Source organism: Schistocerca nitens, chromosome 1 (assembly GCF_023898315.1).
Source record: "Schistocerca nitens isolate TAMUIC-IGC-003100 chromosome 1, iqSchNite1.1, whole genome shotgun sequence".
NCBI lineage: Eukaryota > Metazoa > Arthropoda > Insecta > Orthoptera > Acrididae > Schistocerca > Schistocerca nitens.
In genome coordinates, this window is record NC_064614.1 from 962,349,267 (window position 1) to 962,410,214 (window position 60,948).

The 60,948-nt window shown below is 45.4% G+C and overlaps 1 protein-coding gene across 1 annotated transcript; it reads left to right on the top strand.

The window, feature by feature from the left end:
* The first annotated feature begins 31,993 nt into the window (after positions 1 to 31,993).
* LOC126237530 (uncharacterized) lies at positions 31,994 to 58,489 on the top strand. The gene is made up of 3 exons (XM_049947717.1): positions 31,994 to 32,119; positions 39,151 to 39,482; positions 58,263 to 58,489. The coding sequence occupies exons 1-3, from the start codon at positions 31,994 to 31,996 to the stop codon at positions 58,312 to 58,314; spliced, it is 510 nt and encodes a 169-aa protein (XP_049803674.1). The 3' UTR covers positions 58,315 to 58,489.
* Positions 58,490 to 60,948: the final 2,459 nt, after the last annotated feature.

The following is a 60,948-nucleotide window of genomic DNA, read 5'->3' on the forward strand; positions in this document are numbered from 1 at the left end:
TAGTTTTAGTTAAACTTGTGTGTAAGTCTAAGGACCGATGACCTCAGCAGTTTTGGAATTCACACACACATTTTGATAATATTAGGAAAGATAGAAAATCAGTAGTGGGTAAGTGACGACAGAACTGTGGTAAAGGTCCTCCAAGAAAGGTGTGTATCTATGAAGCAAACTGCATACATAACGTTAGTGCAACCAGGATGCGAAGAAGAAAGAGGTTAGCGTTTAACGTACTGTCGACAACGAAGTCATTAGAGGTGGAACACACGCTCGGATTAGGGAAGGATGGAGAAGGAAAGCCGCCGTTCCAGTGTGCTAACCACTGCGCTACCACGCTCGTTGATAGTGCAACCATTTCTAGAATACTGCTCCAACGTATGCGTCCCTTGTGAAGTGGGCTTCATAGCATACATAGATCGAATTTACAGTCAGGTGTGAGCTGCTGTAAAGTTAATATGGCAGTAGGGTCCATACTAAAGCGTGACAGTTTGCTCAGGGAACTTGGAATATTTGGAAATAGGGCGACGTTGTTATTATAAGACCGTGTTGGGTAAATTTAGGAACTGGTTTCCGAGGTTCGCCGTGCGAGCGCTGTTTCGCGACCACAATCTCATATCTAGCAGAGAGAACATGATAACAGGGTAAAAAAGATTAGGGTTCGTGTAGAGATGCATAGACAGGTATTTCTTCCTCACTCCGTAGGCGAACAGAATAGCTAGGAAATCGTTGATATTAATACGAGGTAGTCCTCGTCATACACGGTACATTGCCTTGTGGAGTTTGTTTGTAGACGTGTATGTAGTGAGTAACTGTTTGCTTTTCAACAAAATTTTGCTCCCTTGCGATGACTTTTGTCCACATTTTGTCAAGGGCATGGACCCATACCTAACTGAAATTGCTGTCTTTGATCTCCAGACACTGACGCCCAGAATTTAGTAGAGTACCCATATGGAATTTAGTAAGACGATTCGCGTTAGCGTTGTACAGAGGATGTGGCATGTTTTCCCATTGTAGACTAGCAATGTATGTGGTAGTTTCCATACTGTCATACAAAAGCAGCGAAGTCCATAATTAACAAGCTTGTTTTAAATTCCTACAGATTTTAGTGAACAGCACCGTCCTCAGTTTCCGTTTGGGTGACAAACGTAGTCTAGAAAAGTATGTGATTTAATTATAAGTTTTTGGGTATGACGTGTGTACCGAAATGATGTCATTTTTTCTGCTTGTTTCATGTCGCACTGAGAGATCGTGGCAGGTGATCCAGCGGTGCTTCACCGACTCAGTAATCGGCAGTGCGGATCACTAATCACGAGAGTGCTGACGGTCCGAGACGACGAGATCATCTTGTCAGCAACTTCTCTGTGAATTCTTATAAATCATGAGGGTGTTTTTGATCTCTCGTTGCAATTACAAAAAATTGTCTGATTTTTTTCACCAGAGGCGTTTCGCTTCAATGAGGTAAAGCATCAACAGTGGTCCGTAATGGTCTATGGTCATACAAATGAAGAATTCATTCTTGTAAAACTGACATTTGAAATGAACCTATGTAAATGCATTAGTTCACAGAACGTTTCAAGCTTGTAATGACCACTGTATGTTATTTCAACGTTTTCTAAATAAAAGAGTGTTATTTTAAATGTGTGGTGACTACGTCTGTTGAGTAACGCGGTGATAGTGCCAAAGAGCAAGACAGAAATTATTTTAATTTGATTGGCTTTGGAATAACATTCGACAGCTTATGGTTGATACGTAAGTGAACAAAAGATCTTTCATCTGAACGATATTATGAATGTTATTATTGAGCAAGCTACAGTGACGTCGAAATTTATACTGAAGTCTCACTTATGAGAATAAGTGTTTGAATTAGCATTCTGAACCATCAGAAAGAGTGAAAAATGGGTTCAAATGGCTCTGAGCACTATGGGACTCAACTGCTGAGGTCATAAGTCCCCTATAACTTAGAACTACTTAAACCTAACTAACCTAAGGACAACACACACATCCATGCCCGAGGCAGGATTCGAACCTGCGACCGTAGCGGTCGCGCGGTTCCAGACTGTAGCGCCAGAACCGCTCGGCCACCAGCGGCCGGCAGAAAGAGTGAAAACTTAACCTTCTTAAAGGTTACTAGCTGTGAATAATCCAGCGATGTAGTTTCATTAAATTGCTTGAGTTGGAATTTTATTTTGGTGATAACTGAAGAACAAATCTCAGAGCAATAAGGAAGATCTGCAGCGGATAGGCACTTGGAGCAGGTATTGGCAACTGACCCTTAACATAGACAAATGTAATGTATTGCGAATACATAGAAGGAAGGATCCTTTATTGTATGATTATATGATAGCAGAACGAACACTGGTAGCAGTTACTTCTGTAAAATATCTGGGAGTATGCGTACGGAACGATTTGAAGTGGAATGATCATATAAAATTAATTGTTGGTAAGGTAGGTGCCAGGTTCAGGTTCATTGGGAGAGTCCTTAGAAAACGTAGTCCATCAACAAAGGAGGTGGCTTACAAAACACTCGTTCGAACTATGCTTGAGTATTGCTCATCAGTGTGGGATCCGTATCAGGTCGGGTTGACAGAGGAGATAGAGAAGATCCAAAGAAGAGCGGCGCGTTTCGTCACAGGGTTATTTGGCAAGCGTGATAGCCTTACGGAGATGTTTAGCAAACTCATGTGGCAGACTGCAAGAGAGGCGCTCTGCATCGCGGTGTAGCTTGCTGTCCAGTTTTCGAGAGGGTGCGTTACTGGATGAGGTATCGAATATATTGCTTCCCGCTACTTATACCTCCCGAAGAGATCACGAATGTAAAATTAGAGAGATTCGAGGGCGTACGGAGGCTATCTGGCAGTCGTTCTTCCCGCCAACCATACGTGACTGGAACATGAAAGGGAGGTAACGACAGTGGCACGTAAAGTGCCCTCCACCACACACCGTTGGGTGGCTTGCGGAGTATAAATGTAGATGTACAAGTAACAGAATGTGTGGTGGTTATTTATTAACAGTTCCAGATTAGAGTGCGCTTGACAGTAAAGTTGATATATGAGTTTTAAAGAATAACAGATTTTACATTCTCATCAAGTAAAGTTCGTCCTGAGGCTTACATGTGGCAGCAAATTAAACGTCCAGACACTGGTTGTCTTATATAGTCATTGCCGACCGCAGCGCCGTATTCTGCCTGTTTACATATCTCTGTATTTGAATAAGCATGCCTATGCCATTTTCTTTGGCACTTCAGTGTACCTACGAAGGCAGCCAAGCCAAAAGACTGTAGCGAAATAAAAAAAGACCTGTGAATGATCTGTGCCTGGAGCATGGGGTGGCAGTGAACTGTGCGCAAATAAATGTAACGTATAGCGCACAAAAAGGCGAAGAAATTCACTACTGTCCGATAGTAGACGCTTGGGGAAGATCGAATGAAAAGCGGTGACTTTCGTAATGGAATCGTTTGGTCGGCGGGGGAGTCTTACGGAGATAATCGACGAACTCCAGTGGCGGACGCTACAAGAGAGGCGTTGTGCTTTACGGAAAGGTTTACTGCTGAAATTTCGTAAGAGGACGTACCGGGAAGAGTTAGGCAGCACATTATTTCTTCTCACATAGGTCTCGTATGACGGCCACAACGAGAAAATCAGATAAATTAAAACTAATACAGAGCTTCATCGACAGTCATTCCTTCCACACGCCATATGCGAATGTAACAGGGAAAAGGAGGGGGGGGGGGGGAGAAAATAGCAGCTAATGGTACCTGACCTGCCCTCCGCCACACACCTTAAGGTGGCTTGCGGTGTGTAGATGAAGATGCGCGTGTAGAACAGAAAAGAAAGAACTTTTGTCAAATGTAGAAATGCATGCTTTTTTTAACACATCTTAATGTCAATTTATTACTATTTTGTACACAAATATGATTGCACAGGCTACAGTAAAAGTGAATTCTCGATTCAAAATGTCTCAGTCAATTCTGACACAATAACTTAGTCCGCTGATAATCAAACCAAAATTTTATCCATCACTTTTGCATCTCAGAAAACGATATCCAAATACTGTAATACCTCGGTTTCTATACATCAGGGAAAGTATGTCCGGAAAACAAACCTGTTGACACAAAAGCCTTCGACCACGAGATAATTAAAAACAGACCACAAGCTCGGATTGGACAAGGAAACTGGGCAGGTTTTTTCAAAGAAACACTCTCGCTTCACCTTACTTAACTTACGAAAATCACAATTCTAGGGGCTTGAACCCCTTTTCTCTCAAATGGGAGAATAATATCATAACTGTGGTGTCACCGCTAGACACCACACTTGCTAGGTGGTAACTTAAATCGGCCGCGGTCCTGTAGTACATGTCGGACCCGCGTGTCGCCACTGTGTACTCGCAATCCTAGCGCCACCACATGGCAGGTCACAAGACACGGACATGACCTCGCCCCAGTTGTACGGACGACATAGCTTGCGACTAGACCTACCAAGTATTCCTCTCATTTGCCGAGAGACAGATTAAATAGCCTTCAGCTAGTCCATCGCTACTACCTAGCAAGGCGCCATGTGTATCATTGCTAATTGCTTACTACTATGCAAGAGATGTATTTCAACAAGAACAAGACTACATTAAAGTTAAGTATATTAAAATCTCTCTTCTTTTCTTTATAGTTTTCATCCAGTCTCCTGTTTCAGAATTTACGCCCGTCTGCGTTAGTTTCGCGTGCACCTAGCCACTCATTGTGTCGAGACCTTAGGGAATCGACACAACAATATTTTGGCGACGAGGATGGGATGCCGCGCCCACGTTGCAGTCTTTGTGTTATACTTGCTCTAATTTGCTTGTGTCATGGCTTCGCCGCATTCTCCAGATGTACTGTCCGAATTTTTTCGCTTGCAGAATCAGCAGACGCAGGCGTTATTGGAAGCCCTTGGACAGCTCGTCCAGGGTCAACGTGCGCTGCAAACCGATGCGGCGGCAGCCGCTTCATCGCTACCGCAGCCACACAACGCTGTCGCACCGCCATTTAGGCCCTTTGAGGCCACAACCGAAAGCTGGACTGAGTGGGCCGATCAGTTCAACTTCCACCTCACTGCTTATGGAATTCAAGGTAAAGAGCGGCAGCCGTTTTTGCTTTCTTGTGTCGGTGTGTCTACCTACCGGGTGATAGTGAAATTGTTTCCCCGACGCGACGTAGCAACTCTGACCTACGAAGAAATTTTGTCTGCTTTGGATGCCTATTTCAAAGAAACAGTAAATGTTGTTGCAAAACGGTATACGTTTTTTCGTACAAAACGTACCGCCGGTCAGACTAATAGGGAGTGGGTTGCAACTTTGCAAGGACTTACTAGAGACTGTGCGTTTGCCTGTGAATGTGGCCTCCCATATTCAGATACTATGGTGCGTGATGCAATTGCACAGAACGTTTCTGATGTTCGCATAAGGGAACAGATTTTGAAGCTAGTTAATCCCTCCCTGCAACAAGTGATAGACATTTTGGACAGGCAAGACACACTTGACTTTGCTCAGGAATCATTTGAAACTTCGCCAGCAGTGTGTCATATTAATCGGCCCGCCGGGCCCGCTGCACGGGACGCTAAGCGGCCCTCGCGCCCGACTTCGCTGCGGCCGCCTAGCTTGCAACCACGTGCGCCGCGTAAGCAAGCAAATGCAGTGAAATCTTGCCCGCGGTGTGCCACTAGACATTCGCGTGAAAATTGCCCGTCACGCCAAGCTATTTGCTTTTACTGTCAAAAGAAAGGACATGTACAAAGTGTTTGCCAGAAAAAGCTTAGATCAGACACTCGCAATAATTCCAGGCCTTTTGCTTCGCGCCGGAATCGAACCCAGGACAATCAGGCTCGTGGACCTTCGCCCATGGACATTCATGTAGTTCATGCCCACCCGTCCAGTGACACTTTAGCTAACAGTGACTGTGTTCGTCCCACCCAAAGTGTGCGTCGACGTCGCCGGAAATCCCGTAAAGTTGCAAGTGCTTCTGGACCTGTATCAGTTCAAATTGCACGAGACAGTCGCTCTTGTCGTCAACAAGACAATAAACTTTTTGTGGACTTAGACTTTGCAGGAAAAGTGATCCCATTCCAGCTCGATACCGGAGCTGCTGTTTCATTGCTCAATCACGACACGTACAAACAACTGGGCCAACCGCCATTGCGTGCCGCAAATGTTACGTTAACTAGTTACTCAGGACAGCATATACCTGTGTTAGGACAGTGCAGCCTTATTGCAACATACAAGGGACAGACAAAACTTGTGTCCTTTTATGTTCTTCGTTCCTCTAGTGCAGTGAACTTGTTTGGTTTAGATTTGTTTCAATTGTTTAATATGTCTATTGTAAATCAGGTCCTATCCGTGCATCAGACTGTGCCTTCCGCCAGTGTTTCTAGTCTTTGTGAAGAATTTGCAGACATTTTTGCACCGGGCCTTGGTTGCGCTAAGACCTATGAAGCGCATTTGGAACTGAAAGATAACGCGCAACCAAAATTTTTCAGAGCGCGCAATGTTCCCCACGCATTGCGTGATGAGGTCGCAGGAACATGGGCCGAATTAGAATCTCAAGGTGTCATTGAACGTGTGCAGGCTTCTCTCTGGGCCTCACCCTTAGTAATTTTGCCAAAACCTTCCGAAAAATTGAGACTTTGTGTGGACTTCAAGGCAACTGTGAATCCGCAACTTGTGACTGCTACTTTTCCTTTGCCCCGCCCGGAAGATCTTTTTGACAAACTGTGCCCGGGAAAATATTTTTCAAAATTGGACCTAGCAGATGCGTACTTGCAGATACCTGTGGACGAAGAATCCCAGCGCGTCTTAGTGGTAAACACGCATCTTGGCTTGTATCGCTTCAAAAGACTGCCATTCGGGTGTGCATCCGCACCTGCTTTGTTTCAGCAATATTTACAAACTATTTGTGCGTCGGTCCCTACTGCTGCGAACTATCTGGACGATATTGTGATCTCAGGAAAGACAGAAGCCGAACATTTGCAAAATCTCCGAACCTTATTTCAGGTATTGCGTCAGAATGGTCTTCGCTTGAGGAAGGACAAATGTGTGTTTTTTGCTCGTGACTTACCGTACCTGGGCCATGTCCTTAACGCCCAAGGTATACATCCGAGTCCAGAGCACCTTCGTGCCATTCAGGACTTGCCGTCACCGCAGAACTTAAAACAGCTACAGAGTGTGCTGGGTAAGGTAAATTATTATCACCGATTTGTGCGCAATGCTTCTTCCATTTCAGCTCCGCTTCATCGCTTACGCCGTAAAGGTGTTCCGTTCGTCTGGACGACGGAATGCGAACGCGCCTTTCGCCAGTTGAAATCGGCGTTACTTTCAAATACTTGCCTTACGCCATTCGATCCCCGAAAACCCCTTTGGTTGATGGTAGATGCATCGGATTTCGGGATCGGTGCTGTGCTTGCGCACAAGGATGGCTCGCATGATCGCCCTATTGCCTTTGCGTCCAAATTGCTCTCATCTGCGCAAAGAAATTATTCACAAATAGAGAAAGAAGCTTTAGCTCTCGTGTTTGGTGTTACCAAGTTCCATGACTTCTTGTATGGTCGTCACTTTACCATCATCACGGACCACAAACCGTTGACATCACTTTTTCATCCGAACAAGCCTGTACCTCCACGTACAGCGCAGAAATTCATTCGCTGGTCTCTTTTTCTCTCGCAGTACCGCTACGATGTCTTGTATCGGTCCACTGCTAAGCACGGCAACGCTGATGCGTTGTCCCGTTTGCCTGTTGCTGAGGATACAGCATTCGATTCTTCCGAACTTGCTTGCATGTTCATTGATTCGGAAGCCGATGACGTGGTCGCATCGTTTCCGATTGATTTTCGTCGTGTAGCTACTGCCACAGCTGCTGACCCTGTCCTTGCTACTGTTTTGCGTTTTGTTGCTACGCAATGGCCCTTGTCAAAGTCACGGATCGAGGATCCTTTGGTTCGCCGTTTTTTTGCTCACAAGGAGAGACTTTTTGTCCGACGTGGTGTTTTGTTGTTGCGTTCTGATAATGATCAATCCAGAGTCGTCGTCCCACGTTCGTTACAGTCCTCTGTCTTAAAGCTTCTTCACCAAGGCCATTGGGGTATAGTGCGTACGAAACAACTTGCTCGTCAGCACTGTACTTGGTTCGGAATCGATGCTGCGATTACGAATATGTGCTCCTCTTGCGTGGCGTGTGCCGAACAACAATCCGCACCGCCGCGGAAATTCTTTGCTTGGCCGAAAGCTACTTCCCCTTGGCAACGCTTGCACATCGATTTTGCTGGTCCATTCTGGAATGCTCGATGGTTGGTTGTGGTCGATGCTTTCAGTAATTTTCCTTTTGTTGTCCGGATGTCTTCCACGACGTCTTCTGCCACCATCCAAGCCTTGTCTGCTATCTTTTGCATTGAAGGTCTTCCGCAGACTATTGTTTCCGACAATGGCCCACAATTCATGTCCGCAGAATTTCAGTCATTCTGCACGGCCAATGGTATTCAACATCTGACATCCGCGCCGTTTTCGCCTCAGTCCAACGGTGCCGCTGAACGATTGGTCCGGACTTTCAAGTCGCCGATGTTGAAGTTGAAAGAGTCGCATTCTCGGGAGGACGCTTTGTTGCTCTTTTTGTCTTCCTATCGCTCTCAGCCTCGCGATGGTCGCTCGCCGGCTGAGTTGCTCCATGGTCGTCCTCATCGAACTCTGATGTCTTTGCTGCATCCGCCACATCGGGTTCCTGTGCAGCGGCAGACTCCTGCTTTTGCTCCTGGCGACGTTGTCTATTATCGCAACTATCGCGGTTCACGGCGTTGGCTCGCAGGGCGCATTCTTCGCTGCCTCGGCCGCGCGATGTATTTGGTTTTGGGGGCCTCTGGTGAGGTGCGTCGGCATCTCCATCAGCTGCGCCTCTGTCGTCGCCTGGGTTCTGCCGCTCCCCGTCTGCTTTCAGCGACGGAGCCGTCAGGTCAGCGCCCTGGGGACCCATCTACTGGCTCGCCTCATCCCCAGGTGTTACCGACGATGCCTTCCATTTTGCCTCATGGCGTCGCGCCGCCGCAGCCGCCGCCGGCGCCGCCAGCAGCGGACGCTTCGCTGCAGCCGCCTCGCGCCTCCCTGGGTCACGCGCCGCCGCTTGCTTCCCGTGACCAGCCGTCCTCCGCCATGGACCTCTTGCCCGCTCCGGACCAGATGTCGTCTTCGCCCGTCGGGTGCTCCGACCACATGGAGGTCGACCCCGCGGCTCCTCTTATATCATTCCGTGCGCAAACACCTCATGTTGACGTGCACCCTGGACTAGGTTTGCAGGCGTTTCCTAGCTCCCCTCGGACCGAATGGCCGGGTGCGGGTGGCACAGCCTCGCCTGTTGTTAGGCTCCCCACCTCATCGCATACGTCAACATGGGGTCCTCCCCACGGCGGGCGGAAGCCTTATCTCACGACCGTTCGCCGATTTGCGGGGGAGGAATGTGGTGTCACCGCTAGACACCACACTTGCTAGGTGGTAACTTAAATCGGCCGCGGTCCTGTAGTACATGTCGGACCCGCGTGTCGCCACTGTGTACTCGCAATCCTAGCGCCACCACATGGCAGGTCACAAGACACGGACATGACCTCGCCCCAGTTGTACGGACGACATAGCTTGCGACTAGACCTACCAAGTATTCCTCTCATTTGCCGAGAGACAGATTAAATAGCCTTCAGCTAGTCCATCGCTACTACCTAGCAAGGCGCCATGTGTATCATTGCTAATTGCTTACTACTATGCAAGAGATGTATTTCAACAAGAACAAGACTACATTAAAGTTAAGTATATTAAAATCTCTCTTCTTTTCTTTATAGTTTTCATCCAGTCTCCTGTTTCAGAATTTACGCCCGTCTGCGTTAGTTTCGCGTGCACCTAGCCACTCATTGTGTCGAGACCTTAGGGAATCGACACAACAATAACCACTGTGCCACTGCGCTCGGTGCAAAGGACGAGTGCGCTGTTTTCACAGGACCGTTGCTTTAAACTATCACGAACGAGCCAGCAGTATTGCATTTTATTTGTAACGACGGTGTGGAGCACAAACCCGCATATTTAGGAGTGGAATTGCAGTTGGTCCAAAGAGGGCGAGAAGAGACAGTTAGCTACCCAGCTTGATCAAGTTTTGTCGTGACTTGATTTAGCAAACAAATTGCAAATTATCGTCCTTCTGTTGTCCGTAAACTGAGGCAGCAATGGTGAATAGCAGGTTCGTCATCCAGAAGATACAGTCAGGAGTGACCAACAGTCTATGAATAATATTTTCTTAATTGTACTCGAAAGAGTAGGGCAGCGATCCCATACAAAATGCAATCCGTCCTACATGACTCAATTAGGATGAGGATATCGTCGATTCTTTGTCCAGAGAACTTTGGAGGTGGTACGAATGTGACCCGACCACCATGTGTGTTACGCACATTGTTAGACCCAACTGGTACACACCAACGTGTGTGGGGCTGTAGATAAACAGAGAATCGCTGTCATCACACGTGAGTCCCGATTACTTTGCAAACTGATGCCAGAAATGTTTTGATTTAGTAAGGAACCTGGACTTCGCATCTCTGAAGGTGGCACCTTTGGCCGAAGCGGTGGAGTGGCCTATGCTTAGAGACCCTACATGTCTTTGCGCCTCAAACTGTGCCTACAGAGGCCAGAAGAAATAACGCGCTTCAGCCTTAGAGGACGGTATGTGGACGATGTTGCTGATAATTTCAACACTCGCCCACAATGTTATTTGTAACAGAACGGCAGGACCGCAGCAAAATAAAACAGCGTAGTTGATCGATGAAGTGCAGTACGGTGCTGTACTTTCGTTTCCCGCATTTGGAGAGTAAAGATGGTGCAGCAATCCACGCTGAGCAACTGCAACTGTCCAGTAACAATGCATCATCGTATGACACAGTGGTTAGGTGGCATTGACGCCTCCAGCGTTGCCAAACAAGCATTAATGACGAAAAAATGAAGTGACATATCATCTGTGAAGAGCCGGGAATCGCAAGAGAAGTGGACGCAATGGTGCTCGAAGACAGGCTATCACAATCGCCGCGATAGCGAAAAAAGTGAAAACCAGTCTGGGATTTGATTTAAACATCTTGCGTGTTTTAATATGACACTCAAAAAGCACTCCGGACCGAGGCACTATCGGAAATGCTGCAGCTGTGCCAGATGACTCCCTTAGCCGCCTGATCACCGTGAACGATTACTGGGTCCACCAATGTGATCTCGAGGCAAAGGAGCAAAGCGAGCAGCGGCAAGACGAGGATTCGTCACCGCCGAAAAGGCGTAGACCAAACAATCTTCGGGATAAGTGGTGCTGAGTGTCTTTTTTGGGATTGTCATGGTGTGATGCTAACGTAGACCGAGATGACAAAAGTCACTGGATAACGATATGCTCATATACAAATGGCGGAGGTATTGGGCACGCAAAGTGTAAACGGGCAGAGTATTGGTGGAGCAGTCATTTGTTTAAAAGTGATTGAAGTGAAAAGGTTTCCGACGTGATTAAAGCCGCATGACTGGAATTAAAAGACTTTGAAAGCGAAATGGTAGTTGCAGCTAGACGTATGGGACATTCCATTTCGGAAATCGTTAGGTAATTCAATATTCCGAGGTCCACAGCGTCAAGAGTGTGCCGGGAATACCAAATTTCAGCCATTAACTCTCACCACGGACAACGCGGTGGCCGATGGCCTCCACTTAACGACCGAGAGCAGCGGTGTCTGCGAGGAGTTGTGAGTGTTAACAGACAAGCAACACATCGTGAAATAACCGAGATGTCAATGTGGAATGTACGACGGACGTTTCCGTTAGGACATTGGGGCTAGATTTGGCACTAATGGGCTACGGAAACAGATGACCGACGCGAGTTCTTTTTACCCTTCGCAGAAGATGTCGAAGCACCAAGAGTGCCGTCCACATTGACAAGTGATTTGTAAACCAGCATTCGCCGGCGACGACGAAAACAACGTTAACGCATAATTGTAAGAAGCAGTGCCTCAGTGGCTATTCACTCAAACCGAGTGAATGCGCTAGACAGAACAGTGTGCTATTTATCTTACAACGTCTACGACAAGACAAAGACAAACTCCGGTGCGGAAAAAGGTAGGAACCCTCACTAGCAATAATAATCTCAGAAACGGGTATAGTACGGTAAGCTAAGATTTCCCGACTTTCAAAGCCTTGTCAATGTTGGTTTACAAATCACTTGTCAATGTGGACGGCACTCTTGGTGCTTCGACATCTTCTAGTAAGGGTAAAAAGAACGAAACCAGAGGAGTTTCTAAAACTGCTCAATTTGTTCTTATTCATGGGCCTATTTTATTTTGTGGTGCGAGATTAACTTTTTCTTTAATGAAAGTTTCTTCTTCCTCCAGTTTGGGTAACGGATGGCTAACTGTAGCTTTCGTTGCTTGTAGCAGTGCAGGTAGAGCCGGTTTGGAATCCTTTGAAAGTCGGGAAATCTTAGCTTACCGTACTATACCTGTTTCTGAGGTTATTATTGCAAGTGAGGGTTCCTACCTTTTTCCGCACGGGAGTTTGTCTTTGTCTTGTCGTAGACGTTGTAAGATAAATTCCGATTGTAGTATTCACTTATGGGTGAAGGCTTTGCTAGTGTCTTTGCTAACAGCACGACATCGCACTGGATCGTGACCATACCACTTTGACCAAGGCGACTGCAAAACAGTGTCCTGGTGAAACGAGTCCCTATTGCAGTTGGTACGAACTGATGATAGGGTTCGAGCGTGACGCGGACCCCACGAAGCCACGGACCCAAGTTGCCAACAAGGCACTGTGTGTGCCGGTGGGGGCTCCATAATGTAGTGAGCTGTGTTTAAATGGAATGGACTGGATTCTCTGGTCCAATTGAACCGCTCATTGACTGGAGACTGTTATGTTCAGTTACTCTGAGACTTTTTGCAGCCACTCATGGACTTCATTTTCCCAAACAACCTTAGAATTCTTATGGATGTCAGTGCGCCGTGTCACCAGCCCACAATCGTTAGCGACTAATTTGAATAACATCTACATCTACGTGATTACTCTGCTATTCACAATAAAATGCCTGGTGGAGGGTTCAATGAACCACCTTCAAGCTGGGCGCGCAGGAAAAACGAGCACTTAAATTTTTCTGTGCGAGACCTGATTTCTCTTATTTTATCGTGATGATCATTTCTCCCTATGTAGGTGGGTGCCAACAGAATGTTTTCGCAATCGGAGAAGAAAACTGGTGATTGAAATTTCATGAGAAGATCCCGTCGCAAAGAAAAACGTCTCTGTTTTAAAGATTGCCACTCCAGTTCACGTATCATGTCTCTGGCACTATCTCCCCTATTTCGCGATAATACAAAACGAGCTGCCCTTATTTGCACTTTTTCGATGTCATCCGTCAGTCCCACCTGCTGCGGATTCCACACCGCACAGAAATACTCCAGAACAGGGCGGACAAGCGTGGTGTGAGCAGTCTCTTTAGTAGACCTGTTGCACCTTCTAAGTTCTGCCAATGAATTGCAGTCTTTGGTTTGCTCTACCCACAACATTATTTATGTGATCATTCCAATTTAGGTTATTTGTAATTGTAATCCCTGAGTATTTAATTGAATTTACAGCCTTCAGATTTGTGTGACTTATAGCTTAATCGAAATTTAGCGGATGTCATTTAGTACTCTTGTGAATAACTTCACACTTTTATTTATTCAGGGTCGATTGCCACTTTTTGCACCAAACAGATATTTTACCTAAATCATTTTGTACTTCGTTTTGCTCATCTGATGACTTTAAAAGACGGTAAATGAGAGCATCATCTGCAAAAATTTAAGACCGCTACTCAGATTGTCTCCTATGTCGTTAATATAGATCAGGAACAATAGGGGACCTATTACATTAGCTTGTGGCCAGTCGGATAACTGAGGCAATATTCCATAGGCATGCAGTTTGTTTAGAAGACGCTTGTGAGGAAAAGTGTCGAAAGCCTTCAGGAAATCTAAAAATAGGGAATTAATTTGCCATCCCCTGTCGATAGCACTCATTACTTCATGAGTATAAAGAGCTAGTTGTGTTTCACAAGAACGATATTTTCTGGATCCGTGCTCACTACTGTCAATAAATCGTTTTCTTCGAGGTACTTCATACTGTTCGAACACAGCGTATGTTCCAAAACCCTACTGGAAATCGACGTTAATGATGTTGGCCTGTAATTCAACGGATTACTCGTATTTCCATTTTTGGGTATTGGTGTGACTTGAGCAACTTTCCAGTCTTTAGGTGCGTATCTGAGAGCGAGCGGTTGAATACAATTGCTAAATATGGTGCTGTTGTATCAACATAGGCCTACTCTGAAAGGAACCTGAGTGGTATACAATCTGGACCGGAGGCCTTGCCTTTATTAAGTAATTTAAGCTGCTTTGCTACACTCAGGGTATCTACCTCTATGTTTATCATCTTGGCATTTGTTCTTGATTGGAATTCAGGAATAGTTACTTCGTCGTATTTAATAACTCTGCTTTAGTGGCACTGTCATCAGTGAGTGCACCGTTGTTACCTCGCAGTGTAGGTATTGATTGCGTCTTGCCACTGGTGTGCTTTATGTATGACCAGAATCTCTTTGGACAATTGCCGGCCGACGTAGCCGAGCGGTTCTAGGCGCTACAGTCTGGAACCGCGCGACTGCTACGGTCGCTGGTTCGAATCCTGCCTCGGGCATGGATGTGTGTGACGTCCTCAGGTTAGTTAGGTTTAAGTAGGTCTAAGTTCTAGGGGACTAATGACCTCAGAAGTTAAGTCCTATAGTGCTCAGAGCCATTTGAACCATTTTTTCTTTGGACAATTCCAGCGAATGATTTGGCTACCCACATCGGCCGACATGAACGCAATCGAACATTTGTGGAACGTAATCGAGAGACCAGTTCGTTTTCAAAATACTATATCGGCAACGCTTTATTATGGTCGGCTATGGAGGCAGCATGGCTCAATATTTCTGTAAGGGACTTCGAACGACTTGTTGCGTCCATGCCACGTCGAGTTGTTGCACTACATCGGGCACAGGGAGCCCCGACGCGATATTAGGATGTATCCCATGGCTTTTGTCACCTCAGTACGTTTTGCTTTAAGGGGCAAACCGTCACAGTTGGATAGTAGCAAAATCGCCTGGCGTGAATACGGGAGGCTGTCAAGACGAAGCGTCGCGGGAAGCTGTCCAAGGGGGAGTTTTCCGCTCAAGGAAAACGTCCCAGCTGATTCTACGAAGGACTTGGTGAAACATACTGCTTCTTTGGGCTACTATTTTTCCTCATCCTCCGTATTCTCCTAACTCAGTAGCTCATGTCTTCTCTTTCTCGCCTCACGTCGAGGTGATGATTTTAGAGGCGGAACGTTTTAAGAACAGCCAGATGCAGACTTCTTCTACCTTTAAGGTCTCCGCCGAGCCATTTATTGTTGCGAACAAAAATATCACATTGATGGCTGAGCATGTAGGGGATGACTGGTATCAGCATCAAGTTAATTAATAAAGGAAATAGGCTGCCTGAATGAGTCTGTGATTATTGTGGATGCTTTGTGAGCAAAACCATCTACTTAGCTTTATTTACGAAGCCGTTTCGACTGCTGGTAGGAGAACTAGGAACTTACAGAACAACGTTCAGTGTCAATAGAAAAAAAAAACAATGCCTAAATGGGGCTTGGAACTTACACTGAAACCTTTTAACAAATTCTACTTTTTCATCTGATAATAACAGTAGTCAGAACGGCATCATAAATAAAGAGATATATTAAGCTACTTTTATTCCCAAAATATCACTATCATGGCCACAGCTCGATTTCTTTCGAAGTGATAATTAAAAGTTGATGACAACCATTAACACATACACTGCGCAATACAACAAAGAGTCACCTTCTTCAACCCCGAAATTTTTTCCCGTTATGACGCAGAAGTTACAAATTTGTCTCAAAGCTGCCTACAACCTCGCTCTGTAATGGCGCAACAGCATGGCGCCTGCGATGTCAGCTGTAGGGTCGTCGATGTTTCAAATAGAAAGGTGTCGACACACACTGAGAAAAAGGCAGAGCCCAGAAGTTCATCACAGGTGTGAGGTGGGTTGATGAGGTCAGATTGGCACCAAATATCACCACAATTCTGCCCAACGCCACTGTGAACGTGTCACACGATTGAAAGGTCGTCTTGCTCCCTCTTACTCACATTTCACTTCCTACTTCTGCGATGGAGGTCATCAGAGGTGTGAGGTGGGTTGATGTGGTCAGATTGGCACCAAATATCACCACAATTCTGCCCAACGCCACTGTGGACGTGTCACACGATTGAAAGGTCGTCTTGCTCCCTCTTACTCACATTTCACTTCCTACTTCTGCGATGGAGGTCAGAACCGCAACGATCCACATTGAAATCACGCGTCGGCGACGAAAATATTTCATACGCACCGCCGCTCAGAATTGACACGAAAAGGCCACGAGGGGTGACATAAAGGACGTCAACCAAACCACCCTTTCCCTTGGGGCGTTCATTTGATCCGTTGAAAGCGACCGTTCACAGTCACAGTGCGATAAACAACAGGATGACGTTCATGACAACGTTCGACGCGACGCTGTTGACCCCGCGCCGCAACGCCCCCCCCCCCCCCCCCCTCTCTCATCCTGCTGGAAGATTTAATCCTTGCATCTGAATCGAACATGGTCGCACCTCTTTGGAGTCTAGTGCGACCGCAATATTTGCTCTGGTATACGGAGTGGAACCACTAAGTTCAGTTCAGAACCATTCGACGAGATTTGAATGTGATCCCGGGAGGGTGCAACATTGGTACGTTCGTCACCAAAACGGCAAAGGGTCTCTCTGAGGCCCCGCACTTCGGAGACACCCTCGATGCCATCCGCGCACATTTTTAGAGCACTTTAACTATATACCTGTACAGAGACTTGACACCCATTCAGCTGAGTGGCGCTCAGCTGTTGCCCTAGCGCCTGAGGGCAGGTAATGCCTTCGATAACCCTTGGATCCTGCATGTGCACCACCGTGCAACATGTCTACGGTGGCGTCAGGCAGAACTGTCGTGAAATGTGGTGCCAATTCGACATCATTAACACACCTTGCACCTCACATGAACTTCTGAGCTTTGGCCTTTTTTTCACATGTGTCGACAGCTTGCTGTTTGAAGCTTCGCTGAGCCCGAGGGTGACGTCGCAGGGCGTCACACTTTTCCACTATTACAGAGGAAGGATGAAGGCAATTTTGAGCCAAATTTGAAAATTCTGCTTCGCAATGGGAGATAATTGTGTTGCACAGTGTACACACATTTTGTTCTTTCGTGTGTTTATCTTTTCATCGTATTAATGCATCTAAAATCCTCCATAATCTGTGATATGCACTGGCGCATTTACCACTGACTGTCTTACCTTCTGCTAAGGATTCTCCATACACAACCTGTTCTAATACGCCGTCATTTGTAGTTTGTCTCCGACATTTTAGACGCCCTTGTACATGTACATGTATGCCCCCAAGTCAGCTTACGGTATGCGGCGGGGAGTACTTTTGATTCCACTGTCTTTGCTCCCCTTCTTGTTCCACTCACGAACGACGATTGGGAAAAATTGCTGTCAGCAAAGCTCCATATGACATATAATTTCTCTAATTTTCTTTCGATGAGGGTCTCCCGTCGAGTAAGTTGTTTATTATTTCAAAAGTAATCGCCGTAGCTGTTAATACATTTATTCAGCTGTGAGACAAGGCTGTCGATGCATTCATGGAAAGATATTTCGCAGTCGCCTATGGAGACGTGATTGCACCAAGCGTGCACCTCCTCATCCGGAGCAAATCGACGCCCATGAATTTCTTTATCGAGGGTTCCAAAAATATGGAAATCGCCTGGATAGAGATCGGGACTGTTTAGAGGATGGGTTAGCAGCGTAGTCGAAACATCAGGCACGCCACTATGGCCGTTTTCTTTGACTGCAAGGCCTCGCTGGTCATTGACTTTCTGGAACACAGCGCCACAGTCAACGCACATTGGTAGGTGGACACGCTGCAAAAACTTAAGCGCATCATCAAGTCCAAAGGCCCAGAAAAGTTGACGGAGGGCATCATTCTGTTGCAGGATAATGCCCTGGCACAAGTTGTCAAGGTTGTTTTGTTAACGCTGCAGAAGTTTACCTGGGAAGCCCTTGCACATCCTCCATACAGTCCCGATCTCTCTACATGCGATTTTCACATTTTTAGAGCCACGAAGAAAGATGTAAATCCTCCACAATCTGTGCAGCCGTAAATATTTTTTTATGAAGGCATCGACCGTCTTGTCTCACAGTGGGATAATTGTATTAAGAGCTATGGCGATTACTTTTGAAGTAATAAACAATTTATTTGCTTTTTCTCATCTATCTTTTTTTTCATTTCACTGCTGTTTATGCAGCGTAAATAGTAGGTAACACTCCCTTGGCGTATTTCTGAAATTATCTTTCCATCTGTCGAGTTTGTTCCCTTAAGGTCGACGTGCTCAGTTCTATCTGCATGGAAGTCCTGTACCGGATCATAAATCAGGGGCGATATTCGGTAAGCTCGCAATGTGTTCACTAAACGACAGTTCGGAGCTGTATCCAGTGCCTTCCAGAACGCAAGGAACTCAGGAGCAGCCTGAGCGCCTTTATCTACGGCACTATGGATTTCATTGACGAAGAGAGCGAGCTGAATTGCGCAAGCTCTCTGTTTGTGGAATCCATGTTGATTTTTAGAAAGATTTTCCTTCTCCAAGGAAACCATAATCCGTGAGTATAAGACAAGTTTCATAATGTGTGGTGTCACCGCTAGACACCACACTTGCTAGGTGGTAACTTAAATCGGCCGCGGTCCTGTAGTACATGTCGGACCCGCGTGTCGCCACTGTGTATTCGCAAACGTAGCGCCACCACAGGGCAGGTCACAAGACACGGACTTGACCTCGCCCCAGTTGTACGGACGACATAGCTTGCGACTAGACCTACCAAGTATTCCTCTCATTTGCCGAGAGACAGATTAAATAGCCTTCAGCTAGTCCATCGCTACTACCTAGCAAGGCGCCATGTGTATCATTGCTAATTGCTTACTACTATGCAAGAGATGTATTTCAACAAGAACAAGACTACATTAAAGTTAAGTATATTAAAATCTCTCTTCTTTTCTTTATAGTTTTCATCCAGTCTCCTGTTTCAGAATTTACGCCCGTCTGCGTTAGTTTCGCGTGCACCTAGCCACTCATTGTGTCGAGACCTTAGGGAATCGACACAACAATATTTTGGCGCCGAGGAGTGGTGCCGCGCCCACGTTGCAGTCTTTGTGTTATACTTGCTCTAATTTGCTTGTGTCATGGCTTCGCCGCATTCTCCAGATGTACTGTCCGAATTTTTTCGCTTGCAGAATCAGCAGACGCAGGCGTTATTGGAAGCCCTTGGACAGCTCGTCCAGGGTCAACGTGCGCTGCAAACCGATGCGGCGGCAGCCGCTTCATCGCTACCGCAGCCACACAACGCTGTCGCACCGCCATTTAGGCCCTTTGAGGCCACAACCGAAAGCTGGACTGAGTGGGCCAGCCAGTTCAACTTCCACCTCACTGCTTATGGAATTCAAGGTAAAGAGCGGCAGCCGTTTTTGCTTTCTTGTGTCGGTGTGTCTACCTACCGTGTGATAGTGAAATTGTTTCCCCGACGCGACGTAGCAACTCTGTCCTACGAAGAAATTTTGTCGGCTTTAGATGCCTATTTCAAAGAAACAGTAAATGTAGTTGCAAAACGGTATACGTTTTTTCGTACAAAACGTACGGCCGGTCAGACTAATAGGGAGTGGGTTGCAACTTTGCAAGGACTTACTAGAGACTGCGCGTTTGCCTGTGAATGTGGCCTCCCATATTCAGATACTATGGTGCGTGATGCAATTGCACAAAACGTTTCTGATGTTCGCATAAGGGAACAGATTTTGAAGCTAGTTAATCCCTCCCTGCAACAAGTGATAGACATTTTGGACAGGCAAGACACACTTGACTTTGCTCAGGCATCATTTGAAACTTCGCCAGCAGTGTGTCACGTTAATCGGCCCGCCCGGCCCGCTGCACGGGACGCTAAGCGGCCCTCGCGCCCGACTTCGCAGCGGCCGCCTAGCTTGCAACCACGTGCGCCGCGTAAGCAAGCAAATGCAGTGAAATCTTGCCCGCGGTGTGCCACTAGACATTCGCGTGAAAATTGCCCGTCACGCCAAGCTATTTGCTTTTACTGTCAAAAGAAAGGACATGTACAAAGTGTTTGCCAGAAAAAGCTTAGGTCAGACAATCACACAAATTCCAGGCCCTTTGCTTCGCGCCGGAATCGAACTCAGGACAATCAGGCTCGTGGACCTTCGCCCATGGACATTCATGTAGTTCATTCCCACCCGTCCAGTGACACTTTAGCTAACAGTGACTGTGTTCGTCCCACCCAAAGTGTGCGTCGACGTCGCCGGAAATCCCGTAAAGTTGCAAGTGCTTCTGGACCTGTATCAGTTCAAATTGCACGAGACAGTCGCTCTTGTCGTCAACAAGACAATAAACTTTTTGTGGACTTAGACTTTGCAGGAAAAGTGATACCATTCCAGCTCGATACCGGAGCTGCAGTTTCCTTGCTCAATCACGACACGTACAAACAACTGGGCGCCCCGCCATTGCGTGCCGCAAATGTTACGTTAACTAGTTACTCAGGACAGCACATACCTGTGTTAGGACAGTGCAGCCTTATTGCAACATACAAGGGACAGACAAAACTTGTGTCATTTTATGTTCTTCGTTCCTCTAGTGCCGTGAACTTGTTTGGTTTAGATTTGTTTCAATTGTTTAATTTGTCTATAGTGAATCAGGTCCTATCAGTGAATCAGACTGTGCCTTCCGCCAGTGTTTCTAGTCTTTGTGCAGAATTTGCAGACATTTTTGCATCGGGCCTTGGTTGCGCTAAGAACTATGAAGCGCATTTGGAACTGAAAGACAACGCGCAACCGAAATTTTTCAGAGCGCGCAATGTTCCCCACGCATTGCGTGATGAGGTCGCACGAACATTAGCCGACTTAGAATCTCAAGGTGTCATTGAACGAGTGCAGGCTTCTCTCTGGGCCTCACCCTTAGTAATTTTGCCCAAACCTTCCGGAAAATTGAGACTTTGTGTGGACTTCAAGGCAACTGTGAATCCACAACTTGTGACTGCTACTTTTCCTTTGCCCCGCCCGGAAGATCTTTTTGACAAACTGTGCCCGGGAAAATATTTTTCCAAATTGGACCTAGCAGATGCGTACTTGCAGATACCTGTGGACGAAGATTCCCAGCGCGTCTTAGTGGTAAACACGCATCTTGGCTTGTATCGCTTCAAAAGACTGCCGTTCGGGTGTGCATCCGCCCCTGCTTTATTTCAGCAATATTTACAAACTATTTGTGCGTCGGTCCCTACTGCTGCGAACTATCTGGACGATATTGTGATCTCAGGAAAGACAGAAGCCGAACATTTGCAGAATCTCCGGACATTATTTCAGGTCTTGCGTCAGAATGGTCTTCGCTTGAGGAAGGACAAATGTGTGTTTTTTGCTCGTGACTTACCGTACCTGGGGCATGTCATAAATGCCCAAGGAATACATCCGAGTCCAGAGCACCTTCGTGCCATTCAGGACTTGCCGTCACCGCAGAACTTAAAACAGCTACAGAGTGTGCTGGGTAAGGTAAATTATTATCACCGATTTGTGCGCAATGCTTCTTCCATTTCAGCTCCGCTTCATCGCTTACGCCGTAAAGGTGTTCCGTTCGTCTGGACGACGGAATGCGAACGCGCCTTTCGCCAGTTGAAATCGGCGTTACTTTCAAATACTTGCCTTACGCCATTCGATCCCCGAAAACCCCTTTTGTTGATGGTAGATGCCTCGGATTTCGGGATCGGTGCTGTGCTTGCGCACAAGGATGGCTCGCATGATCGCCCTATTGCCTTTGCGTCCAAATTGCTCTCATCTGCGCAAAGAAATTATTCACAAATAGAGAAAGAAGCTTTAGCTCTCGTGTTTGGTGTTACCAAGTTCCATGACTTCTTGTATGGTCGTCACTTTACCATCATCACGGACCACAAACCGTTGACTTCACTTTTTCATCCGAACAAGCCTGTACCTCCACGTACAGCGCAGAAATTCATTCGCTGGTCACTTTTTCTCTCGCAGTACCGCTACGATATCTTGTATCGGTCCACTGCTAAGCACGGCAACGCTGATGCGTTGTCCCGTTTGCCTGTTGCTGAGGATAAAGCATTCGATTCTTCCGAACTTGCTTGCATGTTCATTGATTCGGAAGCCGATGACGTGGTCGCATCGTTTCCGATTGATTTTCGTCGTGTAGCTACAGCCACAGCTGCTGACCCTGTCCTTGCTCCCGTTTTGCGTTTTGTTGCTACGCAATGGCCCTTGTCAAAGTCACGGATCGAGGATCCTTTGGTTCGCCGTTTTTTTGCTCACAAGGAGAGACTTTTTGTACGACGTGGTGTTTTGTTGTTGCGTTCCGATAATGATCAATCCCGAGTCGTGGTCCCACGTTCGTTACAGTCCTCTGTCTTAAAGCTTCTTCACCAAGGACATTGGGGTATAGTGCGAACGAAACAACTTGCTCGACAGCACTGTACTTGGTTCGGAATCGATGCTGCGATTACAAATATGTGCTCCTCTTGCGTGGCGTGTGCCGAACAACAATCCGCACCGCCGCGGAAATTCTTTGCATGGCCGAAAGCCACTTCCCCTTGGCAACGCTTGCACATCGATTTTGCTGGTCCATTCTGGAATGCTCGATGGTTGGTTGTGATCGATGCTTTCAGTAATTTTCCTTTTGTTGTCCGGATGTCTTCCACGACGTCTTCTGCCACCATCCAAGCCTTGTCTGCTATCTTTTGCATTGAGGGTCTTCCGCAGACTATTGTTTCCGACAATGGCCCACAATTCCTGTCCGCAGAATTTCAGTCATTCTGCCAGGCCAATGGTATTCAACATCTGACATCCGCGCCGTTTTCGCCTCAGTCAAACGGTGCCGCGGAACGATTGGTCCGGACTTTCAAGTCGCAGATGTTGAAGTTGAAAGAGTCGCATTCTCGGGAGGACGCTTTGTTGCTCTTTTTGTCCTCATATCGCTCTCAGCCTCGCGATGGTCGCTCGCCGGCTGAATTGCTCCATGGTCGTCCTCATCGAACTCTGATGTCTTTGTTGCATCCGCCACATCAGGTTCCTGTGCAGCGGCAGACTCCTGCTTTTGCTCCTGGCGACGTTGTCTATTATCGCAACTCTCGCGGTTCACGGCGTTGGCTCGCAGGGCGCATTCTTCGCTGCCTCGGCCGCGCGATGTATTTGGTTTTGGGGGCCTCTGGTGAGGTGCGTCGGCATCTCAATCAGCTGCGCCTCTGTCGTCGCCTGGGTTCTGCCGCTCCCCGTCTGCTTTCAGCGACGGAGCCGTCAGGTCAGCGCCCTGGGGACCCATCTACTGGCTCGCCTCATCCCCAGGTGTTACCGACGATGCCTTCCATTTTGCCTCATGGCGTCGCGCCGCCGCAGCCGCCGCCGGCGCCGCCCGCAGCGGACGCTTCGCTGCAGCCGCCTCGCGCCTCCCTGGGTCACGCGCCGCCGCTTGCTTCCCGTGACCAGCTGTCCTCCGCCATGGACCTCTTGCCCGCTCCGGACCAGATGTCGTCTTCGCCCGTCGGGTGCTCCGACCACATGGAGGTCGACCCTTCTGTCTCATTACGTGCGCATACACCTCATGTTGACGTGCACCCTGGACTAGGTTTGCAGGCGTTTCCTAGCTCCCCTCGGACCGAATGGCCGGGTGCGGGTGGCACAGCCTCGCCTGTTGTTAGGCTCCCCACCTCATCGCATACGTCAACATGGGGTCCTCCCCACGGCGGGCGGAAGCCTTATCTCACGACCGTTCGCCGATTTGCGGGGGAGGAATGTGGTGTCACCGCTAGACACCACACTTGCTAGGTGGTAACTTAAATCGGCCGCGGTCCTGTAGTACATGTCGGACCCGCGTGTCGCCACTGTGTATTCGCAAACGTAGCGCCACCACAGGGCAGGTCACAAGACACGGACTTGACCTCGCCCCAGTTGTACGGACGACATAGCTTGCGACTAGACCTACCAAGTATTCCTCTCATTTGCCGAGAGACAGATTAAATAGCCTTCAGCTAGTCCATCGCTACTACCTAGCAAGGCGCCATGTGTATCATTGCTAATTGCTTACTACTATGCAAGAGATGTATTTCAACAAGAACAAGACTACATTAAAGTTAAGTATATTAAAATCTCTCTTCTTTTCTTTATAGTTTTCATCCAGTCTCCTGTTTCAGAATTTACGCCCGTCTGCGTTAGTTTCGCGTGCACCTAGCCACTCATTGTGTCGAGACCTTAGGGAATCGACACAACATAATGTACAACAGATTTACGTAAGCGATCTATACCAATAATCATGCGAGACTTCCGAGATATTTCTTGAAAACGGGAAAGTCGTGGATTTCTTTCAAACCACTAGGTACCCTTTCTTGCTCCAGTGACCTACGGTAGGCTGCTGCTAAAAGCTGTAACGACCACTGTCAATGATTCTTGATAATTAATATTATAATTTCTGTAGCTGAATGGTTTCCAGTTTTTGGACATGTGTATTTAGAAGTGTGTTCGACTATCAGCGATATCTATGGCGGTGCTACATTAAGGATGTTAAGTCGGCAGTAGAATGAATATCGCTAGTGCATGCATGTTTTGGCAGCCAGTTATGAGTGGAATAGCGTGGGAAGCGGTCGAGTCGAACGACCGTCTCGGTGTACTATGTAAAAATATGTATTTGTTAAAATATATTCTCACCCAGACGATATTTGTTATGTAACTGGCACATAAATACGAAATCCAAAGAAACCCGCATTTGCTATGTCGCGAGTTGGCGTCGAGAATAAGCGTAGTTACGAAACTTAGTGCCCCGGCAATACACATACGAAGATCGAATAAGTTGAACGAGACGCAGAAACTTGCTACGGACAAGTTAGAGAAAGGAGGAAAAGATAACAATCCGTCACAGAAGGCAGTAAGTTTTTCGGATAATCTCTGTAGAAACTCAGAGGTATCTCGTTAGGTCTAGCTGTCTTTCGCTGATGAACAGTTTTAACTGATTTTGTATTCCGCACTCACTAATGTCAATATCTGCCATTTTGACATGAGTACGACGTTTGAAAGGACGAACCGTATTACGATATTTTGCGGTGAAACAATTACCGAAGACGTTTGAAAGGACGAACCGTATTACGATATTTTGCGGTGAAACAATTACCGAAGACCGATGTCGGTATTCGGCTTTCTCTCCGCCATCTTCTGTTTCTGTGCCAGTATGGTCACAAGGCGAAATTTGGTTCATGTACAGAGGCTTGATAAAAGTATGGGAACACCGCGAAAAATGTACCCTGAAGTTAAATGCTAATGCTAGGCCAGGCTGCAGGTTGCGCTGTTGTATTTGACCACGAACTGCGCCTGTGCAATGTTCCCAATACGTATCAAGTGTCAACTGCGGTCAGAACAGAGTCCTTTGTAGATGTGAGCGGATTATGTCGAAGTTATATGATGTCGAACGGGGATAAATTGTTGGTCGTATGGTGGGTACTTCAGTAGCGAAGGTAGCGGAAGTGTTACGTATTTCAACAGGTAACGTATCCAAAATTTACGCCGATCAGAGGGAAAGCGGAAAAACATCTCCCGCTAAGCGACAAGACGGACGAAAATGTCTGTTGAGTGATCATGACGGACGGTCATTGAAGAGGATTCTAACGAAAATTAAGAGCCTGCAAATGTCATACTAAATTCATACTGAATGTCGTTCTCGCGAACCCTGTCAGCCGGCCGGTGTGGCCGAGCGGTTCTAGGCACTTCAGTCCCGAACCGCGCTGCTGCTACGGTCGCAGGTTCGAATCCTGCCTCGGGCATGGATGTGTGTGATGTCCTTAGGTTAGTTAGACTTAAGTAGTTCTAAATCTAGGGGACTGATGACCTCTGATGTTAAGTCCCATAGTGCTAAGAGCCATTTGAACCATTTGAACCCTGTCAGCACCAAAATGTCATTGGAGCCACACTAGCTCGGAATTTCAAGGCGAGCTGGAATTCCAAAATCACTCCTCAGTGATGCAAATTTCCGTAACAGGAGAAGGTGGTGCTGAAGCCAAAGACCCAGGACTTTGGAGCAATGGCAGAAAGCGGGCGAGTCTTGTTTCATACTGTTTTCCGGTTTCTGGCGGAGTTTACGTGAAGCATGGCGAGAGTTTGGTGACGATTTGGACAGCCATATGGCGGTATTCTATGAGCCTTACAGGTACTCTGCAAGGTTTCATTACTGCTAAATTTTATGTAACCATTTTGGATAATCAGGGCCATTCCATGATACAATTCTTGTTCCCCAATGGTGATGCTGTGTTCGAAGATGGTTTGTCTCCTATTGACACAGCTCACATGGTCCAGGTCTGGTTTTGCGAGCACGAGGATCAATTGTTATATCTCCCTTGGCCAGCGCAGTCATCAGATCTCAAATTATTGCGCCTTTGTGATTTACTTCGGAGAGAAGGGTGCTTGATTGCTATCCACCTCCCTCATCGTTATCTGAACTTCACACCATTTTGCAAGGAGACCATATAAAATTAATCGTCGCTAAAGCAGATGCCAGACTGAGATTCATTGGAAGAATCCTAAGGAAATGCAGTCCGAAGACAAAGGAAGTAGGTTACAGTACGGTATATTGATAATTTTTACTTATGGACCGTCTGACAGCAACTGAATAAAACACAATTTTAGTGCCATACGCGTTTCGCCTTTATTTTCTGCAAGGCATCATCAGTGGCCTGGAATATGTACATATGTTTGCTATTTAATTTTCATTTTTGTCTCTGTACCTGTAGGTTATAAACAGTTCTGGTGGTTGGTATTTCCTATTAAGTAGTAATGTTTTGAACTGTACTTACAAGTTGCGTGGACAATTTCTTACATATTATGCTCCTGTTGCATTTTTGGTGTTGTTCTTCTTCTTATGAATGCCAATTTGCGGTTTTTTTCACATTCCACAGCACAATGAACTGAACTCTTGTTTCGATGCAATGTTTTGGTTGCTGTTGCCGACTGTCAAATGTTTTTGCCAAAGATCGAGTGTCATTGCCAAACCTTCGAGTGTAATTACTGAAGTATATGTGATCTGTGCGTGTACGCATTTATGTGTGTTTGTGTGTGTGTGTGTCCAGAAGGTGAAGGGGAAGAGTTTTTTTGTTTTATCTTATCATTTCCTTTATTAAGTGTAGTAGGGACCTGTGCTGATGCGTGTTTGTTCATTTATCACATGTTTGTTTTCTGCTATGGCTTTCTGGATGTGGAAGTTTTCTTGCGTTTGTATAAGATGTTTGCCATGGTTGCTTATTCTCATTATTTTCATTTCTTGTTCCATGTTTGTAGGAATATACCGAAATATAAGACGCAACTGAGGAAGACAGTACTACAAAGGTTGAAGGTTACAGTACATTTGTTCGTCCACTGCTTGAACACAACTCACCGGTGTGCGATCCGTACCAGATAGGGTTGATGGAAGAGATAGAGAAGATCCAACGGAGAGCAGCGCGCTTCGTTACGGGATCATTTAGTAATCGCGAAAGCGATAAACTCCAGTGGAAGACTCTGCAAGAGAGACGCACAGTGGCTCGGTACGGGCTTTTGTTGAAGTTTCGAGAACATACCTCCACCGAGGAGTCAAGCAGTATATTTCTCCCTCCTACGTATATCTCGCGAGGAGACCATGAGGATAAAATCAGAGAGATTTGAGCCCACACAGAGGGATACCGACAATCTTTCTTTCCACGAACGATACGAGACTGGAATAGAAGGGAGAACCGGCAGAGGTACTCAGGGTACCCTCCGCCACACACCGTTAGTTGACTTGCGGAGTATGGATGTACATGTGATAAAATATTTCATTTGAAACCACGCAGGACCCGTATTTATCGATTCTGGGACGAATGGAAACTGCTTTCATGTGAACTGTTTTCTTACACCGCAACAGGCACGGTGATGTGTTTTTGGTGTTTCCATGCTACTGTCCATCCCCTGTACTCTGACAAGGGAACCTTCCCATCGCAACCCCCCCTCAGATTTAGTTATAAGTTTGCACTGTGGATAGGCCGTGAAAAACTGAACACAGATCAATCGAGAAAACAGGAAGAAGTTGTGTGGAACTATGAAAAAAATAAGCAAAATATACTAACTGAATTGTCCATACGCAAGATACGCAACATCAAGGAGAGTGTGAGCTCAGGAGCGCCGTGGTTCCGTGGTTAGCGTGAGCAGCTGCGGAACGAGAGGTCATTGGTTTAAGTCTTCCCTCGAGTCAAAAGTTTACTTTCTTCATTTTTGCAAAGTTATGATCTGTCCGTTCGTTCATTGATGTCTCTGTTCACTGTAATAAGTTTAGTGTCTGTGTTTTGCGACCGATCGCAAAACCGTGCGATTAGTAGACGAAAGGACGTGGCTCTCCAATGGGAACCGAAAAAATTTGATCGCAAGGTCATAGGTCAACCGATTCCTCCACAGGAAAAGACGTCTGATATATTCTACACGACACTGGTGACGGCATGTGCGTCACATCACAGGAATATGTTGTCGACCCACCTAACTTGTACACTTGGCGAATGGGTAAAAAGATTCTTCTACCTTGCCCGCTTTAGGTTTTCTTGTGGATGTGATAATCGCTCCCAAAAAAGTGACGAAACCATAAGAGTTTGTCACATAAACTGCAACAAATGAATGCAACAGTTTCACAGTCGCACAGTTTTCCCTGTGCTCTGTCAAAACATATGTTTTTAACGTTTTCAAATTTTTCCGTGTGTAGAACATCAAATCCTGCAAATGTCCAAGCAAATCTGAACGTGTCCTGGAATTTTGGAGAGCGAAGTTGATTATGTGTGAGTGCCTGAACTTTGATAATTGACATACGATCACGTAAACAATACTGCTCTGTGTACCTGGGCATCACAAAGTATTTCACTTGAAGTCCAGGCCGATTTGTTTAGCGTAATGCAATCCCCAAATCTGTAGGTCTTTATCATGCACTGCACTTAATTCATTCCTGGCTTTAATAAGTTGTCTGTATACATGGTTTTCTAGTCCACTGAACTTCTGTCTTCGGGTTCCACCTCGTTCCACGACTTCTTCGCAATATTTAATTGTGCTTTTTTCCTCCATCCCTTTAAATTTCTTAAATTTATTTGTTACTTCAGAATCTATATTTGCGTCTTTTAATTGGTTTGGACAGTAACCTGTATTGGAGCATTTCCTTCATGTAACCCAAAGAAATACCATCAGATTGAAGTCGCAGTATTTCCTATTCGTGTTCTTCGTACGGATCGTCAACAATCTCATCATCTGGTACATACAGCCCCGCAGCAATCAGCAAGGTATCGTCATCACCACACGCACTGTTTATCAACAAATGTAGGTGTGGTGTGCGTACTGTAAGACCTTCGGTACACACACCATCAGATTATTTGACTGGTCGCTCTAACGAAGTAGGCGAGTGTCAGCAATATGTCTCGTGGTCTTATGTGGTGTGTTTATCTTCTGCCGTTAGGTCAGACGATAGAAATGCCACTTGCACGCTTAGAGTAGCAGATTGACGGTGACCAACTTTAAACACAACTTGATTAATTTTCACACACATTTATTAAAATAATAACAAGCATAAAAATAGCTTAACATGGTTCTGGATGCTATTTACAATTGACAATCTGAAGTTCCTTTGGTCTTGGTACGTTAATCTTATTCTCACATATCTCTGATACTTGACAAAGTGTCTATACATTTCTCTTCATGGCTATGTATAGGAATATGATAATCTTATTAGGCGCAGACTGAAACTTGACTACAGACTAATGCAGACTGACTAATCGGAGGTCTGTACACTCGTTATAATACCTCGCCCGTTCTGGTATCACTGCGCGAGTGTGATCCGCGAGGAGAAAAGGTTCTACGTTAGCAGCAATCTCACTGGCTGCGTTACATATTAATACGCGGATCGGCGGAAGCAGAATTTGGTCCGTCTCTATGACAGCGCCATCTCGTAGAACGGAGACGGACGAGCGCTGCGCCTGCGCTGTTGTGCTTAGCGGGGCGCGCTCTATTGGGAAAGTTGTGTACGCGCTGACTACGCGGAACTACGTACACAACAGTAGGAAATAGGCATACAAATGTTCGACAACCGTTCGATCCCTTAAGGAACTTTCCGATTCCTTACAGTTCGGAAAATATTCATTGACCCTGTTATTGAAGTCACGAGGTACATTTGCTGGATTCATATTGCGCACGGAAAATGTCTCACGTATTTAATGCTCTCTCGTGCAAAGTAGCGAACAGTGAGCTGCCAGCCAGGGAGCCTCGTTAGCAGGAATACTCTCTCTTCCGTGCGCTGTAGTCGACTGACGTCGTGTGTTTCGATGTTTGTTTAGGTGTAGCGTCCCCATACTACGGCGCAGTTACCTTGCATCGGACGGACGGACGGGCAGATAATAATTGCCTGAAAATAAAAAGTTAAACTTTTCACTCGAGTTTGCTAAACATCTCCGTAACGCTATCACGGTTACCAAATAACCCTGTTACGAAACGCGCCGCTCTTCTTTGGATCTTGTCTATCTCCTCTGTCAACCCGACCTGGTACGGATCCACACTGATGAGCAATACTCAAGTATAGGTCGAACGAGTGTTTTGTAAGCCACCTCCTTTGTTGATGGACTACATTTTCTAAAGACTCTACCAATGAATCTCAACCTGGCAGCCGCCTTACCAACAATTAATTTTATATGATCATTCCACTTCAAATCGTTCCGTACCATACTCCCAGATATTTTACAGAAGTAACTGCTACCAGTGTTTGTTCTGCTATCATATATTCATACAATAAAGGATCCTTCTTTCTATGTATTCGCAATACATTACATTTGTCTATGTTAAGGGTCAGTTGCCACTCCCTGCACCAAGTGCCTATCCCCTGCAAAGTTAAACTTTTCACTCGAGGGAAGACTTTTTTAAAATTTTTTTATTTTTTTTAATAGCATTTTGTTCGTATTCGTTCGTTGCATCTGCTTGGGGCGGACGTCGCAAGACATCCGTTTCAGTTCGTCGATGATCCATTAACTCAGTTTTTTATTTCAGAGGGCAGGTCACCCTCTGACCGAACACGCTGCGCTACCGTGCCGGCATTTTTTGGTTTTTTATAATCAGGTTTAGTTTGTAGTGTGGGAGTGAGCTTCACGTGGGCTCCGAAGCACGGACCCCACGGGGGTGCCCGGCATGCGCCACATGGCAGGGCAGAGGTGGAGGCTAGTGTTCGGAAGTCTGAAAATTCCAGCGCGGCCGGGGATAGAACCCCGGCCCGGCTGCGGCGAATTGCCCCAGCCGAGGCGCTGGAACGTTCCAGACCCCCTTACCAGTAGACCACCGGGGACCCCTGACTTGAACCAAGGACCTCTCGTTCCGCAGCTGCTCATGCTAACCACGGGACAAGGACGTTCCTGAGCTCACATTCTCCTTGATGTTGCGTATCTTGCGCATGGACTACTCAGTTTGTATATTTTGCTTATTTTTTTTCATAGTTCCACACAACTTCTTCCTGTTTTCTCGATTGATCTGTGTTCAGTTTTTCAAGGCCTATCCACTGTGCCAACTTATAACTAAATCTGAGGGGGGTGCGATGGGGAGGTTCCCTTGTGAGGTGAGTGGCCGTACGCCGCTCGACAGGAAGCCCTCCTTGCCGGAGGCAGCGGTCCCCGCCGTCCCAGCGACCGGCGCTCCAGGAAGCGGCGCCGGGTGACTGGCGTTGGCCGCCAGGCCGTCGACCTCTGTCCTGTAGCCGCGGTGCTGCGGCGGCCCTGCCCCTGCTCCTGCTGCTTCTGCACGGCGCTCAGTCCGACCGCAGCCATGGCGCGCGTCGCCCGCCTCCAGCTGGCTCTGGCCGCCGCCCTGCTCGCCGCCGCCGCCCTCGCCGCCCCATCCTCCCTACTGGACGCCCCCAGCGACGCCGCCGCTGCTGCAGACTGCAACAAGGTAAAGGCAGCCACTCTCAGCGGTTCACTCACGCCAGGCGGCTCTGTTCCTGCATACTCAGCACTTCTTTATCATCGCTTTTAACAACAATCCACTTGTAGCTACAACTTTATTTACTTACGTTTATCAAACAGCCCATAATCATATCGTCTGCCAAAAACATCACAATTGCTATTGTTGTTATTGTCGCCTTCAGCCCAGAGACTGGATTGATGCAGCTCTCCATGCTACTCTATCCTGTGCAAGCTTCATCTCCCAGTACCTACTGCAATCTACATCCTTCTGAATCTGCTTAGTGTATTCATCTCTCGGTCTCCCTCTACGATTTTTACCCACCGCGCTGCCCTCCAATATTAAATTGGTGATCCCTTGAGGCCTCAGAATATGTCCTACCAATCGATCACTTCTTCTAGTCAAGTTGTGCCACAAATTTCTCTTCTCCCCAATTCTATTCAATACCTCCTCATTAGTTATGTGATCTACCCATCTAATCTTCAGCATTCTCCTGTAGCACCACATATCGAAAGCTTCTATTCTCTACTTGTCTAAACTATTTATCGTCCATGTTTCACTTTCATACATGGCTACAATCTATACAAATACTTTCAGAAACGACTTCATGACACTTAAATCTATACTCGATGTTAACAATTTTCTCTTCTTCAGAAACGCTTTCCTTGCCATTGTCAGTCTACATTTTATATCCTCTCTATCTCGACCAGCATCAGTTATTTTGCTCCCCAAATAGCAAAACTCATTTACTACTTTAAGCGTCTCATTTCCTAATCTAATTCCCGCAGCATCACCCGATTTAACTCGACTACATTCCATTATTCTCGTTTTGCTTTTGTTGATGTTCATCTTATATCCTCCTTTCAAGACACGGCCCATTCCGTTCACCGGCTCCTCCAGGTCCTTTGCTGTCTCTGACAGAATTACAATGTCATCGGCGAATCTCAAAGTTTTTATTTCTTCTCCATGGATTTTAATTCCAACTCCGAATTTTTCTTTTGTTTCCTTTACTACTTCTTCAATATACAGATTGAATAACATCGGGGAACGCTACAACCGTGTCTCACTCATTTCCCAACCACCGCTTCCCTTGCTATTGACCCACTATTGTTCACTATAGCAGATATCTTCAACTATTCCGTGACCGCAGGTATTTTCCCTGAGACCTCTTAAGTAATAGAACCCAGTACGTTGTCCTCGATGGTGAGTGTTCATCGGAGGTGAGGGTATCATCTGGAGTGCCCCAGGGCAGTGTGGTAGGTCCGCTGTTGCTTTCTATCTAATAAATGATCTTTTGGATAGGGCGGATAGCAGTGTGCAGCTGTTTGCTGATGATGCTGTGGTGTACGGGAAGGTGTCGTCGTTGAGTGACTGTAGGAGGATACAAGATGACTTGAACAGGATTTGTGATTGGTGTAAAGAATGGCAGCTAACTCTAAATATAGATAAATGTAAATTAATGCAGATGAATAGGAAGAAGAATCCATTAGTAGTGTAGCGCTTGACACAGTCACGTCGATTAAATATTTGGGCGTAACATTGCAGAGCGATATGAAGTGGGACAAGCATGTAATGGCAGTTGTGGGGAAGGCGGATAGTCGTCTTCGGTTCATTGGTAGAATTTTGGGAAGATGTGGTTCATCTGTAAAAGAGACCGCTTATAAAACAGTAATACGACCTATTCTTGAGTACTGCTCGAGCATTTGGGATCCCTATCAGGTCGGATTGAGGGAGGACATAGAAGCAATTCAGGGGCGGGCTGCTAGATTTGTTACTGGTAGGTTTGATCATCACGCGAGTGTTACGGAAATGCTTCAGGAACTCGGGTGGGAGTCTCTAGAGGAAAGGAGGCGTTCTTTTCGTGAATCGCTACTGAGGAAATTTAGAGAACCAGCATTTGAGGCTGACTTCAGTACAATTTTACTGCCGCCAACATACATTTCGCAGAAATACCACAAAGATAAGATAAGAGAGATTAGCTCTCGTACAGAGGCATATAGGCAGTCATTTTTCCCTCGTTCTGTTTGGTAATGGAACAGGGAGAGAAGATGCTAGTTGTGGTACGAGGTACCCTCCGCCACGCACCGTATGGTAGATTGCGGAGTATGTATGTAGATGTAGATGTAGGTAAAACTTTATTTACTAACGTTTATCAAACAGTACATCACCATATCGTCTGCCAAAAACATCACAACTGCTATTAAAGCATGAAAACAACTTATAGATGACATATTAAGAGGCTATTGCACCAGTACCCAAATTCTGGTGGTTTTCTTACGTCATAACGAGCTTATACATCCACATCTTTTTATTTATTTACTTATTTTTTTAGAAAGTGGGCCACCGCCTATAAAGCCTGTGTTAATTTGGTGCTCAAGTTCTCAGCTGGGCATTTTCATTTCGGCTTCCACAGCAGGTAAATGATGACGTCATTCCTTTAACACTCTTTTCAACTTTCTTATCCAATCGAGCTATGACCGCATCTCTAATGTACTCGACAGCGATTCATCATCCTGATTTTTCCGTACAATAGATTCTTTAGCTATCGACGTCCGTATTTAATCAAATGAAACTATTTGGTTCCAAGAACTTTTTAAGTCTCAAACATCTACGATGTATATGTGCAGACTAAAGCGACGAATGAAAATTTTTACCAAGGCCGAGATTCGAACCCAGATCTCCTGCTCACAAGGCAGTTGCGCTAACGACTGCACAGTGGCTTTGCACATCTACACGGACTATTCTAGGTCGCCTGTCTCTGCAATGATTTCCGAGTTTAGGGGGAATACCAAGTTGTCTGACGCGTGAATGGGAATTTGGACTGTGGAGGGAGGCGAGTTAAGGTAGTTCGTGCACCTGTGCAAAGCCACCACGCCGAAGTCGCGTAGAGGTTAGCGCACTTGCCTAGTTAGCAGGACCCAGGTTCGAATCCCAGCGTAGGTACAAATTACCATTCATCCCTTCAGTCTGCATATAGACACCTGTATTGGATATCTTCTGATGTCAGCTTCCCCCCATCCATTAGAGTGTAATTCTCTTCTTTTCTTATCCACTGGAATCAAGCAAAGTATTTTCTAATGCCATCCATTGGAGTGGCATCTTTCTCTTTTCTTATCCGTTGGAATCCAGCGGAGTATTTTCGAACACTACCTATCTACCTGCCACCAGAGTGTCATCATCGTCTTTTCTTATCCACTGGAATCCAGTGTCATCCACCCCCTTACATCAGAGTGTCATCTTAGTTTCTTCGTATGCATCGGAATCCAAAATGGCTCTGAGCACCATGGGACTAGCATCTGAGGTCATCAGTCCCATTGACCTAGAACTACTTAAACGTAAGTAACATAAGACATCACACACATCCATGCCAGAGGCAGGATTCGAATCTGCGACCGTAGCAGCCGCGTGTTTCCGGACTGAAGCTCCTAGAACCGCTCGACCACCGCGGCCGGCCATCGGAATCCAACAAAGTGTTTTCTAGCGGCATCTACGCACCTTCCATAAGGGTATCATCTTCGTCTTTTCTTATCCACAGAAGTGCAGCAAACAACGTTTTTGGTCTGCCTATCACTCGATGTCATCCTTGCAGAACTTAAACTGGCGCCTGTTGTTTCTACTAGAATCCTCATACGCAGGAGCACAATACCTGTGTATGCCATCGTGGACAAACTGTGGGGTTCTGAAGCATAAGAGCAGCAGACTTCATCATTATGCTTAGGAACGAAGGGAAATTAGCGTTTAGTGTCCCGTCGATGACGAGGTTATTAAAGAACAACCTCGGATTGAGGAACGATGGCGAAAGAATTCGGCCGCGTTCTTTTCAAAGGAACCAGCCAGACATTTGGTTAAAGCGACTTGGGGAAATCAGAAGACCTGAATCTGTATGGCGGGACGGGAGTTTCAACGACCGTCCTCCCGACTGTGAATCCAGAGTGCCTCACCATGACCGCTAACAGAACTGATTATGCAGGATATGGTAAGTCAAGTACGTCCAGTATCACTACAAGAATCACGAGAGAAACACTTGAGTCAAGCATTGGTAATAGCGTGGTATGGCCAAATACATACCAAATTATTTGAGGCCAGTCAGCGCGGTCACCTACCTAGATACCCCTCAGTGAACTGTCTTTAGAGTGCGCGTTGGCGGCATTTAAAGGAGAACAGGGCACACCGAAGATCACAGGCTGCAGAATTCTCACTGTCGCTAGGAGGCCGCCCGCCCGGCAGCTGTTCAAAATCGGTCTTTGCGCTGTGGCTGCCCTGGATTCCCACGCTGGTTTCATTTATTCGGATTTATTCCAAGCTGCTACACGTACATTCGCCTGCTTACATGTCTCGCTCAACAGCATTTCATCTTGGTCAGAGTCACACTTACGTTTCCCACTGTACTCTGTTCTCTGACCTATTTCTTTCTTTTCCAGTCTCTCTTGGAAATTCACAGTAAGTATCTCATACAATATTTGGAGCAGTGTTAACATCATTTCACTACATTTAACCCAGTATCACTGGAGAGCAAGAGATCGTTCATGTTCATAGAGCATGTATTTCATAACATATTGTACAATGTTCAGATGCCGTTTCTTGGACGGAATGCGTACGTGACTCTGATTTAGCGTGGAATAAGATTCACGGTACCACTTGACTTTTTCATGTACACAAAGTACTGTCCTGAGTGAAAACAAAGTTAAGAAACTGAAACATTTCAAGAATTTAGCATTGAATCCTGGACTGGTGAATTTGTAGGCTGACGTCCTCCTACTCATAAATCAACATGGCTTTTTATTTGCAGCACGAACAAATTCCATTCAGTTCAGTATACCGACTGGAATTTTGTTTGTAGCGCAAATAAGTTCCATTCAGTTCAGCGTACCGACTGGAATCTTTTTTGTGTACATTTCTGTACTTTCATATCCAAGTCGTCTGTGCATCAGCTTGGAAATCCCGATCATGCAAAAAAGTTAGGATCGCTACAAAGTGGCCAGCAGAAGAAGACGTAACACTGCTCAGTCGATTGTATGCGAGTACCATGGGCTAATTTCAAAATCTCTCCTATGTATCCTACAGAGATGATCCGTAATCAGCTCTCGGTGATAGTTCACCGAATGACAACTTCAAGATCGGTCAACCCATTTAATGTATTTATTCGGAATGAGTAGACTCGATTTCAAACCTTTCCCCTGCCATTTCCACTATTAACATTACGGATTTAACCATTACACAACACGAGCACTTATTTCTGTGACCAGTGCTCTACAGACACACATTTCAGACATCTGGCGCCAGAGCGGCCGACCTGAGGGTCAAGCTCGCTGCAAGTTACTGTGCCTTCACGCCACTGTCAGATATTTTCTTGAAACTTTCCTGGTAGATTAAAACTGTGTGCCGGACCTAGATTCGAACTCGGGATCTTGGCCTTTCGCGGGCAAGTGCTCTACCAACTGAGCTACCCAAGCACGACTCACGCTCCGTCCTCACAGATTTACTTCCGCCAGTCGCCAGTACCTGCAAGGTTCGCAGAAGAGCTTCTGTGAAATTTGGAAAGTAGGAGATGAGGTACTGGCGGAAGTAAAGCTGTGAGGAGCGGGCGGGAGTCGTGCTTGGGTAGGTCAGTTGGTAGAGCACTTGCCCGCGAAAGGCCAAGATCCCGAGTTCGAATCTAGGTCCGGCACACAGTTTTAATCTGCCAGGAAAAGTTTCATAACAGCGCACACTCCGCTGCAGAGTGAACATTTTATTCTGGAGGTATTTCCTTTTTGGTGAGCAACGTTTGATAGCCTACTGAACACTATTAGCCCCCTTGTGCCGAACTACCAAGAGATTTGGTGTTGAATACGCGCTGTCAAATCATGGACCACACGTTCGTATTAAAAAAAAAAAAATACAAGAAGGTGCAGTGCTTAAAACAATGTAGTCAAGTTTCGAAAAAACGGGTTTCGTTAACATTTCTGCAACACTGGGTTATTATTTGCACTTTCTTTAAATCAGACGAGGAGGGTGGCAGGATGGTTTCCGCAACAACGGAATAGTTCACTTTATTTTCCATCCTTGTTAAGGTGACCTATCGTTGCGTGCCTAATGAGCTTGGCAATGAAGGGACGACACACTGTAATCTTCGTTTGTTGCATAAAAATGATGATGAATCCTAGTAGCAAATTCGTAATGGTGGTAGTAGCCATAGTTAACAACGGGGCTACTAATGGTGATAGCAATAATAATAATAACAATAGTAGTAGAATTAGTCGTAGCAGACATTTAGAATAAAAATAAAACTGATAATTTCACTACTTTTGAAGCTGTGTGAGTAGAAGCTAAGCATGAGGAATCATGACTTACGAAAGTATTGGAGTGTCAGTGATAGTAATTGTTAAGAAGGAAAGAGTAAATGATTCACAAGAGGGTCTTATGGATAAGTAGCGGAAGGGGAAAGTAATGAGTGAACTGTTAGACAATAACAGTATTGATCAGAAGTAGCTGGACACCTATTAGAGGACATTGACATAACTTGTGTCCACTCTCTGCCTGTATGCCTGTTTGAACTCTGCTGGAACACTTTCATTGAGGTGTTTGACTGTCTGTGGAAAAATGGCGAACCATTCTTCCTCAAGAGCCGAAACCAGAAGGCAGTTCTGTTGGACGCTGGGGTGTTGGATTTTACTGCGGTTGTTTCTTTGCGTTCACCAACAATCGACTTGGTTAGATTTAGAAGCGTTTGAATGTCCTTGATGGATTTGTCACCCAGGTGACATCGAATTACAAGTTCACGTTCGAAGTAAATGAGCTCTACTGAATGAGCCATTCTGCTGATACTGCTTTTCTACTGACAATACAATACTCCTCATCTCTTTTTATACTGGCAAATCTGCCTCACGTAACATTTAGCAGCCAATTTCGCATTGAATAAAGGTGTCCAGATACTTTTGATGTGATAGTGTAAGTAGGGGTGGTGAAATGAAGCAGATGGTAGGGCAGAGAGAGGGTGGTGTATTCTGTGGTCTGTACGGTGGCGCGGCTGTCGGCAGGACGAGACGGTGTACGACCAGCGGCAGAACGGCTCAGAGAACTACCGCGTGCACGTGGACGGCGTGGTGGTGGCCGTGGTGCCGGCCGAGGTGCTGGTGCCGCTCGTGGTGGGCGCCTCCTCCAACAGCGACCTGGAGCACCAGCTGGAGGAGCTGCTCGCCAGCGCCGGAGCCGGAAGTGGGGGCTCGGGCTCAGCCTCCGGCAAGCCGCAGCCGCCTGCAGAGGGCGGTCACTCCAAGCCGCCCGCCAAGCCGACGCCTCCTCCACCCACACCTCAGTCCACCACCTCTGAGGACAGCAAGCTGCCTCAGGGAGGCGAGAAGCCCAATAAGTAAGTACACCGCACGAGGACAGGGCCGTTTCACGTTAGCAGGACGGTTCGACATACTGGTTAGCCTTTAATGCTTACACGAGTTGTAGGGAAGGAAGCATCCGGCGTACAGAGGGGTCCAAAAAAATGTATCCACTGTTTAAAAGTCCATAACTTGCAACCTTATTGACGGAGTTGTCTCATTTTTGTGGATGTGTAGCTTAAAGTCCAACTTAAAGATATCGCTGTAGGTGTTCGAAATGGTCACCATTAACATCCACACACAAACGATGCCGCCGAACTGCAGCACAGACTACTGACTGCAACGTGTTCAGTTGGATATTTTCACTTGAATATACGATGGATTCTCGAAGTTCATCCAGTGTGAGTGGCTTTTGTCGATAAACGACGTCCTTTAGTGTTCCCCACAGGTAAAAGTCCAGAGGAGTTAGGTCTGCGGAACGTGGTGGATACTCCACAGCACCTCTACTGCCTATCCATCTTCCTGGTAGATTTTCGTCGAGATACGCCCTAACGCGATTTTGGTAGTGGGCTGGGGCACCATCTTGTTGAAAGTAAACTCTTCCGTCTCCATACAAGTCTCGGATGGCAGGTAAAATGGATGTCTGAAGCTTCTGAAGGTAAACCTCACCGGTAACTGTGCAGTCAAAGAAAATGGCCCATCATGCCCCGGTAAGACAACCCACACCACACATTTACTCCTGGCAAATTCACGGGTTTGTCTACATGGAAGTTCGGATTTTCGGCTGCCCAGTAGATGCAATTGTGACGATTTACTGTACCATTGAGTCCTAACTGTGCCTCATCAGACCAGACAATCATCTCTGCAAACTCTTCATCGTTGCGCACCATGTTAGTAAACTACTAGCAGTACTCGATTCTACGATCTGGGTCGTCCTCGTTCATTGCGTGTAGCAATCATGGGATGTGGCACTTCCACTTTGCTGTCTTCAAAATTCGCCGAACACTTGAGCGACTTACTCCAGTTTCACGGGCACACTGTCTCACAGACTTCTGTGGCGAGCGAGTGAATTGTTGTAACAAACGACGGGAGTTAGCTGGACTTGTTACTGTTACAGGTCGTCCAGATCGTTGTTTGTGTACGTCTTTAACACAGCCTCCAGCTTCAAATTTGTCTCGAATGCGACGAATCGTTAAACGTGTCGGTGGCTCTGTTTGATACACATTTCGCCATTGCCGTTGAACCTCATTAATGTTTTCGTACTTAAAATACCACTTCAAAACTGACTTCCTTTCATCGAATGTAAGCCTTGCACCAGCCATGTTTACTCGAGTAACTAGATGCAACTACGAACAAACCACTGGCTATCTGGCGACTGTCAGACTGTCATCTGACAAAACAAAACAACGCAATACATCGCTCTCGTGGCTATTGCTGGAACTACAAACTATTACACTACCAAAGATGAGAAAACTCCGTCAATTAGTTTGCCAGTTATGGACTTTTAAACAATGGATACATTTTTTTGCACCCCTCTGTATAATAGCCGGACGCTGCTGACTGAGTAGATTCGTTTTAATCCAAGTCACGGGTAGGATACAGTGGGAGACGGCGCGAACTCCTGCAGTTACAGGTGTTCAGAAATCTGTAGACCACATTTGCTAAGAAATTGTTCAAGTGGCTTGGCTGGAGTCCACGGAATGAACATCGCAGGTTCTGCCTAACCTCGGCGCTCGCTGCTCTCTGTGTTCCACTGGATACGGCCGCCAGAATCATATCCTGTTGCGTCCAGCTGTTGATCCTGGTTTTGTTTCCCACAAAAGTAATCTGCTGCTCCCTGTCGGTGCGGTCATATGCGTCCACAACGGGATGAGGTCAAGACAGGGCGCTCGCCCCTCTCCCCCCCTCTGGAATCTGGTGTACAGAGTTTAGTCAGTTGCAACATTACGTTACATTTGTTATTGTGGAATCACGCGTCTCGAAACTGACAAACTCACTTACAAGAAAGTGGCAATTTCAGAGTCATTGGCCCCATTGCTCGTCGATAAATTTCTCCGGAGTCCATGGTCCCATTGTCTGGTCCTCTGGTGATGTCTTTTCTAATCACTGAGTCACAATCATGAACAGCCCCTTTGATACTCATATATCTAAACTGTATTGTATCAGTCTGTTGTAGAATTTCAAGACAACAGACAAGAAGCCGCAGTATTCAGTTCCGCATTTAAAAATGTGCTTCACGCATTGGAATACAAGCGTACCATTGTTTCATCGCCACCAGCCATAAAAAGTGTGATACGCTGTTTGCAATAATACTAAAAGTATGAAAGCGGAGGATGTAAAAACTATAACGTTAACATCCTTCTATCACAGGACCCTAGAACATATTTTAAGCTCTGGTGCTGTGATATTCCCGAACGAACATAAGCTACTGTAAGAGAATCAACACGTGTTCAGGGAAAAATCTACTTCTACAGGTACATATGAACTCTGCAAACAACATTGAAGTGAATGGTACCGTGTGTTAGGGGTTTTTCTCCTTCCTATCGCGGATGGAGCGGGGGAGAATGACCGTTTGGACACCTCTGTGCGTGCTATAATTAGTCCAGCCTTGTCTCACGGTCCCTGTACTGTAAGTAGGCTGTTTAGGTTTTTATGTTGGTAACGCCATGTAGCGCTCTATATGAAAATCACTCACTGTATTGTGTGAAGGCTGTGGCTGGTTTGCATTGTTGTTGGCTATTGCAGTGTTGGGCAGTTGGCTGTTAACAGCGCGTAGCATTGCGCAGTTGGAGGTGAGCCGCCAACAGTGGTGGATGTGGGGAGAGCGATGGCGGAGTTTTGAGAGCGGATGATCTGGACGTGTGTCCATCAGAAACAGTAAATGTGTAAGACTGGATGTCATGAACTGATATATATTATGACTTTTCAACACTGTTAAGGTAAATACATTGTTTGTTCTTTATCAAAATCTTTCATTTGCTAACTATGCCTATCAGTAGTTAGTGCCTTCAGTAGTTAGAATCTTTTATTTAGGTGGCAGTATTGGCGCTCGCTGTATTGCAGTAGTTTGAGTGACGAAGATTTTTTTGAGGTAAGTGATTCATGAAAGGTATAGGTTATTGTTAGTCAGGGCCATTCTTTTGTAGGGATTATTAAAAATCAGATTGCGTTGCGCTAAAAATATTGTGTGTCAGTTTAGTGTTGATCGGAATAGGTAAAGAGCGAAATGTCTGAGTACGTTCAGTTCTGCTCAGCTGTTTGAAAATCAAATAACGTAAGGGGATTATCAGCACAGTAATTCATTAATTTTTCTAAGGGGACGTTTCAATACGTAGGAGGATGAAGAATTTCTCTAGATCATTCACTTAATATTGGTTCTCCAAACGTTTTAAGTAGGCCTTCGCTGGATGATTCGTGTCTGTCTTTGCAACATGTATGTGACACTGTCTCGTGAGTCGAATCTGTGGCCGTTTCTATAGGCTATCTTTACAGATGTTCGATATTTATTGTTAGCCCCATTTGGATTAGGTCACACATTTTAGTTGTATCCTAGAATGAGCCACACGAATGTTTTAGAAGCAATCTCATCTGTAGATTGATTATATTTCCCTAGTATCCTGCAAATGAACTAGGTCTACCCCCTGAGCCTACGACTGAGCCTAGCGATCAATTTATTTCATATTCCGACAAATTATGACACCCAGGTATCTGAATGATTTGACTGATTCCAGTATAGTCGAAGGATGCTACGAGAGGCGTTCAGTAACAAATGCAACACGTTTTTTTCTGAAAGAAAGGTGGTTTTATTCAGGTTTCCAACACATTATTCTCATCTCTTTCAGCATAGTCTTCGTTCAGTGTCTCGATCTTACGCCACCTGACGGGGGACCTCTATGCCCGCATGGTACCACTCTACTGGTCGACTTCGGAACCAACGTCTTGCTGCATCAGCAACTTCCCCATCATCCGTGTACTGCTTCCCGTGCAGTGCATCCTTCATTGGGCCAAACAGACAGAAGTCGGAAGGTGCGAGATTCGGGTCGTATGCCTGATGAGGAAGGACAGTTGCGATGATGACAGATGCCTCGCTCAACGACTCACTCGCTTTTGTTCACTGCCAGGTCTCCGTAGACATTCTGCAAGAGCCTATTAATATATGCGATGCTCTGCTTTCCCGCCAAAATAAAATCTATGACAGCTGTCTGCTCCGACAGACACCAGTTTGAAGGATACTTATAGCGTGGCTATCTATCGGAACATCATTAAACTACAGGAGATGAAGCGGGAATATTCCACCAAGTCCCACAATAAATTCCACATTTTTTCAACCAAAACTGACGGAAAAAACTGACGAACGCCCCTCGTATGTTTTCTCGTTTTGTCAAGCGCATAATTTTTAAAAAATGGTTCAAATGGCTCTGAGCACTATGGGACTCAACTGCTGTGGTCATAAGTCCCCTAGAACTTAGAACTACTTAAACCTAACTAACCTAAGGACATCACACACATCCATGCCCGAGGCAGGATTCGAACCTGCGACCGTAGCAGTCGCACGGTTCCGGACTGCGCGCCTAGAACCGCGAGACCACCGAGGCCGGCGCGCATAATTTTACAGTTTGTACATTCAAAGCAGGTAAATAATCTTTGTACCCCTTCAAATCTTACCAAGGTCTGTCTGAATATTTGTGTAATTTTTTCAGACAGTGGGCCTATTTCATTATAGATAACTGTATCATCTGCGAAAAGTTGGACGTTACTTTAATATTGTCTGCAGGTCACAAATGTCGAGTACGAACAACAATGTTCCCACACACTTTCCTGGACCACTCCTGAAGTTACATCTATTTCTGTTGACGACTCTGCACCCAAGATAACATCTAGCGTCCTCTCTACTACAGGATCTTCAGTCCAGTCACAAATTTTCTTTGACGCGCCATATAATCATTCTTTTGTTAATAAACGTCTGTGTAGTACAGAAGTGAATACTCTTTGCAAGTTAATAAATACCGTATCCATCTGAAATCCTTCATTTCAGGATTTCATGCGAGAAAATGCAAGCTATGTTTCGCATGATCGATGTTTTCAGTAACCATACTGTTTGGTATGGAGGAGGTTATTCTGTTCCAGAAAACTCATTAAATTTTAATTTAGAATATGTTCCAGGATTCTACAACAAATGTACGTCAATGACATTGGACGGTAGTTTTTGTGGATCATCCATCTTGTAGACGTGTGTGACCTATGTTTTCTCCCAGTCACTGGATCTAGTTTTTTTTCAAGGGATCGAAGGTACATTATGGTTAATATAGGAGCCAATTCAGATGCAGATTCTATACAGACTCTGAAAATGATTCCGTCGGGCCCGGAGCCTTGTTTAGTTTCAGTGATTTTAAATGTTTCTCAACGACATTAGCACTCCTATGAGACGTCAGTCTCATTTTCTCTGGTGCTTCGGCAGATACTTGTAGTTTCGTTTTTGCAACGTGTAGCTGGAGTCAGCCCACAATTGTTCTTCCTAGCACGTCTCACGTACGAAGCCCAGATTTGACGGAAACCGTCTGTTTGTTTCCCTTACAAATAAAATTATTTTTAAATCGTGCCCTTTCGATAGAGCGATGATAAGTCAGTCTAAAGAGATATTCGTTTTATAGTGGAATGATGAGAATAGTGACGATTACCGATAAGGCCATAGAACTTCAATCGAATTTTCTCACTACTAGGAAGAAGATTTTTTCGGTCTTATCATCTACGAGAAATCATGAGAGACACGATCATAGCAATGTGGCCGTTTCACGTAAGCTTAGCCGTTATACATATTTCAGAAATCATCAGAATATTTGATAAGCATGTGAGCCATTCAATGTTGCTGAAACTCCAACCTCTGTCCATCCTGCTTCGAGCGTCCGAGGATCTTATTCTCACGTCTTTACGATATTGCATCGTAACGTGACCAAAACACTGCACTCCGCGAACAAACATGACTGAACTCGGGTTTATGAAAATAACGCCTGTCCAAATAATGGGACCTGAAATGATTTGAACATGAGCCCCTTTCAATTAATAATGGAAGTTGTTACTATGCTCCTCCTAAAACTCCGTTCGAATATGCCTTGGAAGGCCCAACGGTATTGACCGACCGCCGTGTCATCCTCAGCCGACAGGCGTCGCTGGATGCGGATAAGGAGGGGCCTGTGGTCGGCACATCACTCATCCTGCTGTTCTCAGTTTTCGTAACCGGAGCCGCTACTTCTCTGTTAAGAAGCTCCTCAGTTAGCCTCACAATGGCTGATTACACTCCGCTTTCCAGCAGCCCTCGGCAGCTCGGACGGTCACCTATCCAAGTGCTAGCCAAACCCAGCAGCCATTAACTACGGTGATCTGACGAGAACCGGTGTTACAACTGCGGCAAGGCCTTTGGCATTCTTACTATGCACTTCTGGAAAATGAAGAGTCTAACTCTTTCAATTTTTTGTTTGTTTTTGAATTAGCTATTCTCGACGACCCGAAAATGCGGCTGTGTGGTTAAATGGAAAAGAAAGAAAGCACACGCTCCTAAAATGTATGGGAATTGTTTCTTCTTCTCTCCTCTATCTCTGTCCATCTCCTCCTCCCCCTCTGTTTGTCAACCTACTCCTCCTCCCCCCCTCTTCCTGTCCACTACCTACTCCCCCTTTATCCTCTCCCTCCATCTCCTCCTGTCCGCTCTCTCACCCCCTGCCTCTGTCCATCACCTCCTCCACCCCCCCCCCCCCCCTTTATATGTCCATATGCCCGAATGTATTTCGTTAAGATTCAAAGCGAATCGGTCAAGAACTTTTCGACATTTTTGGTCATAACGTTTCCTCTTTATATGTTACATATTTATTTATACTTTGTATTAAAAATAGATGTATGAAAACATGCGTATGTTCGATTGCAACGTTGCATCAAAATTTCAAAGCAATCGGTGAAGAACTTTCGAAATTTATGATTTTGTACCAACGAGCATTAGCATTTTTATTAATAATAATTGAAAAGAATTAGTCTGTTTTTATTATAATGTTGTTCTACCAAGAACAGACAGAAGATTCAGTAAACAACATTTTTATTGATTTTTCTCATATATATATATATATATATATATATATATATATATATATATATATATATGCATTTGATTATATATATATATATATATATATATATATATATATATATATATATATATATATATATATATATAATCAAATGCAACGTTGTGTCAAAGCAATCGGTGAGGACCTTTCGAAGATATATAATTCTGAACGAACGGACGTTTTCATTTGTATGGGTAACACAGCAGTACGTTCAGCAGTAGACATGTTCAGCATACGCAGCAATGTGTAAACGTGTGGGTAAGTTAGCTAAGTAAAGAGGAGAAGCATGCTTCAAAGCTACCTTCAAGTTGTCTACTATGCAGTTTAGCGATATGACCGCAGTACTGCACTGCTGTGCGGCTTGCCGGTCCGTTCCTTTGTAGGCGCAATAATGCGCTCGTTGCTCAAAGGATAGGTATACGGGGTGAAATCCATCTTTACGAGAAAATTCCTGAGGCTGTTCAGGAACATTTTCTGAGTGTTTTGGTGTAAAGGACCGTCATTTCCGGTGACTCGTTACACGTAATTGCATTTCGGTTTGAATTCTTTCCCCCGTTTATCGTTGTATCTGTACTGCACCGAAAACATCGTCGAAATGTCGACGATATGCTCCATCTGGTTGGAAACAGACTTGTTCCATTCTCTCACGGTACTTACCACTGATAACTCTTCGGCCTCAAGCCTGCATTCAGTACTGCTCGGTCCTGTTTCGCGTTTGTTTTCCAGCAGTGCTAAGACACATTTCCTTACTGCAGAGGTAAACAATGTGATGCTTGAGTTTCTGAGTTTATCCTGGCAAACAAAATGTTGGAATAAATTACGGGAATGCAGGCGGGTGACGTCTTCACGTACAAACATCTTTTGCATCTGTACACAGGTGTCGAAGAGAAACAATGCCCCGTATTAGAATTATTGCATTTTACAGGCTTTTCCACGGTAGTGAAGCTATTTTCCAGAAACAAGGGCAACTGCGTACACGCCGAGTTAACCAGATAATCATAATAACATTAATACTCTGCAAAGAGCCACCGGAGACCAAGAGCCTCATATACCAAAATTATCAGGAAATAACCCTGAACGAGCCCCGAAATTATTGTTACTCGATTTTGGGTTCATCCTGTATGGGAGCTTGGACGATATTTTATCCGACTCAATTGCTAAAGTCATTAACGTACGCTGGTGCGGTGACATTCGACTTAGAAGTAACCAGTTCATATCTTGGCTTCGGAACCTTTAGCGGTAGCATCCATGGATTAAATACTCAGAAGAAGGCGATAGTGAATATCTTATAAAGCTCGAGTTTTATCCCTAACACGATGCGGTTTAAATAAGGGGACCGCTGGATACTGTGTCCATGCCGTGATGTTGCATATGGACCAGAATTTGCTGACGCAGATATACTTCATTCTGAGTGTTGAGAAAAGGAAATGTCTTAAAGAAGCCTTAAGCACTAAGCCAAGTGCTATACGGAAGCAAAGAACCTCAACTAGCTTTTTACGTTCCGATTGTTCCTTATTATTCCGGAATATAGTTTAAAGTCAACTTAGAAGCTGTACAGGCAGAGGAATGACAAGAAAAGCTTTCTTTCCTTTCACACATGACCTGTTTCTGGACGTCCAATCTCAAGCTAAAAAGCATCTTGTTCTGTTATATGGGAAAGGGTGAAAAACTCCAAACGGAAGTGATAGCAGGTCACGAATCCTATGATAACTGTGATATATCCCAAGCTGCTCTTATTGCTCTTCTTTAAATGTGAACGAAGTAGAGCTAATACGGTTGGCAGCGGCACGTCATCACTGTTAAAATATAGAATTTGTCACTTTTTATCCATATGATCACAATACTTATACAAGACGTCAAAAATAGCGCTTATCTGTGACTACTGAGCGTAGTTTTTAAAGCATGCATTAGCAGTTGTTTGAAGGGACAGCAATTCGTGAAGAACAGTGAAACTGGAGTTCTTTCACAGACATCTCCATTCATTCAGTGTTAAATAAAATAACATTACATAAAATTTTAAAAACGGAAATAAATTAAGGTGTTATAAAGCCGCACAATGCATTGTCTTGTGAATAATGCAGGTGACACCATACCTACGTATGACGTCTTCACTTGACCTTGATTGATCTCGTAATGACGTATAAGTTGAAACGCATAATTAAACAAAATAGTCACTACAGAATCTGTGACTTGCATGTAATTTTTATAGCTTTCATAATAGTATTGATACATCATTCAAATTGCCTGGAAGTAGGAGGGTCGGTCAATAAATAAGTCTCAAAGTGGGACGCAGACATTAGAGCCACTTGTACCAGTCTGAAATTTATTTTCCTTTTCTACATACTCCCCTTGTAAACTTACATGGCTCATCGCTCGACAAGGTGTTAAAAGTCTGCAGCATAGAATTCTTGTGGCTGCATTCGCATCTAACGACTGACCTTTCGTGATATAACAAGTTCATTTGGTTTCTCAAATTGCTGCTACCCACAAGACCGATGCGTCCTTCGAGTAGCGAAATAGCCCCTACACGAGGAAAGAATGTACTATCACTGGATAACCAAGCCCGCCAGGACGCTCCTTGTTTGTGACTTTTTTGTCATTTGTTGAATTCCTGTATCCAGTCGAACAAAACTTTCCATGAAATACAGTTCTAACCACATACGGGATGAATTTCGCTATGGACTTGCTATGCAGACAGTTTATCTGCTCACGAAAATCGCGCTGTTCTTGTCGGGTACACACTCATAGCACATCTGCCATACTGTTCTGACTGTAGATCATTAACCACTGGCCGCGGAATACTGTGTATCGGTTACATTTCATGTGACATGTACTGCCGTCATCTAGATACGTATAGGCGTGAACTTTATAGCAATATGCCGTATTCTGGCCTTTGCGATTTATTTATTGACTCACCCTTGTTAGTTACAGCGGACTGTTTTTCGTAAGAGTTTTTTTTTTTTTTTACTTACAATGTAAGACGCTAGAACCCCTTTTATTGTCTCCATATTGCGTGTGAGATAGGACCATACTGGGTATAGTGATATCGATGACAACGTGCGACATGATCATCAGTATTTGACGCAAGTGAATGTACGAGACAGCTGCAAGTGTCGTCCTTGGGGATCCCATACGTACCGTTGTAGCGGACAATGGGAATGCGATAACACTGCAAAGGCTTTTCCACGACGCCCTCGTAGTGTACTGCCGTCCATTATCCTGTTGTAAATTGTCTTGCGGAACCAAAGTCACAGGAGGCAATATGCATAGCCACACGGTGTCTGCAAGTAACTCTGTACTGTTGCAGTTGCGGGTATCACTTCGAATATCACCATCTGGCTGCTCTGACCAGAAAATCGTTAGCGATGACTTTCGGTCGTGCCTGTGTAAAAATGATGTGAGGCGCTCACCACGAATCCATCAGACACATGTATGGACGTCTTCAAGCTCGAATAAACTAAATATGTCATTGAACGACTGCAGCCGGCCGAAGTGGCCGTGCGGTTAAAGGCGCTGCAGTCTGGAACCGCAAGACCGCTACGGTCGCAGGTTCGAATCCTGCCTCGGGCATGGATGTTTGTGATGTCCTTAGGTTAGTTAAGTTTAACTAGTTCTAAGTTCTAGGGGACTAATGACCTCAGCAGTTGAGTCCCATAGTGCTCAGAGCCATTTGAACCATTTTTTGAACGACTGCATCGGTGGGCTGATATGGGAAAGACAAGTTTAACGGCGTGCAAGCAGCCGTTGTTGACAAGACTCTACATATACATGCAAAACAGGCAAGATAATACATGGTACATGGGGCTCGAGAAAGAACAACTCGGCTAGCCTCTCCCACTTCACTCGCTGAACTTGAGCCACGAAGTTAGCTTAATTGAAGATAGTGCCCGATACAGACTAGATTGGTCACCAAAAATGGTCAGCCATTGTCGTCATGTGCCATAAATCATTAAACATTACAGTTAATCAATAAGACTCAGTTAAGCGGATCGGATGATCATGCCATCGAAACTAGAGGCTGAATAAAGTAACGCTTTATGGTAACCTTCTGGTGGCCATATCTCCCTTTCTCAAGTAATTTCAAGCTGTTGAGCACCATCCGCTAAAATATACACAAACCGTTTCCAGTTTGTAGCAGTCCATCATGTACTTTCATGACACCATTGCATACGGTAGTGACGGCAGATTGGGGTCACGTGGATGGCAGGACTTTATTAGGGGCGCCTGTTCATGGCATGTAGAAGACACACAACAACATCCGAGACAGACGAAAGATCGATTTATTTTCGATAAACAGTTTGTGAATGTCGTACAGAAATTAGCCGCTTTGCATGTCCAACGTGAATGGGTCGATCCCTATTACAAACATAAGAGCAGTTAACTAACTTGACGTCTACCACAACAGACACGAGACTGTACTACAAATATTTCGTATGAAATAGAAATGTAGATACAACAAGCACCCATGCAGGACAAGAGTGACATAACCTGAAAAAGTAGGACCAATCTGAGACAAATCTACGAGACTATACACTACGACCAATTGTCCACCGTGAAACTGCATGCCTCTGCTGGCGATGCGGGCACGTGACACGCAAAGGAAAGTATTGTTTGGTGCATCCGTTCGTAGTGTTTTTGTTTTGCATTTTGGTATTCCGGATGTTATGGGTTTATTTATCGATCTGAGTTGACATATTGTCATTTTGCCATTTGGAGACAGCGATTGGAGGTGTGGACGCTAGAAAATGCAATGCCAAGTGAAGAAATCAGAATGTTTCCGACGTATTCTTCCGTTTGAGTTTAGTAGAGGCAGCCAGAAACATTTGCGCCATGTATAGGATAATCCCATTGGAGATAGCACACTAAGAAAATGTTTTCTTGTCTTAAGAAGGATCGTTTTGACATTAGTGACACTCCACGTTCAGGAAGGCTTTCGGGGTTTGGTGAAGATCGTTTAAGCGCATTAGTCCACAATGATTCCAGTCAGTGTACTTGAGAACTCGCAAATGCGATGATCTGTGATCATTCCATTATCATGCGACATTTTCGTGTAATGGTGAAGGTTTAAAAATCGGGTGTATGGATACCGAATGCACGAAGCCAAAACCACAGAAATTAGTGGGTGGACATATGTGCATCTCTCCTTGCTCGTCGTCGATTGGCTCGTGAACAACACCGACCATTCCCATGCTGTATCCTTACTGGTCACGAGAAATGAAGTCCGTAGACTAACATAAGGAAAAGAAAGGAATGATTAAGGCCAAACAAAGCGGAACTCCCCGTAGAAGGACCTGCGCGCATCACAGAAGATGATGTTACGCATCTGGTGGAACAGCGACGGTGTGGTACGATATGAATTGCTTCCCCGAGCTGTAGCAATCACTTCTGACATTTATTGTCAACAGCTGAGACGTCTTCCAGTGCAGTCCGAGAACAACAACCAGGAAGACTGCGTGAAATGATGCTACTCCGTGATAGCGGCTATTCGCATTCTGTTAGACCGTCACTATATAGGAGTTGGATTTCTGACGTTGCTCACCTGATCTTGTACCCTCAGCTTTTCACCTTTTCCGCTCTCTATCAAACAGCCTTCAAGGAATTTCTTTTCCGGATGAAAATGCTCTTCGAACATGGCTCGAAGAGATCGTCGCTTCAAAAGCACGTGATTTCTAAAGTCGCGGAATCGAAAAGATACCCCAGCGTTCACAGACTGATGTTAACAGTAAAAGGAGAGTATATTATTGATGACTGGAGTCTCTGTTATGCGGATCTGTTGCCTTTATTAAACTTATGGGAAAAAGCTTCGAACTTTTGCACCAACCCAGTATATACACTACTGGCCCTTAAAATTACTACACCAAGAAGAAATGCAGATGATAAACGGGTATTCATTGGACAAATATATTATACTAGAACTGACATGTGACTACATTTTCACGCAATTTGGGTGCATAGATCCTGAGAAACCAGTACCCAGAACAACCACCTCTGGCCGTAATAACGGCCTTGATACGCCTGGGCATTGAGTCAGACAGAGCTTGGATGGCGTGTACAGGTACAGCTACCCATGCAGCTTCAACACGATACCACAGTTCATCAAGGGTAGTGACTGGCGTATTGTGACGAGCCAGTTGCTCGGCCACCATTGACAAGACGTTTTCAATTGGTGAGAGATCTGGAGAACGTGCTGGCCAGGGCAGCAATCGAACATTTTATGTATCCAGAGAGGCCCGTACAGGACCTGCAACATGCGGTCGAGCATTATCATGCTGAAATGTAGGGTTTCGCAGGGATCGAATGAAGGGTAGAGCCACGGGTCGTAACGCATCTGAAATGTAACGGCCACTGTTCAAAGTGCCGTAAATGCGAACAAAAGGTGACCGAGACGTGTAACCAATGGCACCCCATACCATTACGCCGGGTGATATGCCAGTATGGCGATGACGAATACACACTTCCAATGTGCGTTCACCGCGATGTCGCCAAACACGGATGCGACCATCATGATGCTGTAAACAGAACCTGGATTCATCCGAAAAAATGACGTTTTGCCATTGGTGCACCCAGGTTCGTCGTTGAGTACACCATCGCAGGCGCTCCCGTCTGTGATACAGCGTCAAATGTAACCGCAGAGATCGAGATGTGGCTGCACAATCCGTTACAACCATACGGATAAGATGCCTGTCATCTCGACTGCTAGTGATACGAGGCCGTTGGGATCCAGCACGGCGTTCCGTATTGCCCTCCTGAACCCACCGATTCCATATTCTGCTAACAGTCATTGGATCTCGACCAACGAGAGCAGCAGTGTCGCGATACGACAAACCGCAATCGCGATAGGCTACAATCGGACCTGTACCGAAGTCGGAAACGTGATGGTACGCAATTCTCCTCCATACACGAGGCATCACAAGAATGTTTCACCAGGCAATGCCGGTCGACTGCTGTTTGTGTATGAGAAATCGATTGGAAACTTTCCTAATGTCAGCACGTTGTAGGTGTCGCCACCGGCGACAAACCTTGTGTGAATGCTCTGAAAAGCTAATCATTTGCATATCACAGCATCTTTTTCCTGTCGGTTAAATTTCGAGTCTGTAGCTCGTCGTCTTCGTGGTGTAGCAATTTTAATGGCCAGTAGTGTATTAGCGGAGTAGAAACGAATAGTCGTCATTCTTGTGACGATACGGGCCGCAAATGAGGAAATCCATTGATGAAATCGACGTTGATAAATGACAAATTTTTATGGCTAGGCGTCTGGAAAAGAGCAGTTCGGAAACGGTGTAGCCGGTCGATTGATACCACGAGAAGGTGAAGAGATGTTGGATATCCGAGCCTCGTAAACTTGGTCGCCCACTACAGCAGGATATTCGGTGAGGGGTGGCAGATATGAAGACAGAGCACCATGTTGGTGCAAGCACAAGTGTGTAGGAGCACAACATTCAACGCAGATTGTTGAACAAGGGAGTCCGTACAAGACGAGCACTGTACCACCTCATATTGAAAGAACGACATTGTCAATTACGATTCCAGAGGAAACTGGGTCATCGAGACAAGATCGTGGATCAATGAAAACTTATCTGCTCGAAGAAATGTATCTTGTTAGACCAGGGCGACGGCCGTGTGCGTATACGCCGTCATTCAGGCGAAAGGATGCACGAAACATGCACTGCGTCATGTAAGCAGATCGGTGTGGTAAGGGAGATGTTCATCGGTGGCATCTTCCAGGAGGACAACTGTCCGTGTCACGAAGCCAAAATCGTGCAACTGTGATTCGAACAGCACGATACGGAAGTCGCGTTGATGTAGTCGCTAACAGTCCAGCTCATCTGAATTCGATGGAGCAGATCTGGAAAACATCTTGGATTTTAGATTCCTCTCCACGGACCACAGGTCCGTAATTTACGGGAATTGTGTGTTCTGTGGGTAGGCATCTACTGCCACATATATCAGGAAACCTAACAAGGACTTGTCGAATCCATGCCACGCAGAGTCGCTGCTGTATTGTTTTTCACAGGTGTATCCGTAAGCGGGTGGTCACAACACTTTTCTTCACCAGTGCAATTTATACTGACCGGATAATCGTGAAAGAGAACTTTCTATCAAAAACGACGCAGCTGATGTAACGAGAAATTGCACGTAGTCAAGCATTTACGTCGCAGCCCCTGCACAACGTACGAAAATAAAATACAGAATATAATTCTTGTGTGAAAACTGCATACTTATTGTGTTTTGCACGCACTTCTAGGGGATGGCCCTTCACCTTGGGAACCGTTCCTTTAAGGCGAGCGGAATTTACCGTGAAAGAAGGTGCAGAGCTGAATCCTTGAGCTGCGCCCGTGTAATTCAAATGTCAGACACTAGTGGCGTCATCTCCTGATCGGACACGATCTTGGATTGCCAGTAAATGTTGAGGTCGCATATTAATGTGCAGCAGTTGCTCCGAATCGTACGAGACCTGTTCAGCCGAACGAGATGGTGCAGCAGCTAGGTGGACTTGTCTTCTGCAGGATGGTAGTTCAAACCACTGTCCAGCCAGCCTAATTTAGTTTTCACGCTATTTCCCTAAATCGCTTGAGGTGAATTTCAGGATTTTTCCTTTGAAAGGACGCGACCAGTCCCAGCTTTTATTTCACCTCTAATGACTTCGTCGTCGACTGTACATTAAACCCTAATCTTTTTTTTGAGGGCAGTTCACACAACGCTACCGATTTCCGCGTGATACTATCTATAACGACCTCGCAGGCGAAGGGACGTCAAGCTCAAATCTTCTTTCATTCTTTACGGCCTGTTTATTTTTTTGTTACATACTGAGCCACCAAACAAGTTTCTAACATATTCAAAGACTAATGCCTGTTTCCCTTTCTGAGTGCGTCATCAATCAAATTAATTTTTTATCAGAACGGCTTTAAACAAGACTGTTATCTCAGGAAGAGGCAAGCTTTCAAACAACTGGTCGGCGTGTCAGAAACACAGGTAATAACCAATAACTGACCTTAAAGACGGATCATTTTCACTTCACCTATTATGTAGAGTGTACTTTTATCTTCAGCAGTTGTATAGTGAACAAGCTAACAAATATTGAGCAAGATTTTCAAATGTTTGTACCAACGTTTCCAGAGAATTAATTGGAAAATAAATGTAAGCTTTGGAGTACCTGTCAACAACATGGGATATTTTTCGATACGCGTGGAACTGATAATCTGTTGTACATTTCACGTACATCATTAAAGTTTAAACAGCAGCCTCAGTGATTGACGAGATGTCTTGAGAAGATTCCAAAACTTTAGTGGGTAGCGTACATCGAGGAAATCTAACAGTGAGTGAACCTCTGTGTTCATGTAAGCATAATGCTTCATTACGTCAGTACTTTGTAATACAGGTTCAGTCCAAAAGTTTTCACGTTTTAAAATGATATGAAGGACAGAAGAAAACTCTAATAACTTGAGTAGCGTTATACGATCAGATGAAGCGATGTTCCATGATGGGGAGCTCGCCAACCTGCTTCTATGTGCCTCATTGCGCAAAAAAAAAAAAAAAAAAAAAAAAAAAAAAAAAAATTCAGAATTTAGAGCAGACAAACTTAAATTGCGTTTCTCTGTGAGCGTGTGGCGTGATATTCAAAGTATTTCTCTTCTGTGCAACCACGTGGTTTATTTGATTAAAATACTGAAAACTGATGAACGTTAAACGATGCAGGAACTACTACCATCTGAGGAGATTGGTTACAGACAGAGAAAATATGGGAAAGGATACTGCAAAAGAAGCCGTGGGTTAAAAATATAAGAAGAAGGTTTTTTAAAGTGATTTTTTTTAAAATATGAAACTTCCTGGCAGATGCAAAGTGTATACCGGATAGAGACTCGAACCCGGGGCCTTCGCCTTTCACAGACTAGTGCTCTATCGACTGAGCTACCCAAGCACAACTCACGACAGACTTACTTCCGCCATAACCCTCCAGTACCTTATCTCCTACCTTCCAAACTTCCTAAAATAATTCCGAAAGTTTAGTCGGATGGAAGGGCTGGCGATTCAGATATTTTTTTTTCTTTTTTACTTAATCACTTAAGTTAGAATCCCTTCTGGTACTTGTAAAAATGCACACGAAGTTGTAGCTACTTAGATTGTAAGTTATTACTGAACATTTCGGGGTTTACCTCTACGGACTTCGCCTGGCGAGAAATCTAGATCATCAGAAGTGCTGTATACATACACTACTGGCCATTAAAATTGCTACACCACGAAGATGACGTGCTACAGACGTGAAATTTAACCGACAGGAAGAAGATGCCGTGGTATGCAAATGATTATCTTTTCATAGCATTCACACAAAGTTGGCGCCGGTGGCGACACCTACAACGTGCTGACATTAGGAAATTTTCCAACCGATTTCTCATACACAAACAGCAGTCGACCGGCGTTGCCTGGTGAAACGTTATTGTGATGCCTCGTGTATGGAGGAGAAACGTGTAACATCACGTTTCCGACTTTGATAAAGGTCGGATTGTAGCCTATCGCGATTGCGGTTTATCGTATCGCGAGACTGCTGCTCGCGTTGATCGAGATTCAATGACTGTTAGCATAATATGGAATCGGTGGGTTCAGGAGGGTAATACGGAACGCCGTGCTGGATCCCAACGGCCTCGTATCACTAGCAGTCGAGATGACAGGCATCTTATCCGCATGGCTGTAACGGATCGTGCAGCCACGTCTCGATCCCTGAGTCAACAGATGGGGACGTTTGCATGACAACAACCATCTGCACGAACAGTTCGACGACGTTTGCAGCAGCATGGACTATCAGCTCGGAGACCATGGCTGCGGTTACCCTTGACGCTGCATCACAGACAGGAGCGCCTTAGATGGTATACTCAACGACGAACCTGGGTGCACCAATGGCAAAATCTTACTTTTTCGGATGAAACCAGGCTCTGTTTACAGTATCATGATGGTCGCATCCGTGTTTGGCGACATCGCGGTGAACGCACATTGGAAGCGTGTAGTCGTCATCACCATACTGGCATATCACCCTGGGTGATGGTATGGGGTGCCATTGGTTACACGTCTCGGTCACCTCTTGTTCGCATTTACGGCACTTTGAACAGTGGACGTTACATTTCAGATGTGTCACGACCCGTGGCCTTACCCTTCATTCGATCCCTGCGAAACCCTACATAATGCACGACCGCATGTTGCAGGTACTGTGCGGGCCTTTCTGGATACAGAAAATGTTCGACTGCTGCCCTGGCCAGCACATTCTCCAGGCCTCTCACCAATTGAAAACGTCTGGTCAATGGTGGCCGAGCAACTGGCTCGTCACAATACGCCAGTCACTACTCTTGATGAACTGTGGTACCGTGTTGAAGCTGCATGGACAGTTGTACCTGTGCACGCAATCCAAGCTCTGTCTGACTCAATGCCCAGGCGTGTCAAGGCCGTTATTACGGCCAGAGGTGGTTGTTCTGGGTACTGATTTATCAGGATCTATGCACCCAAAATGCGTGAAAATGTAATCACATGTCAGTTCTAGTATAATATATTTGTCCAATGAATACCCGTTTATCATCTGCATTTCTTCTTGGTGTAGCAATTTTAATGACCAGTAGTGTAGATAAAGAGTTAAGTATATAGATGCCGAGGAAAACCTTGTTTTGGTATTTGCGTTTCTGCTGACAGTCGTCACACGTGCTGGTTGTGGTGTTTCAGGGGTAAGTTGCGCCTGTCGCACCTGCTGCTGCCTCTGCTTCGGCGGTTGTAGGCAGGGAGTGGCGGGCAGCGGGAGCCGCCACCCTGCTGCGGCTGCGGCGCGGCTGGACGCAGCACGCAGCTGCTTCTTCCCTCCACGACTCTTCACTCCACACGACGACCCGTCTTTTACGAAGATTGCCACTCTCCATCGCTAACTACCGTCTCAAGGCTGAGCTCTGTCGAAGCCTGGCGTCTCTGTCATTTATTTATTGTTTTGTAATGCAAAAGATATGGACACTCCATATTGTTATTTATACTGTCTGCTCTGCTTTACGGTTGCAACCGTACTTTTTGTGTTTTTTAATAAAACAATTTAAAACTCACTCACTTTACTGGTTTGTCTCCCTGTGTGGCATCCGACGTGCTTATGGCTTTATCTCCCAGTGTGCAACATTAATAATAAGCTAAAACTCATTATGGAGCCACGTGAATGCGCCACACGCAAACCCTCAACTGCTACCAGCTCCTCCTCACTATCGTGTGCTGTCAGTGGCACGGCGTCGCCAAAGAGCCTCCGCGAAACAGGAGAAGTAGCAGAGACAGTCCATCAGCAGATTACAGTTTTCAGTAGGTCCATGAGGCCTCCTCGGGAGCATCAGTGGGTGACGCTTACACGTAAATGTTAAGTAGCCTCCAAAAAAAGATTCTACGTTACGTGTAACACAGTTCTCATGTTGCATTATTCGACGAGCCAATCATATGAGAGACAAGTGCAACACCAACGTTATGGCTCCAACCTGAGAAATATAATGTGTAGGGCAGCCAATTAGAATCCTGACAGGGGAAGAAATCTTCGTCGTCAATATCTGAGCGAGAGGGAACGAAAAGTGCCCTCGTATGTTTTCCCATCACTAGGTGCTGCAACATTGTCCTTGGCCAATTCCCAAAATTTTTTCGCAGGCTCTTTTTTCTTGTTGTTGCTCGAGAGAGATATCGGGTATAAAGCGACGCTGTATTTCGCTCTCTCCCTTTTCTCATCAACAATAGAAACATTACACAACACTCTATACGCAGACATCGCAGTCAGATACAATAAAACTGTCACACCCACACATCTTTGTCACTGGAGTAATGCGGCAATATGAGGGCAATAAGAAGAAAACCGTTCAGATCAGGCGGCTCAACAATCTCTCGGGGTCGACGAAGCACTGTAAAGATCTTACATAAGCCAGTTAATGTAGGCTACTTAATGTATTGCTACCGAACGGGGAACTATTCTAAAGAATAGTGCGACACCAGTTTAAGACATTACTTTTCATCATTTATTACATAAATATGGAAAGAAGTCAACGATGTACATTGTATGAAGGTCTAATGATGTAAATAGAGAGAGATAGTGGGGAGGCAGGGAGGGAGGGAGGGAGAGAGAGAGAGAGAGAGAAGGAAGCTTGTCTCCTCGATGACAAGGTTATTGAAGGCGAATTGCGAAAAAACGGAACACGAAATTCACCATCTTGGAAAGAACCATCCCAGAATTTACAATAAGTGATTCAGGAAGATAATGGAAAACTGAAATTGGAGGTCCGAATAGGGAGGTAAACTGCCGTCTTTCTGAATGCGGCTGTAGTGCTTAAAGGTTGTGCGACCTCACCAGCACCACCACAACAGACTGAAGTGACTAACTTCGTTATAGTTCTAAAGGGTAGTGGTGTGCAGTCAAATAAAATAAGATGACACTGGTGGAATTAGGAAAGGACACACTAAAGTAGTAGATGAGCTGCGCAGAAAAATAACAATGATAGCCGAAAGGGAGACGAGATAAAATGCAGACTGTTAATAGTGTGGTATCTTCCATGGATTCCTGTGACACATCAACGTCGGCAAAGTGAATCGATACCACAGACATTAGAGAGGGCTCGCTGCAATCTCCAACGACATATGAATGGCTCTCCAGAAGACCACGCCTCTCTCTCATCAACAGCAGTGCACTCACACTGAGGTCAATATAGTGCTGAGTATGCAAGAGCTGACCCCAGTTCGAAACCTCAGCGACAGCAGTCAGCATCAGCGTGTGGACCAACGAGCAGTTAGAGTTTCAGATGAGCTTCTAGTGTTGTTGATGCTGAGTACTGTATTTCAAGAGAACAGCTTGTCAATTAGTGCGTCAAGTCCATTACAGTTGTAAGTTATCCATTACTCCTATGGCAAAGAAGTGTGTCAAAGTTAAGTAACTTTTTATTCACTGATCTAATAAATCGAACCAACATGTCATGTGTTCTAGTTTGATGTGCCGTATCAGCGAGCAGTCAAAGAACCCACATTTCTGCCCCGACAAAAGTAGTTTAGAATGGTGAAAACAAATAGCAATAAAAGTGTGTCTGAAAATTACGAATAGTTTAAAATATAATATAAATTTAAGTGTTCGAATGTCTTTTCTGAAGTCATTTGTTTGAAGTTTAGCCTAGTATGGATGTGACACGTGGATGATAAATTGTGCAGCCTTTAAGAGAATAGAAGCTTTTGAAATGTGTTGCCACAGAAAAATGTTGAAGATTATATCGATGGATGGGACAACAAATGGAGACGCACTGAATCATATCGGGTAAAAAATAAATTTACGGCGGAATTTGACTAAAAGAAGCAATTGGTTGATAGGATATCTCTAGAGGCATCAAGGAATGATTGTTTTAATGATAGAGGTAGT

Bases quoted from the DNA above. Each gene is read 5' to 3' on its own strand.
- LOC126237530 (XM_049947717.1), top strand. From the start codon at position 31,994: ATGGCGCGCGTCGCCCGCCTCCAGCTGGCTCTGGCCGCCGCCCTGCTC. The intron at 32,120-39,150 runs GTAAAGGCAGCC...GGCTGTCGGCAG, and splicing joins CTGCTGCAGACTGCAACAAG to GACGAGACGGTGTACGACCA. The intron at 39,483-58,262 runs GTAAGTACACCG...GTGGTGTTTCAG, and splicing joins GGAGGCGAGAAGCCCAATAA to GGGTAAGTTGCGCCTGTCGC.